The sequence below is a fragment of the Phocoena phocoena genome, chromosome 17, assembly GCF_963924675.1.
Source record: "Phocoena phocoena chromosome 17, mPhoPho1.1, whole genome shotgun sequence".
Classification (NCBI taxonomy): Eukaryota; Metazoa; Chordata; class Mammalia; order Artiodactyla; family Phocoenidae; genus Phocoena; species Phocoena phocoena.
Genome location: NC_089235.1, coordinates 57,874,421 through 57,946,509, shown reverse-complemented (window position 1 = coordinate 57,946,509; position 72,089 = coordinate 57,874,421).

The window sequence follows — 72,089 nt, the reverse complement described above, 5'->3', positions numbered from 1 at the left end:
GTACATATCTCAAACTTTCAATTCCAATTTCTCAATGTATATGACCCCAGGACCTCATCACTTGTATTCAAGTGAACATTAAAGCACTAAAGTTACTAGCATTGACAATTTCCCAGGGCAACTTAATGCTTACCACTCTGGTTTTCTGTTATCTTCTCCTTTGATCACCTCACTCACATGTGAGCTTGGATATTTTATAAGATGCTATTAAATATGCACTTAAAATAATATTCGCTATATTTTATTTAACAATTCTAGATATTTGTAGTGGGAGGAATTTTTGAGGTATCTGGACTATCATATTTACATTTCAAACAAGTGAGTTTGACTCAGCTAATTGATTGTATGGTTATCATTGACCAGAAATATCTGTGTAGAACTGTGCTTCCTAGTGAGACCAAGTGATATGAAAGGTGATTTCATATCAAATCTAAGAATTGTTCTTAGATTTGGTTCTTTTTCAAGCACCTAGAACCCAGGTATTTATCTGTATTTTTATCTTCTCTTCTAGAAGAGCTTTGGATTTTGTCAAGTGTTTTTATTGCCTCAATTAATATCAACAGATGACTTTTCTTTTTAGCTCAATAATATGAAGGTTTACATGGATGGTTTTAGATTGTTGAACCAGCCTTGCATATTTGGAATAAATCTCAATTAGTTGTGATGTATAATATCTTTATACATTGTTGGATTTGATCTGCTAGTATTTTGTTGAGGATTTCTGAATTTACATTTGTGAGAGATGCTGATTTGTATTTTTCATTTCTTGTAATGTCTTTATCTTTTTAAAAAATTGTATTAAAGTAATGATGGCTTCTTAGAATATCTTAGGAAGTGTTCACTCTTTTTATTTTCCGTTTCTATGTGGGAAATTGGTATTCCCTTCAGTTTTGGGTAGAATTCACAAGTAAAACTGTCTGGGTCTGGAATATTCTTTTCTGAATAGTTATAAAGCATTGATTCACTTTCTCTAATAGACATAGGGCTATTCAGGTAATCTATCTCTCCTTGTATAAGTTTTGGTAGTTTATGTCTTTTAAAAAATTGATCCATTTCACCTACTTATCATATTTCTGGGCACAGTGTTCACAGTATTCTTTTAGCTTTTGAATGTTTGAGATATTGGTATAATGACCTCTCTTTCATTTCTGACATTAGTAATTTATGTATTCCCTCTTGTTTTTTGTTGTTCGTGGTGGTGGTTAATCTTCCTGAAGGTTTTTTCAGTTATTGATTTTTCAAAGAATCAGCTTTTGCTTCAGTTGTGCTTTTCTTCTATTGATTTTCTTTTCTCAATTTCATTAATTTCTCTTCTAATATTTGTTATTTTTTCCTTTTCTTTATTTAGGCTTAAGTTGCTCTTTTCCCTCTAGTTTCCTAAGGTGGAAGTTTAGGTTATTAATTTTACATCTTTCATCTAATATATAAATGTATTACTACACTATAAATTTCCCTCTGAGCACTCCTTATACTGCATTCTACAATTTTTGGTAAATTGTGTTGTCATTTTCCTTTGGTTCAAAATATTTAAAAATTTCTATTGCGTCTCCTTCTTTGACACATGGGTTATTTATAATGGTGTTCAATTTCTAAATGTTTTGGAATTTTCCAACTATCTGTTGTTATTAATTTGTAGTTTGTTATCATCTGAGACATTCTTTGTATGATTTCTATACTTTTAAGTTTGTTAAGCTTTGTTTTTTAATAGCATAGAATGTGGCCTATCTTGCTGAATGTTCCATGGAAGCTTGAAAAAAATGTATATTCTGCTATTATTGTTACATGGAATATTCTATACATATCAACTAGATCAAGTTGATTGATAGTGCTGCTCAGGTCTTATATATTGCTACTAGTTTTCTGTTTGCTTGACCTATCAATAGTGACAGAGGGGTTTTGAAGCCTCTAACGATACTAGTGGATTTTTCTATTTTTCTCAGTTCTATCAGCTTTGGCCTCACACATTTTGATGTTTTGCAGTTAGGTGTATGCATATTTAGAAGTTTTAATGTCTTTTTGGAGAACGGATCCCTTTATAATTTTTTACTGCCTTTCTTTAGCCCTGATGATTTTTCTTGCTTTGAAGTCTGATTTGTCTGTAATTAATATAAGTACTTCATTCTGATTTGGTTACTGTAAGCATGCTATGTCTTTCTACATCTTTTAATTTAACTTTTTATGTCTTTATTTTTAAACTACGTTTCTGATAGACAACCTATAATTGGATTTCTTTAAAAAAATCCATTCTGGGACTTCCCTGGTGGTGCAGTGGTAGAGAATCTGCCTGCCAATGCAGGGGACACATGTTCGAGCCCTGGTCTGGGAAGATCTCACATGCCGCAGAGCAACTAAGCCTGTGAGCCACAACTACTGAAGCCTGTGCACCTAGAGCCCATGCTCTGCAACAAGATAAGCCACCGCAATTAGAAGAATGTGCACCATAATGAAGAGTAGCCCCCACTCGGTGCAATTAGAGAAAGCCTGCACACAGCAACGAAGACCCAACATAGCCAAAAATAAATAACTAAACTAAACTAAACTAAATAAATTTATTTAAAAAATCCATTCTGATCATCTCATTTTTAATTGTATTTTAACTGGTATATTAGTTATATATTCAGATGTAAAATGACTATTGATGCAGTTGATATAATATCTATCATGTTTATAACTGTTTTTTATATGTTGTGTTTTTTCACCTCATGTCCATTTTTTGCCTTCTCTGGTTTGAACTGAGCATTTTATATGGTTCCATTTAGTCTCATCTCATGGGACATCAATTATATTTCTTCTAAAAAATTTTAAGCAGTTGTTCTAGAGTTTGCAATATGCATTTTAAACTTATCTAAATTCATTTTCAAATTATACTATGACATGACTTCACATGTAGAATGGATACCTCACAACAAAGTATGTGCAATTTCTCCCTTCTGTTCTCTGTGACATTCTGTCATTCATTTCACTTATATTTGCTGTAATCATCTGATTCATCATTACTATTAAGTTTTAAACACACAGTTATATTTGGTATAATTAATAACAAGATAAATAAAATAAAATATTTTATTTATTCTTATTATTTTATTTTATTTTACTTATTCTTTCCCTGATGCTTTTCTTTTCTTTACATAGATCAAAGTTTCTGACATATAATTATCCTTCTGCTTGAAGAACTTTTTTAAACATTATATTTGCAGAGAATGTTTGCTAGAGATGAATTCCTTCAGTTTATCTAAGAAGGCTTTATATCTCCGTTATTGAAAGATACTTTTGTTGAATATAGAATTCTAGGTTAGTAGATTTTTCTTTCAATACTTCAAATATTTCACTACACTATCTCCTATTTTCCATGTTTTCTGATGAAAAGTCTACTATAATTCTTTCCTTGGTCATGTTGATTCTACTGATAAGCCAGTGAAGGCATTTTTCATTTCTGTTAAATTGTTTTTCATACCCAATGTTTTCTTTTGATTTTTTTTACAGTTCTTATTTCTCTGCTCATCTGTTCTTTCATACTATTTACCTTTCCCATTAGAATCTTTAGCATATTAATCATAATTATTTTAAATTCTCTGATAATTCCAACAAGTCTGTCATAACTGAGCCTGGTTCTGATGATTGCTTTGTCTCTTCAGACTGGTTTTCCTTGCCTTTTGGTATGCCTTACCATTTTTTTGTTGAAAGTCAGACACATTGCTTCAGATACTAGAAACTGAGGCAAAGAGGCTTCATTGTGAGGATTTATGTTAATCTAGCTAGGGAGTTTTGCTTTGCTTAGTGTTTCAACTACACTGTTATAGCTGCAGTTGGCTTCAAATTCCTCTAAGAGTTCTTGTTTTGTGTCTTTTCTTGTATTAGGCTTTCTTTTGTAATTCTCCTTTAGAGAGTTCCTGTCTTGCAGCTCTGTCACTGTATCATCCTGAAGCCCTGTTGACATGAGGGTCAAGTGTGAAGGAGAGGAAGAATTCTATAACCTTCTGAATAAATTTATGTATTTTTAATAGGCTTGTTTCAGGGTTGTGATCACCACAAATGTTTCTCTTTTAGTATAGATTTCTGCCTCTTTGCTCCCTACTCCTTTTCCTGACAACAGAGTTTCTAATCTATTTCCTTGAAGCCCTGAACGCTCTTGACTATACCCACCCATCCTCCACTCCACTCTCCCACCCCAGATGACTGGGGTTTTAGAGGAATGCCTTCCGCAGCAGGGACACAGTCCTGTCATCTTTTCCTTAGGAGCAGAGACCTATGTTATGGAGAAGACATTGGGTGTATTTTAAAATGATTACTCTTCCCTTTCCCCTTCCAGAGACTTGAGGGCACCTTTCTCAGATCTTCACCATGTGAACCTGCTGGGACTCCTGTAGGGAAAACCTGCAAGTGTGTGGGGGCCCCAGTAAGACTGCAGGCCCAGGAATGTCTCACTCTCATTCTAGGCTACACTCAGCTTCATGCAATTCCTTAGAGTTACCTCTTAAGTATTCTTACAAGTTTGTGGCTCCAGCAACTTTTTTGCAGGTAAACAGATCTTGGTTTCTGTATCTCTCTGGATGTGAGTATCTTTGCAGGTTTCAGTATTCCCTGCATCTTCAGTTTTCTAATGAATCCAAGAAGAGTTATTAATTTTTAGTTTGTTGAGGTTTTTCCTCTTATAAGGACAAGATTGACAGCTTCCAAGCTCTTTACATATCATAGCTGAAACTGAAAGTCTGTAAGTGACATTTTGATTTTGTTAGTTTTTGTGTGTATATGTTATTTGTTTATTTTGTAGTTAGACTTTTTCCACTGCCAGAAACCTACAATGATGGAAAATTCTCTATCTTATAAGAATAGAGTCATTGTCAGTCTAACTATATTCCAGTCAGATAAATCACATTTTCACTTTTCCATAGAAAGCAATAGTCTGCTCTAACAAAAAATTATCTTCAGACTTTGAGCCATGCAAAGTCACAGATGCTATTAAGAAGGCCAACCCATGCAGTGAAAATTTCAGCTTCCCTCAAAGGCCAATTAAAAAACCACTACCTTGTCATGAGCCAAAAATTGTAGAGCCATCTGGGATATAGAGCAACTAATTTACTAAACATTTTGTATAAAATGCATATATTTCATATTATGAGGTTGTGGATTGATTCATCTTCAGTCTGAGTGATTATAATACTTTTTAGACTTTGCCAATAGTGATTTGTGGTTTAAAAGAGGAGGTGTGTTTATAATTTGTGCTCTGAGGAGAAGACCAGAAAAGCCCTTTTACAAGATGTGCACGCATTTTTCTATGACAGCATGCCTCAGAAAGCATTTGTACAATGATCTTCATACAAAGGTTTTTTAGGTTCAAATAAGACAGTTTGTTAAGGAAAAAAAAACCCACTAAGACAACAAAGTAGACAGCAGGAGATTCTGTGTACATCAGTAGAATGCAGATTTTTCGATTGGTTAATGTTAATAATTTGCCAGTATAAGGACTTTGATGGAATGGAATGCCACAGCTTTTGTTCTGGTGTAATCTCCTGTGAACTCTGATTTACTGAAGTATGCCACTCTCTGAAGTCTTCCTGAGAGACTTATGGTTTCCCATCCTTCTTTCTGGTCTGATGCTGTATTTCATATGAAAACAAAAGACATCATCTCCAATATTCATCAGTTTCATATTGAGTCATTTTATTTTCCTTGTCATGGTGAGGGGTATTGACCAAATTGAACTATGATCCAAAAGTCGAAGTAAATCACAGAAATGTGTTCAAAGATGGATAAGCCACTTTTTCAAGTAAATCCCACAAAGAAGCAAAACTTAAAAAAAATAAAATCATTCAGGCATACACCTATGATCAAATTTTAATGAAACCAGACCTACACAATTTTCTTAAACTCCAGTAAGAACAAAACTGGAATATTTTATTTTAACAATGAAAGAACAACCCCCAAACCTGGAAAACTTGGTGACGCTTGAGATATAGCAGGCTAAACAAAAGACTTTCTTGCTTTCTTTTTCTTCATTTCTCCCACATATTTCTTCATTTGGCTGTGATATAACTTGCCCATCAATGCTTTCATTTTCTGTGTAATGAAACACAGATTTAAAATTTAAGGAAGAATTCATATATATTTTAAGAAAGGAATTGATATCTTCTTTGCCAAATTATGTTAATTTAAAAGCTATATTTTCTTTGTTTGAAGTACAATAAGCCAACTTAATTTTTGTTAAAGGGTCTGTGTCTTGTCTTAATAATATTACAGACTCTAGTACAATAGAGGTATTGGCTGTGCAGGGTAATTTGAACTTTCCTGTATCAATTGGGTTAACCACCCTTTAAATTAGAGGAATCATATTAGTGCCCTTCCTGTCTTTAGATGCGGCCTAGTGAAACAGCTTTACAAAGAGCATGACTTTTTCCCCCTTGCATTTTTAGACTCTATTCCAACCTATAAAATTAAAAAAATACTTAATTTTTTAAATTTAAAATTCAGAGGTATTTATTAATTTCCCCCTCAATTGGTAATAGACTATTGTTTGGGTGATATACTAGAAAAGTTGTTTCAATCTTATCATAGTTTAATGGATGTTGTGGCTTCTTCCCAGTGTTAGTTGGGGGTTTGTTTGGCTGGTTAAATATAAATGCCCAAATAAGAGATTAAACAAGGTAGAAGTTTATTTCTATCTCATGTAAAAGATGTCCAAAGTAGAGCAGTCCATGGCTGGTGTGGCCATTCATTGGTATCAGGAACTGGTTTCTTCTTGATGTTTTTACAACAGAGTTAGCATTTAGCCACATTGCTCAAGAGGCTGCTTGAACTCTTCCCATTACATCAAAATTCCAGGCATCAGGAAAAGCAAAAGTCACCAGGAAAGTTTATTCTGTCTCTTTAAAGTGACCTTCTAGAAATCCCACATAGTACTGATACTTGCACTTACATCATATTGTCTAGAAGCCAGTAAAAGAGCTACACACAGATACCAAGGAAGACGGGGAATATAGTTTTTTATCTAGGTGGCAATTTGTCCAGCTAAACTGGACAGTTTTTAAAATTGAAGTAGAGAACTAAGTCTCAGCAAAGGTGATGGCTTTTCAATGTATGAACTCGGTTAGGCTGAACTACAGTCCCGAGTGGTTCAGTCAAACACTGCCGCAGGTGCTGCTGTGAAGGAATTGTGCACAGATGATTACAGTCCCTAATCAGGGACTTTATGCCAAAGAAAAGGAATGTTATTCTGGGTGGGACTGACCTATTCAGGGAAGCCTTTAAAAGAGGACTTGAGCCCTATCTGAGTTTAAAGACTGTGAATGGCCTTTGCTCATGGGGTTCTAGAGAGTCATGATCTCCTTTTTCCAACTTTTCCTGTAGACTTTCAGCTGGCTAAGCAAGTCCTCACAGTAACAAAAGCCAATTCCTTGTAATACATCAAGCTCTCTTTCCCTACCTCTCTCTTTCTCTCTGCACACAGACACACAGACACACACACACACACACACACTCACACCTCCTTCTGGTTGAACCCTGATATACAGAGCAACATTTTGCAATGTCCATTCTAATAGTTCAGTAACTCCCTCAGTTTTCTGCCAATATCTACTTTACCTAGAGCTGTCCATGTGCTCTGAGACTATTATTCTAGCTTCAGCAACTGGGGAATACAGCATGTCTTCCTCGGGCCAGTTATTGGTTCCAGAACAACCGTAGACCTAATTTTAGCCACTGTGGTATAAATGAGATTTAATTCATGTTTCTCAAAAAGATAATTCCCAGCAACTCTGAGATAAATTTTGGGAAATAACTTTCTCTCTTGTCTTCAATGCCAACATGGGAGAATGGAGCTCCAAGAAATTGTTGGTGTTGGAAATAAAGGAGAAGGCAGTCTATGGATGAACCTGACACACAGAAAATAAGAGTGAAGAGCCAGACAATTTTATTTTTTAAAGCTACAGAATATAATCAGCCTTGACACTTTATACCCTCAGCATTAAGTGAGCCAATAGATTTTGCTATTTGTTTAAACAGTTTAAGCTGGGTTTTTCTTGCTTGCAATAAAGCATATCCTAACTGATATAACTAGCAAACAATTCATTTTATGAATGATTAAAAGTAAATAGATATCTAATTTTGGCATTGTTTAAAGTAATATCTGAGAATTTCTACAGTGTGTCAGACAGTGGCAGACTGCTGTTTTATTTGGCATGCAGACAGATTTCAATTTAGAGTTAAGTGCCAAAACATAATCATTTGTTGATAATTTTGAATATTGTATATGAGAAACCGGTTAATTAGAAAATCACATAGAGCCCTTATGTTTTGCTATAAAGATCAATGTGAATTTTAGCTATTCCTCTGGCTTTTTTCTGTGCCTACCAAGAGAAATTATGCAAGGAAGACGATAGCAGTGGTATGTGTTATGAGTTAAATTGTGTCCCTCTCAAAATTATGTTGAAGTCCTAACTCTTGGTACCTGTGAATGTGATCTTTTTTGGACACTGGGTCTTTAAAGATGTCATCAAGTTAAGATGAGGTCATTAGGGTGAGCTCTAGTCCAATATAACTGGTGTCCTTCCAAGAAGAGGACAGTGCCATGTGAAGAGAGAGACTCACAGGGAGACTGCCATGTAATGACAAGACCAGAGACTGGAACGATTCAACTGCAAGCCAAGGAATACCGAGGATTACGGTGACCAGCAGAAGCTAGAAGAGGCAAAAAAGGATTCTACTTAAAGGCTCAGAGAGAGCGAGAGCCTGCTGTCACTTTGATTGCAGACTTCTAGACTCGGGAACTGTGAGAGAATAAATTTCTTTTGTTTTCAGCTACCCAGACTGGTAATTTGTTACAGAGGCCTTATGAAAGGAATATGATATGAACATTTAAAAAACTATGGAGAAAGAGAGGAAAAGAGAAAAAAAAATACTGAGGAGAAGGGAAATTGAATCAAGGATATTGCAGTTAATTGTAGTATAGGGGATATTTATTAGATATCTTTCGAGAATAAAATATGGGATGGGAGAACAGAGAGGAGGCTGTCGATATGTGCTTACATGTTATAAGTGTTACCTGATTTAAGTTCCCAAATATCTTGAACATTATCACATAGATGTTCAGTGGTAGATCCGAACTTTTTCAGTTCTATCTTAAAAGTCTAAGCTTTTCCTCTAGACCAGGTGTCAGCAAACTATGGTCTGACACAAGGGTGAACTCTGGCCTGCTTCTTGTTTTTGAAAATAAAGTTTTAGTGGAACACAGCCATGTCCATGACTACTTTTGCACTTCAATTGCAGGGTTCAATTGTCACCACAGAGACCTATGGCCTACAATGCTGAGAATCATTACCGTCTGGCCATTTACAAAAAGTTTTCTAAACCCTGCTCTAGACTTGTACAAGAAAATCTGCGTGTGAGCTTTGACTTCCTGCCTCCCTAATGATCAAATCTTGGGTAAGTCATTTAATGTCTGAGGCTGGTTTTCTACCTAAAAATTGTGAGTCTATAGAAAAAAAAAAATGATCATAGAGTTTTTCTGAGAATCATTTGATATAGTGAATGTTAATGTACTTTTTAAACTCCATAGAAATATACAAACCTATGCAGTTAACACTTAAAGGCAATAAAACCCACATTGTTGAACTAATTTATCACTTTAATATTGGAAAAAACACTATCATGTGGCTTCAGATTTCTGTCAATTTATGTCATTGGGTTTGTCTCATTAACAAAAATTATAGGCAGATTTACTTCTCAAGCTGCCTTCCTTGTAGGGGTCCCTCTGAGCAGGGTGGTCCTTCTCTCCTGGGGATCTGTTTGTTCTGTGATCAAAACAGTAACATTTTTTTTCTTCAAAAAGCAGAATTTAATCTTTGTGGTGAGCCACCATGAGAACATTCCTCAGATTCCAGAAGAGAGAGTTTTTCAAATTTAAAGACTTTGCAATCCCCTGATTAAGTCCAACAACTCTAATCCATTTCCTTAAAATTTATCTTTAGGTGGGAGTTCTAAAAACATAAGGGCTGCTTCATTTCATTCAGTGTCTCCTGTTCAGATTCTAAATTTTTATTCTTTCCATCTATTTTAACGGGACATCCCCTTAGGGTCCACATTAAAGGCTGCTGGATCATAAAAAATGTGCACTCATTTTATTAGAACTCCCTTGATTGTTTGCTGTAGGCACATGGGCTAAAGTTTTAGGCTCAAAGCCATCTTTCTGAACCCATACCAACGCCTAGACTAAAACCCATCCCCTTGTAGTCACCTTTCCTCATTGTGTCCCCAAATGACATCTATTCAAGCCCAGGGTTGGGGCAGCTACATGATTTGTTTGAATGAGACAAGTTGTCAACGTGTAATATGGCATGAGAGAAATCAGTTAACTGGAAACACTTGTAAAACCTTTCTGTTTGAATGTAGAAATCATGTTAAGGCCATCTAGTTCTGTCAGTTTTTGTGCTTTTTCAAAATTCAGATTCACCGACAGTGAAGACTCTCCAAATGCTGACTTTCTTCTTTACTTTGCCCAGTTACATAATAAAATACAATAACAGATGGTGGAAACTATCTTTTAGGTAGGATTGTGCTTGGGAAACAGTGGTATGCTAGAAGTGGCTGTACTGACTCATGAGAGCTAATTGTTAAATTATCAGAAATTTTGTGAGCTGGTTATTAAAAATAGCCATTAATAAAAATGAAATTATGTGTGTACAGTTATACTATAATAAAAACAAAAGTCATAAAGACTCAAAATTTATCACTTCCTAATTATTTTACTACACGGTACTGCTTCTGTACAGTGTTTCTTTGTATCATATCTCTATTTTGGAAATCTGGATGGCACAATGGTAAGTATATGGTGTATTTCTTCCCACCTCCACCATTCATGAATATCACATGGATTGCTTGAAATCAGCCGTAGTGAGAGTATTTACACCATGGAAATTGGCAGAGGCTACAAACTGGAGCCTTTTTGTTGTTGCTGTTCCTTAAAGAACAGGAATTTAAGCTTTTACCAGTGCACTGCTGTGAAGAGTCCCGTAACATTTTCTTGCTGCATACAAGTTCTCTGTGTTCACTCATCGTATAGATAAAACTTTTTCTAAGTAGTTGCTTTGTTAGAAAGCAGCTTCTCTATCCATATGTGGAATGGCTTCTGTGTAGATTCAGTAAGGAAACTTATCCTCACCATAGAATGTTAGCTTCATGAAAGTAGGAACTTTATCCTGTTAACCACTGAATTCTCAGTGTTTATTGAATGCTTGGCTACATTGTAGTGTATTGAATAATAATATTATCAATATCAATAAACACTTATAAAGCTTTTACTACGTACCAGAAGCTGTTCTACATATACTAAGTCCATTAATCTTTACAGCAATTCTGTGGTGTGGGTAGTATTATGATTTCAATTTACAGATGAGGAAACTGAGGTGCCCAGAAGCTAATTTTCCCATGATTACACATGAACAACTCTGCAGTTATCAGAAAGAAATATGTTTCTCTAACATTGTAATGAAAAATAGCTTTCTTGTTAAAAAAAAAACAAACTGTATCACAGTCTCACAATTTTGTACCCCTAAATAAATATCCTAATTCTTTTCAGTTCAGGCTTTACCCAAGGTACTTAAAACTTTAAAGTTTTTTTTTCTCTAAGACGGCCAATTTAAAAACTTATTTTTACTGTATAGAAATACTATTAATTTATATATTTTGATGCTTTTTAGAAGTCTTTTAAAATTCTCTTTCTTGTGATCTGAGACCTTTCATTCTTCTTATGCCTGATCTTTATTTCAGTCTAATGACGAGTGGCATTTTTCACCTCTGAGTATGATTTGTGAACCAACTAGTTCACAATTGGTTCTGAGGCTGAAAATCTTGGTAGGCATCATCTTTGGATTAAATGTTTCTGTGATCAACAATTCTAAGCCAATGACAAAACAGTCATGGAGTTGTAAACAGAGGGCTATACGTATGCCTACGGATTACAAACTGGAGATGTTTTTTAAAAAAGAAAAATATTCTAAATTAGAAAGTGCTCTTGGCTACTTTGTGGTTGTTAGATTATTTGGAGATTCATTAGGAGGAATGCTGCCTGTAATGCAGCATTGAGAAAACTTGACATTGAGAAAATTACCCAATCCCTTCCAAGTAGGTAAACCTACACACTTTCTGCACGAATATTGAAGCTACCGCTCAGTGAGCTGATGACAGTGACCTATCACGCTTCTCACAAAGGCTGAAAACTAAGCGAAAGACTTGATAAGTTAAAACCTTAATGCCATGAACTAGATTCAGTGAAAATTTCTTTAAAAGTTTTCAGCAAATGAGCATTTTGTAGACACTGTCTCATTTGACAGCTACATCCCCATGAAATGAGATTTTTATAATATGAGTTGGGTAGATATGACAGTTTAAGTAGGAGATGGAACTAAAACTTCTGATTTTTTTTCTCTCCAAAGACAAGAAATACAGTCAAGTGGGGCAAGGTAGAGCTAAAAAATGGGATTTCTGCATAAAGTTACTGGTTACCAATATTTCTGCTTCCAAATGATCATATGGAAAAATCTCTGGTTGTGATTTAGGGAGTGAAAGAAAATGACGAGGCTACAAGGTAGCGAGCTTTCCACTTATACTTACATGTGTGAGAAAACCAGGAGTAGCAATTGTGCCATGCTTACATTTAAAAAGTCTTAACACTATTTTCAACAACAACAACAATGAATGACAACAAAGCCACTAGGGACCAAGCAGTCAACTCTGTGCTTTTCTCACTTGAATATGTCGGTGCCCTCAGGAGTTACCCATCATTCTGGTTTTCTTCCTCAACCAATACATTGCCAGAGTAACTGAGCCTGTCTGAACCAAGTTTTCCTGAAAAGATGAATTTCTTTCAGAGCTAAACAAGAAAAAGAAAGTGATTTTGTGTTTATATTTATGCCTAAAAAAAATTATATCTAATTTTTCATTCCCTTCAGATGGTATGCTTTTCTTAAATTAATTACTGTAGTTGGTGCATACTGAAAGCCTTTACTCTAGTGCATATTTGTTCATTAGTATCTATGTGTCTTTCACTGAAAGATATTGATGGAGTGTCATCACTTGCTGAAGTTTAGAATTTCTCTGAAAATATCAGCACACAAAACTTATAATTCCCCTTTTCATATATCACTCTTAAATGCCTCTCTTGGCTACTTTTATGCACCAGGACTGGGACAAATCGTGCCCTTGTGGTGGAGAACAGATATAGTGAGAGCCTTCATCCCACCTGACGTGCCCTGGCAGGCCCAGCCGTGGACACACCTCATCAGGTCTCACATGCTGGCCACATTTTCTGCAGGCTGGTTTTATGTGGTCGCCTCACAGATTCAGAGAAAAGGCCTCCACTGTACTCTCACTTCTATGCCAGTATCAAAACAGCATGCTCTAGTGAGTTGCTTGATAAAAAGTTGCAATCAAATTGGGGTTCTTGGTGATTTTCTGTCCCAGAGGAAGAGGGACACAATGAAGTTTATCAGAGTTGGTTTATAGTTCAAGTTAGAGAGTATAAATGAGCAATTGGGGCTACGTTCTCAATAGAAATTCAGAAACAGAAAGATTAGTAACTGAAGAGAAGTTACCTGAAACACAAAAGAATAGAAGCAAGTTGTGTGAGACCAAAGTAAAGAGCATAAGATGCCATATAAAATTGTAAGGTCAGGATAAGACGATTCTGTGTCAGTGACAGGTGGCACTGGCTATGGAGACCACTGTGTTTCAAACTCAAGTGCAGAATATTTGGGGTCAAGAGAGTTTCTTAGAGAGAGAGATAACTCAAGTTGTCTAATTGCTGAAGTCTGGTTAACAGATGCAAATTTACAGGTAAATTCGTATGAATTCCATCCAGTTACTTCTAGTACTGTTAGAATATTCGATTGTAGATTCAGATGTATAATTCTGCATTAAATATGATATTATTTTTGACATCTAAGCAAAGGGAAGATTGGGAATTTTAAATATCGTTCACCTTTTATTAGACGTGGAAAAATATTAGAATGATCACTGGTATTGATAGAGGATGCCCACTTTCTAGTAGGCAGGTTAAGTATCCCAGACCATACTTCTAGGCAGCATTACATTTCTAGATTTCTCCTATTCTGGCCAATCGCCTGTGAGTCTGTCTCAGTCTCCATTAATTTTTTTCTCCTGCAACACTATGAAGGTCCTCTGAGGAATATCACCAATTCTAAATGCATTGTTTCTATTTCTTTGTTGCAAGTAATAGCTAAGAATAGATTAATATCTTTAACAATACAAGCAATTTATTCTAGCAGTGTTAGATAAATTACAAAAAAGAAGGAAATGCTGAAAAATTAGACCCTTGGAAGACACAAAATCTAGAGAAGTCCTCCTAACTCAGAAGGATTACCTGGGCAAACTTTTTAAGGCTCTGTCTTCACCCTAACCTATTTCCAACTATCTCATGTCCCTGAAAGCTTTTTAACCCCAAGAATCAACTTTAAGAGAAAGAGAGAGAGAGAGAGAGAGAGAGCAAGTTTGATTCTCCTATTTGGATAACATGCTATGGGTTGAGGTTCACGTGGTTATCTATCTACTGAGATAATGATGGAATAACAGAAGAATCCCTCCAAAGAACTGCAGATCATTAAATGAGGATTGGGAACATTACCTGACAAAGTAAAATTCTGTATGTAATTCCTTGTAAATATACTCTTTGTGTTTAAACGAGGTTAATCAAATGTGTTAAACTAAAAAGGGTCAGAGATAGTAGAAAGGAATTTAGTGATTATTTAGCACTCTTGATTCTTTCTCAAAATATATGTATTAAATGCCTGATTATCAAGGAAATTCATAGAAAATTAACTAATAGATTGTATGGGGTCCTAGTTAAGTGACAGGACAGGTAAGTTTACAAATGAAGTACCATGCTCACTTCTAACCGCCATAAATTTAGAAACTTGTAATTAAATAATAGCAGTATAAAGCAGGGTTTAAATGCAATGACTTTGTAATCACAGGTGTAAATCTTGGCTCTGCTATTACTTGTCGGACACCGGGAGAATCTATCTCTCTGTACTTCCATTTCTTCATCTGTAAAATAGTGATCAGTAACATCTTCTTTGCACTGATCTTTTCAGTATAAAATTGGATAATAATACTTGTAAAGTTCTTGTACTGAATAAATAGTAGGTATTATATTGTAATTAGTATTCTTAAGAGTGTGGACCAAAATAATGAGAAAACCAATTTATTACTATTCTAGGGCTACTGTAACGAAGTACCACAAACTAGGTGGATTAAACAACAGAAATTTATTATCTCACAGTTCTGTAGGCTGAAAGTCCAAAATCAAGGTGTTAGTGGGGTTGATTCCTTCTGAGGGCTGTGAGGGAAGGATCTCTTTCAGGCTTCTCTTCTTGGTGTGTACGTGGCCGTCTTCTCCCTTTGTCTCTTCACATAATCTTCCCTCTACATGTATTTCTTTGTCCAAATATCCCTTTTTAATAAAGATACCAGTCATAATGGAATAGAGCCTTCAATTTTACTGGATTACAGTTGTAAAGACAAGCTCTCCAAGTAAGGTCACTTTCTGAGATACTGAGCATTAGGGCTTTAACATATGAATTTTGGGCGGGGGGACATAATTCAACCCATGACAACAAGGTTGCATTTGGAGTGGTTGAAACTCCATTGGCTATTTAGTCTTGAAGAAGAAATACTGGAACATAGGGAGGAAGAAGTTTGATAAATGTGTTCAAATGAGCACAGCATTTAAGGAGGTTAATACAATGTTTAACATACTGTAAACATTTAATAATTGTTACCATTCCCTCTGTATCTGTCTCTCTGTCAGTCTCTGACTAACATTTATTGAGTATGTACTATGTATGAGCTACTTGTCTAGGTAATGGTGACATATTGTTGACCAGAGAAACCATGGATGCTGGATTAGACTTGCCTGTGTGGCCCCATGATTAAAACTCCAACTAATGTGTGCTAATTATAGAGCCAAAGGAGAACTAAGGTAACTCAGTAAGCTTTAGAATCATTTCCTAAATGCTAAATCTCACTAATTAATGATTCATTTTAAAAGGGGCCCGGTCAAGGGTAGCAAGAAAGCTTAAGTGAACACAATCTTTGTTTTAAAGCAAAGTGCTCTAATCTCTTCTTATTTACATGGGAAGACTTTCTGTAACTCCAGGAATTCTTGAAATGATAGAAGACAATCAACTCAGCCAGTATTTTCTCTGGTCTTCCAACTTTGAATTTTAAGATAGGACTGCTGAACGAATGGGAAATGTTCTGACAAAACCTCAGTCTAGTTGTTAATAAGACAGGAAAATGTTGCATAATAAGGCCAGGACTCTGGAAATAGCAAGTTCCTTCTAAGTAAGGAATTTGCTACTGTGACTTTTCAGTAAAGGAAGATGTTAAACTTCTTTTTCTCTAAGCCAGTATTAAGGAATATTGTACAACATAATATTCATGTCAAAATGAAAACAATTCAAAGACTGGTAAAATCCAAATTTTAGAAGAGTTCAAGTACACAGGCAATAGTATGTATGAAGCTTAGGTCTTTTAGGAAAAGTAAGTGAATGCAAATCAGTATCAAAACCCCGCTTTTTGCGGTACGCGTCACCGCTGCGGCCCCTCCCCGCTGCGGAGCACAGGCTCCGGACGCGCAGGCCCAGCGGCCATGGCCCACGGGCCCAGCCTCTCCGCGGCACGTGGGATCCTCCCAGACCGGGCACGAACCCGCGTCCCCTGCATCGGCAGGCGGACTCCCAACCACTGCGCCACCAGGGAAGCCCTGATTTTAGAGTTTTTAATACTTAAGTTATAGGATAAGACTATAAAAGGAAACTGTCATGTTTTGAGGTTGTTTTGATCAAATTATGCTGATACAGAAGCTGATGGAGAGTTTAGATTAGAATTTTAATAAATGATCAGACAACACAAGTATACAAATTAAAATGTCTATGGTAGACTTCCACTGGTGTCTCCTAAAGGCCATGCCTTACAGTTTCTAAGACTCTGTGTAGTTCTTTCACATATTGGTTTTGGGCTTGGCCATGTGGCTTGCTTTGGTTAATGGGACACATGCAAGTATGATACAGCAGAGTGCTTGATAAAGCAATTGAATGTTGGGCTTGTTTCTTGGACCATATGCTATGCTGTAAAGAAGCTTGGGCTGGTCTATCATATGATGAGAGGACTCTGTGAAATGAGGTGATGGAGGATAAAGGCCATCTTGGATGTTCTAGCCATAACTGAGCTCCCAGTTGAATGTAGTCTTATGAATGACTTTAATTACAAAAGAACCATCCCAGTCAACTCACAGAGTCATGAGAAATAATTAATTATCATTGTTTGAAGCCAATAACTTCTGAGATGATTTGTTATTCAACAGACAACAGAAACACTACCATTTAGGTTATTTATTTATAATGTCTGTATTCAGCTATTTTTTTAATAGCTTCAGAAGAAAAATCCATTTAATGAAGCAATGGTTCAATTAAATATCCACCGTTGAGTTACAGTGCCTTCCAAAATCCAAACGGGTAGTTTTTTCTTTTTTTTTTGTTTTGCGGTACGCAGGCCTCTCACTGTTGTGGCCTCTCACTGTTGTGGCGCACAGGCTCCGGACGCGCCAGCTCAGTGTCCATGGCTCACGGACCCAGCCACTCCGCGGCATGTGGGATCTTCCCGGACCCGGGCACGAACCCACGTCCCCTGCATCGGCAGGCGGACTCCCAACCACTGTGCCACTAGGGAAGCCCCAAATGGGTAGTTTTTATGCAAGTTATATGAGCACAGTCTAATAAATAGCTCCCGAAGAAGAAAGGATTTTACGAAGAACTATAACATTTAAAGGCTTCTAAGAGAGCTTTCAGTAGTTTGCAGCAATTTATTAAGTGATGTATTTAGTCATATATTTTATTTTATTTATTTATTTTTTTTGTGGTACGCAGGCCTCTCACTGTTGTGGCCTCTCCTGTTGCAGAGCACAGGCTCCGGACGCGCAGGCTCAGCAGCCATGGCTCACAGGCCCAGCCGCTCCGCGGCATGTGGGATCTTCCCGGACTGGGGAGTGAACCCGTGTCCCCCGCATCGGCAGGCGGACTCTTAACCACTGCGCCACCAGGGAAGCCCTAGTCATATATTTTAAAATTATGTAGCAGCTAATTATATTTGTGCTTATTCTCTATCATGGACCAAGTCACTCGTGATTTTCTTTCTTTCTTTCTTTTCTTGGTGATATAGATAGGAATTTCTTTGGGAAAAAATAAAACTAGAGAATTTTTTTTCACCAAACTGAAATTGAGGCTGATTATTTGTTGACAGCTTCTTCTCTGTTTAAAAGATTTTGCCTCGGGCTTCCCTGGTGGTGCAGTGGTTAAGAATCCGCCTGCCAATGCAGGGGACACGGGTTCGAGCCCTGGCCCGGGAAGATCCCACATGCCGCGGAGCAACTAAGCCCGTGCGCCACAACTACTGAGCCTGAGCTCTAGAGCCCGCGAGCCACAACTACTGAGTCCACGTGCCACAACTACTGAAGCCTGTGCGCCTAGAGCCCGTGCTCCGCGACAAGAGAAGCCACGGCAATGAGAAGCCCGCGCACTGCAACGAAGAGTAGCCCCCGCTCACCGCAACTAGAGAAAGTCCGTGCACAGCAACGAAGACCCAACACAGCCAAAAATAAATAAATAAAATAAATTAAAAAAAAAAAAAAAAGATTTTGCCTCAAGATTCCTTAAAATTGTAATTCCTTCCTTTGTTTATATGAACTACTGTTGAATTGAAAAAAAGATATTAAACTTAATAGAAGTCCTTCTCCATTACATTATTCATTGTAAAAATCAATATATATTGTATATTTATATTGATCTAAAAAAAGAAGCACATATCTGTGTATCTCATAAAATGTAAATAAATAGATGTAACATATAAAGGCAGTATAATTATAGTTTCAACAAACAAAATCAGAAAATTTCTTTGGGTTTCAGTTGTTTGTAAATTAAGCAAATAGTTGCACCTCTTCAAAAAAGAAGGTAAAAAAAAAAAAAAAAAAAAGAAGGTAGATAAGAAATTGTCATCTGGGAAATTGTTATAATAAAATTTAAATTTTCTATGCCTACCTTTTACAAGAATTTCAGTAAAGGTATATTGTAACTTTCAATTGTATAATGCTTAACAATTTATACGGTTCTTTCCCAGATGCTTTCATTGACTGGTTGCTAAATGCCAAGCACTATGAAGATTCTAAGGTATCCAAACTAAACCAACAGATATATTGACATGGTTCTCAGAGTGTGGTGGTCAATATCATTGTAATGCGGAAAGGGCCACAATGGGAGAACTGACTGTGAGAAGATTTCACAATGTGGGCACTTGTTCCAAACCTGGGGTAACAAAAGTCTACCTGGGGAGATAAGTATTTAAAAATCTAGAGATGGGAAAATATAGTACATGAAAAAAAATAAAAGGGAGGGAAAAGAATTCAAACCCATTAGTATACAGCTTAGAACAGGGAAGTGTCAAGGGGTGAGAGTAGAGAGATTAGTTACCATGTAGATGAAAATTGCCTTTTTAAACCAAACAATCTCAGGAAATTTAGATTGTATACTAAGGAAATAGAGAAGGAGGACATAGGGAGCCACTGAAAAGTCTTAGAAGGAGGAAGGAATGATCAGATTGCATTTAGAAATATTACCCTGGCTTCCCAGAGAATACAGACAGGGGTAAGGCTGCTTGCAAGGAGCCCAGTTAGGATGCTACTGGGGGGATGCGGACAATAGAGGATCGAGGATGTAACTCAATATAACTATGATACTAGAGAGTAAATAAGGTGTAGTAAGTTACTGGGTTACGGAAGGGGAGATGTTGAGATCATCTCCCAAGGTTTATGGCTTGAGCAATAGGATACTGTTTCCTGTTGTACATACTCTTTCCTGTGAAATAAGAATATAAGAGAAAAAATGAGTATTGGGCTAATATTAATAAATTACTGTGGAAGGAGATTGATTTGTAGGTAAGTCTTGCACAGATAAGAAGATTTATAGTAAAATATTGTATGAAAAATGAGGGGAGAGAGAAATGGCGGAGAGAGAGAGAGAGAAGGAGGAGAATAGCTCTTTTAAAAAATTGGCTCTAAAGGTGAAGAAGGAAATGAAAGATGGAAGAGGAAGTGTGACTAAAAGAGAAATTAAGGTTAAAGTACCCTGAGCAGAAGAGAGAAACAAACTGAAGGCAAAGGAAGGAAATAATTGGGAAGTGAAGTGTCTCAGGATACAACAGGGAACGGATTAGAGAGCCTGTTGTCTCACTGAGGTGTCTCTTTGCTGTCTCTCTCTCTATAACACGCACACAATAATAATCACCATGATGTTATTAACCTGTGGATAGTATAATGAAGACGCACGGTTGCATAACGTACAAAATGTCACTTACCTCATATATCTGAGAGCTAAAACTCAATTCCTACTCTCCTGAGAGCTGAATCTAGAGTTTATTCCCCTAGAGGCAGCGGGGACCAGGACTGTTTAATTAGTAGCTAGCATACATTATTAAACTCTAGCTGACAAATTAGTCAATCCATTAAAATAATTAGTCACAAGTAATCCTGCAGCTCCATAGTCAAAACTGTGTTTTCTTTTGAATCTAAATTTGTAGTAAGATAATTTTTGTATAATCTAGACTGGACTGAGGTAGCCCGACTTGTTTGAAGTAAAGAAGCATTAGTGACATGTGTAATAATGGAATTTGCATCTCTTGATTCCAGCTGTGTACACTTCCAACTGCCTCTGTTATTTTTTAACTTTGGTCTATAATGACCCATTCATTAGCTGGTGTTCAAAAAATAAACACTTTGCCTTGTAGTTTTAAGGTGGAGTTCATTTATTTGAACAACTATGTGAATGAATGGCAGGAAAAAATATAACAAGAGAGAGATAGAGACAATTATTTGACCTTATTTTTTCTGTATAGAATTAACCGAGTAACTGCTGTTATTTCAAGGCTTATATTATCAAGCACAGCAGTTTTATTCTTGTATTTAACATAGACTATTAGATGCTTGGCATTTTTTCTCATTTTGGATTCAAGTTACATAGGACGTGCATTATTCATGGGGAGAAAATGTGGTAGCATGCACACGTGCATAAATGTCATATGTAGGGTATTTTAAAATTAGAAATAGTATTTCACCTTATGCTTCAGGAAACATCCTCCTAAATCATACAATGACTAGAGCATTTGATCGATATTTACCAGTCTACGGTAGGATGCGTGCTGTTGACAAGCTGTCTTTAGGAACTAGGGATTTGTGAAGATAAAGATATACTGGGTTTGTTCTATAAAAAGAAAGTCACTGTAAATGTACTTGCGTTGTAACCTAACAGCGTAGATCTTGCACTTGTTGGAACAGTTTTAAATTTGATTGTCCCAACTCCTAACACATGATATATGAAACCATATATCCTGAATTTTTGTTGGGTAAGTAAAATCCCCATGCTGTGACTATACGTGTTGTTACCAACTTGTCTTCTTCAAACCTCTCCTGTATTCATTCTGATCCCGATTCTTCCCCACCCTTGAATTAGACAGCCCTACATCGATCACTACTGTCTATATAATGTCATATTCAATGACCGTTTTTCAGTCCTCATGAGAATGGACCCACCAGATGCATTTTATAGTTTATCACTTTCTCCTTCTTCAAACCCTTTCTTCAAATCGCCTCCAAGGCTCCATTTTCTGGGCTCCTCTGTACCTTACTAGGTTCTCTTTCTCAGCTGTATGATCTCTAGTCATTGGATTCCTCAGGCTCTGTAAGGGGACTTTATTCTCTGTCTATATTCATTTTGTAGGTGACCTTGTTTACAACTAACGCCTTTCACTATCTAAAGCTAATGGCTCCACATTTTCGATCTCTGGCATGGACTACTCACCTGCCATTTGAACTTGTATATTCTCCCCCCCCCCCACTTGAATATCTAATAAGCATCACAAATTACCAGGTTCAAAACCAAAGTCTGAAGTCTCTTCTCCTAATCTGTCCAATCACAGACTCTGGCAATCTGTTTTTTGGTTATGTCAAAACCCTCAGTCACCTTAGATTCCTTTCTTTCTGCCACACGTCACATCCAATCTGTCATCATATCGTGTCATTTTTGTCGTCGGCTATATCCACTATCAATGCACTTCTCACCTTCCACCACCGATTCGCTCATCTAAGACCCACATTTCTTGACAGGATCCTTGTAGTTGCTTTCTAACTCTTTCGCCTGTATCCACCTTGGCTGCCCTACAGACTCCTTGCGACATAGCTTCCAGGGTGATTCTTTCAAAGTTCATCATTCCACATCTGTCCTCCACTCAAAATTTGCCAATGGCTTTCCGTTTCACTGCAGTGAAAAATTTAGAGATTTGGCTGTGATCCTCATGGCCCTACAAGATCTGACCATTCTCCCCCGATCACTGCTCCCATGACCTAACCTCCTATCGGTTCCCTGCTCTTCCACCACTTCTTTCAAGCCCACCCAGCTCCATTCCAACCACACCAATGTCCTATGAGCTTTACAAATGCACCAAGCCTTCTCTCCAGGCCTTGGGCACTTGCTACTTCTTCCTGGGCTATTCTTTGCCTTATAAAACCTGGGCCACTCCCTGTCTTCTTCCAGGTACCTGTCACTTTATCTGAGAGACCTTCACTTATCTCTCGGTGATAAATGGTACCCACGTTACCATACATCTATCTTTTTTTTTTTTTTTTTTTTTTTTTGCGGTACGCGGGCCTCTCACTGTTGTGGCCTCTCCCGTTGCGGAGCACAGGCTCCGGACGCGCAGGCTCAGTGGCCATGGCTCACGGGCCTAGCCACTCCGCGGCACGTGGGATCCTCCCGGGCCAGGGCACGAACCCATGTCCCCTGCATAGGCAGGCGGACTCTCAACCACTGCGCCACCAGGGAAGCCCCATCTATCTTTTTGTACTTACCACTATTTGACGGAATATTTGCTGGTTTATTTGTTTATTGCCTATTGCTCTTAGACAATTACATATCTAAAATTTAGAATTGCCTAATTTTATTTAGACAGGTAGAATAGTTATCTCCATGGAAGTGGGGACTTCATATGCTCAATACCCAACGATGGTGCCTGGTACATGGTGAGTTCTCAATAAATATTTGATGAATGGATAATTATATATGTACTCTTGCTTCCTGAATTGAACACATATTTTGCATAGATTTACAATCAGCCAGAACAAAACTCTCCAACACCTACTTACTACCGCTTCCTTTGTAAATCAGCTTCTTAGCTATCTGGCCTTGATTTCTGCATAGATGATGCACAGCTGGAGAAGACAGGGCTAGTAGGTACTGTCAATGCAGACCCTGATTCATAGAAATCTTAGTGTTGAACTATGAACACAAACTGACTTAACCCCTTGGTACCCAGGTTCTGAGTCATGATAACTGCACATATCACAGTAAAGGCACTGATCTGGCAAATTAGGAATTATAACAGTGACTTGAGTTCTGTTAATTATAGTACTTTCTTTCCAGGAGTGAAATCTGTTTAATATAACAAAAATATAATCACTTAGAAACGTCTTCTCCCAGATTTCTACTTTTTATCCTACATGTTGAAGAATTCAGCAGTTTAAAAAAAAAAAAACATTGCTGGCAGGCAGTCCTACAGAGTGACAGGGCCCAGGGTCTGGTCTGCCCTGGGTAACTTTCAATCACAGATATTCCAGGTACTAGTCCTGTGAATTTGACTGAGTTCTAACTTTTCTCCAGTTTAGTTTCCTTGGCTATAACATGGAAAGAAGAGTAGCATTCATTCCTTAGGGCTGCCCTGAGGATTAAATGAGGCGATTCATGAAAAGCTCTTAGGAAAGTTCCAGAGAAAGTTCTTGCAGCTTCTCTTTCTATTATTATTGTTAGCATGACATTTACTGGTTTCAGTGTCCCTGAGCTAAATGTCCTACCTCTAGTGGGCTTAGTTTTCCAGGAGATTGCAGGGAGAGTTACAAATGCAGTCTATTGTTCTGAGAACAGTTATGGGGAAACTGAGATTATTGCCTGTGTTTGAGAATTAATGTTTGTCAAGTTCTTTTTGAATTCTAACGGGAAGTCAGGTTAAATTTTTGTGCAACGTTGGCTCAAAATTGTGCAAGAATATTTTTTCCTTCACGAGAACAAAATAATTTTTAAAATGATTAAAATTAAAAAATCAATTTAAAATGTTTTAAAAACTGGGACTCATATGTCTTTATATTATAACTTATTTTCCACCTGCAAACTAATGCTACAGAGTTTGCATCATGTGTTAATATTTCTGTAGGAAGGTGTTAATGTTTCCTAAGTAGCATATGGGCTCTTAGATCTGATACATGAGAATGACTTGTGCAGCAATCTTCTGAAAGATGTTAAAGGATTTGTTACAAGAGAAACAGAATTTCTAGAACACAAAAATCAAAATACCAGCTTGAACATCATAATGACACTTTGTAGGTACATATCACCTTCTCAAAATGCTTCACACCTATTTTCTCATTTAAATAACATTTCTGTACATCAGTAAAGGGCATGTATCAGACTTCTCTTCAATACTTCCTAATATATTATTAGGAAGCTAACTACTGTGTTTCAGTTTTTAACACTGAGTTCCTTTTGACTGAGTTTACTTATTCAATATTTTAATATTTGTATTATTTTACTGAAAGTGAGAAGATTGCCAACTGTAGCATTATCTTCAAATATAGGAAATAGCAAATATTGAAAACACCCTGGTTAATTCAGGTCCTGCCATATATACTAAAGATAAGGAGCTATTAGCACCAAAAATATTCAGAATATTCTATTGTTCTATTTGAAAAAATAATTTACCTTGACTATAGGTGAGAGTATTGCATTTGGCAATCTAACTGCAGTGTACATCACTTGAACCCTGGGTGTTGTCACACAGTACAGATTTTCCAGCGCTCTATTCAGTCTTCCATGGTCTACTTCTGGACCAGTTCAAAGGAACATCCTTTCTGAAATTGATGGGAGAACTTCTCAATTTTCTCTGTTCCTAACAATAAGAAACCCCCATATTCTCTCTCTCTCTCTCTCTCTCTCTCTCTCTCTCTCTCTCTCTCTCTCTCTCTCTCTCTCGCAGTCCAAGCTCAGCTGCCAACAAATACATCTCAGTCTCTTCCTGGTCTGGCATCACAGTTCCACAGTTAGAATCTCAAAACTTATATCCTTAGATGTGAATCCAAAATAATTCCTTCTTGTTCCCTTAGCCCTTAGGGGGAAAACAGTACTCTCTAAATGTGTTTTTTGGGGTTATCTCTGATTACTACACTTGGAAAAAAATGGATGAGCGTTTTTTCAGTTGTGATGGGGAGAGAGGAAAGAGTTAAACTATGAAATTATTTACAGTAGTAAAGGTAAATATTTTAATGAAAAAATACTCCCTATTTTAACACCAATCCCCTTTTAGAAATAAGTCAAAAATTAGAAGGATAATTTCTTTCCCCCAAGTTACCATTTGAAGCATAGAGCGATGTTTTTCACCACAAGATGTTGGATATGTGCTGACAGTTGAGTTTTCAGTGATGCAGGAATAGAGGGATTGTCCTATGTGGACAGCTGATGAATTGGCAACTAAAACTGAAAAAAAAAAGCAAGAATTAGAACTGAAAAATTAAAACTCTATGGTGAATTGATGTGCAAATTTGAGGTAAGAGCTAACTTTTAGAGAAGGTTGACTAGAATGGCAAGTGACTGGTTATGTATATGGAGGAGGTTCAGCTCAAGTTACCTGCATTTCATGGATTCCCAGGGTTGATTTCGTGTCATAGCAGGTTTGGCAACTGTTTCCTTTCTTTATCCAAACTCCATGTGTTTACCTCCTAAGGCTATGCATTAAGTCACAGTCAAGTTTATGAGACAAAAGATAAGAATCTCCAAACTAGCTCCCTGGTTGATGCTTTGAAAAGCAGACAGTTTGATTCAGTTCAAAGAACAATTTTTGTACTCTGTAGCAACCAGTGTACTAGACAATGATACAAAGATAAAGACATGACTTCTGCCACTGAAGACATTGATCTATGGGTGAGACAGAACAGTCAATTGGGGAATTGTCCCTAACAGATTTGCAAAAAAAATATTACAGGAAAGAGTAGTGTGTTTCAAATCCAGGCTGGGTTATTCTCTAAGAACGGTGCCCTCTGGGGTTGTGTAATGCAGAGGGCTTTGGCGATAATCAATTTTCAACAATTGCTTTAATATAAGTTTCTAAATATTTGAGGCAAAATTATTTCTACCATCTCCCTTTTTAGTTATAAAGACTTATTCTGGTAGGAATGGGGATGAGGATAATGGCCCTAGTGAAAATGGACTGACTTGTAGTTATTGCAATTTCAGTTAAAATTTGTAGACATTAAAAATACAGCTGTGAAAATCCTGTAGCAATAGTCAATTAATCGCATTAAACAAAGATGGATGGAAGAATATGCTTTCCTTGGGAGTAAAAGTGTAATTGAAAAAGAATTATATTTGATAGAATTTTGTCTTAGATTGTTGTTTATGTTTTGCTCTTTGCAAATCAAATGGAAGGGTCTCCCATATGAATTGGCTTAAACATGTGTTTAGTAAATACTAACTTCAAAATAATTGGTCACTAGATTGGGTTCATCTGATGCTGGGTGAATACAGTCATGTATATATAGACTGGGAGTACTGCTTATTTCTCTCATTTAATAATCATATATTAATACAAAGTAGCTTGCTTCATTACTTATTTTATTTTATTGAAAAATTCCCAAGGAGTCGCACTATGTATACCTTTCTCTCTTTAATTTTTGATTTGTTCATATATTTTTTCTGGTTATTTTACCTTCTGTCAAATCTCAGGCTCAGAAGTTAATGTCTAAACATTTTAAGAATATAATAAGATAAGATTGCTGTGATGTCAAATTTAAATTATGATAAACTAAATAACAGTAAGGCATTGGAAAATCGACAATTGTGAGTTTATATTTAGGAGGTAAAATACTTTAGATAAGAGGAAAAGAATTTCACATAGGAGAAAAATAAAGGGACCAATGTAGGTATACCGGTTAGCGATTGGGTTGGCTACAAAGAACAGAAAACTCTACTATGAACCTTTAAAACATAGTAGTTTACTTTTTATCACATTATAAGCAGTCTGAAGGTATGCTGTTGTGATAAATATGGGAACTTTAGTTACTGAAATATAATGAAAATAATTCAAATTTAAATGATTTCCCCTGATTCACTAATTAGGAATACAATTGCTATATAACATTTATTATTATTTACATAACCAAGGCTTCATTACCTTTTTTTTTTTTTTTTTTTTTTTTTTTGCGGTACGCGGGCCTCTCACCGTTGTGGCCTCTCCCGTTGCGGAGCACAGGCTCCGGACGCGCAGGCTCAGCGGCCATGGCTCACGGGCCCAGCCGCTCCGCGGCATGTGGGATCTTCCCGGACCGGGGCACGAACCCGGGTCCCCTGCATCGGCAGGCGGACTCCCAACCGCTGCGCCACCAGGGAAGCCCTTCATGACCTTTTTAAATTCAAGTTTTTTTCTTGACACCTCCTGCTTCTTCCCTGAATTATCCATAGTCTCTGGATCTCACTCTACCAAGTGGCTCAGTCCTACTTCTGGAAGATCTGCTCAGTTTTCCAGTTGTAAGCATTCGTTATTATTGCGTAGTATACCAGTTGGTGATCTTGTGGAAAATGCTTGTACACTTATAGAATGAGTCTGTAGTTAGTCTAGGTCCTGGCTTGGTCACAGTGACCTCTGGTTTCAAGTTTCAGTCTATGCGGTTCAAATTTACATGCTCATCAGTTTTTAAAAAGTCTGAAAGGAAATTAATCAAGAGAAAGTTGAGAAAACCAGCAATAATATGACGGTGTTAGTAAGAATGGAGAACAGACAAAATCAAAGGCTTTTATTGTTGGTAGAATCAACAAGAAGACTTGGCATTTTCTTGGGAATGTTGGGTAAAAAATGAAAGATGACTTCTGTCTTGAGGAATTGGGTCGGTGAAGCTATTGTTTACAGAGGTAAGAAAAACTAGAAGAAGAGCAGATATGGAGCAGGAGAGAATGGGTTTACTTTGAAACATACTGAGTTTTAATTGCTTCCGAACAATCTAAACATACAGAGGGATTGATATCTGGATATATGGTTCTGAAGGTTAGGTGAGAAACACTAGACTAAAATTCAGGCTTTGTCATAAATGTGTATACATTATTTATTCCATAGATATAGTTTTTAAAACGTTAGAAATTCACCTTACTGGAATTAAATGCCTTTAATGTACTGATCTCTTGTCATTGAAAGGATTCAAGCAGAAGTTGAATGTTTTTTGGTCACCGTTACAGTAAATGGACTCATTGGGCAACTTCAAATTCTCTAATTTTCTTTCCACATTCTTTCTTAATTATGTAAAAATTGGGAAATTTCAAATGCTGGTAGATATAAACGTTTTTCACCACAAAAGTCAGTACTTATGTAATCCAGTAAAGGTCTTGTTCAAAGACCACGAAGAGAGCACTTATGCTACCGCCAGAGACAAGCCTCAGATCATATGCAATGTTTAACTGCTTAGAGAGATGACAGATGAGAAAAATACTGTCCGTGAAGTAGCAGAGTAGGAGGTGCAAAATGAAAAGTTCAGGGGAGGTGAGAGTCAGACAGATTTTTGTTCAAATCCTGGTCATGCAACTTATCTGCTACTTAATGCCAGACTACTTATGTAATCTTTAAATGTTCTCATGTTAGATCAGGGAAGTGAAATCTACTACTTGTGATGATGAAATATAATATCCATAATGTACTTAGCATGGTGACTTTCATATATGTGGAGCCTAGTAATATAAAGTGGTTACTGCTATCAGCAGTTTGCAGGTTATGATTTAGATTAAACAAATTTTAAAAATTTGTACAAAATCTGCATTTTGAATAAACTCTGTAAGTGCAGGAAGTAAATTAAAAAATATATCTATATGTTTAGTTGAAAGTAAAATATGAACATGTGGAAACAATAAAAATTTTTACTAAAATTTTAGGGTTACTTGACACTGAAGCATTTAAAGAAAACCTGCATTCATTCGTTTATTTTTTTCCTTGCTATGATTTGCATAAAGTAATGAGAAATTCAATTTTGGACACCATTTGGAGTAAAAATAACTGGATTGGGTTTATGGTCAAACACAGAATGTTTAATTATCTATATTCCCTGAACTGGAACTAATATTAAGATACAGTGCTCACTTTTAAGCTAGTTAAGGAAGGACGGAAGCCATGCACAATGTCATATTTCCTGTTATTAAGGGTGCCCTGATAGCAAATCATTGAAAGTCAGGAAAGACGGAGAAAATCAGTGTCCTTTACTGCATCTTCCCTTAGTGGAAAGATGGAGGGTAAAGTTCTGAGAAGAGGAGGACATGCCTGGTGATCATAGCTCAGGCTCCCAGACCAAAGTCTCCTGACGTCAACCCCTTCTTCCCTTTCACAAACCTGTACTCCTTCTATAAACTGCCAGGCAGTCTACACCACAGCAAAATTCTGTCATAAACCCACACGACAGAGAGCCTGTATGGGTTCTTAAGCTTGAGAAAGCATGCTGGGAAAAGCTGTGTTGGATAAAACTATATTGCCTTCTTTTGGATCTAGACTAATTATTCAATGAGTCCATTATGATGAGTGCGTTATGTCCGTCCAAACTGATCCATGCAGCTTGCTGGGGCTGTAGCTACAAGGCTATGGCTTGGCTCGTCATGATTAGATCTGTTCTGTTTACTTTGAATTTTCCCAGGTCTGAAGCTTGTTCTAGTTATAAGTGTTCAGTTGTAAGTGATATACCTCTGCACCTGAAATCCATTTAAATTCTCAGCTGCCCATGGGGTTACAACTCAGTCTCTGCATTGTTTTGAAATGACCAGCTCCAGGACGCCAGGCCATCGAGATAGCTGGTGAGTAGTAGCTGATTATCTCACAAATGTTCCAGCCAGACACTTCCCAGCTTCAGGGCAGGAAATGGTATTTAAAAATGGAGATCTTACTTCCAGATACAGATACCCTAGCAGATACAGCAACTTAGATATTCAAGAAAGAGCATGATCTAAAAAATATTTTTATGGGAACCATGCACACAAACAATGAAGAATTCCAGCCAGCAAACACTCATTTTCAAGTTTTTCAAATACATGATAAAACCTATGAAAAACTGCCAACTATTTTTCAGTTGCATCTGGGGTGGAGGGTAGGGAGTTAGCCTACTTCTACTTTATTTCTCTATCCCATATAAATGTGGATATTCTCCAAGATTGTATATCAATTTCTTGTTTCTCTCTAACAAGAGTATCTTAAATTACATGGATCCTAGAACAATAACATGGACAGTGCTTGGACAGCATTGCTTTAGATAATAGGAAGACATTTCACTCCAGGGAGAGACATTTTCATATGTCTAGCCACATTAAAAAAGTAAATAAAGAAAATCAGGTGAAGTTAATTTAATGATATATTTAATTTAACCCAATAATATTCAATGTATTATCATGTCGACATGTAATTACTTTGGAAATTTTCAATACTTCACTTTTTTGGTACCAAGTCTTCAAACCCTGATGTGTATTTCACACTTTAAATACTTAAATTAGGATGCTAAACTTTTGGCATTTAAAGTGAAATGAAGTCCTGCTTCCTAATCATTATGTTTAACAAGCAACAACACAAAATCTGCATTGCTTCAGCTTTGACATTTCAATTAACTGAAGAGAAGTATCAAGAATTTAATTTCCAGTCACACTAGCCACATTTCAAATGCGCTGGAGCCACAGATGGCTGGTGGCTACTGTATTGGAAAGCTCATATTTATAAGATAAAACTGAAACTCTATTCTATGAGCTATGGAAAATGGCTCCTGCTGCCACCTCTTCCAACACACCTTCCAGCCATAGCAAATGTTTTTCCATTGCCCATATGTACCGTGGTGTACTCATGCCTCCAGGTCTGAATATCCTTGTCTCATATTTTTACAACAACTCTATTCACTCTCAAATATTTGGCTCTTATATTAAGTCTCTCATGACAACCCTTTTTATTCTGCTGCTGTCCCAGCCCAAATACGAACACAATTCTTCCTCTCTTCTCCCACGGAAATGCGCTGTTGCTGAGTACCTGCAATGGGTATGTATGAGCCTCTTTCACACGTGTTTTCTCATATTAACCTGTCACTACAGGGAAAATTGAAACTCAGAGAAGTATTTTGTCCACAGTCATTTGTCTAGAAACTAGGGAAGGAAACAGAAGTCCTTAGCCAGGAATTACCACCATGTTCTGAACACCAAACATACAAATCCATCTACATTTGTATACGCCTTCTCTTTTATCTTCTGTGACACTGGAGGAAATAAATCTCCAATATAAATGGTGGCTTGTATTATTACCTTGTAAAATAGAACTATTATGTTACTTTCATAAGTGCTTTAGATAATATAACTTTTCGTATTATCAAGGACTGTGCTTGTTACTATAGCTTGGTATCATCTAAGACATAGAAGAAACATTTAGCAGTTGTCTAATCCACAATTTTCTCCTAACAACCTTCTCCACCTTCTATTTTGTTTTTGTTTTTAGCTCCAGAGCATTTTGTTCAAACATAATGCTAAAGATATAAAAGCTAAAGGCATAAAAGAGTAAGAAGAAAGAAAAGACTAAAAAGAAGCAAGATCCAAGATCATTAAGCATACCACTAGCAGAATAAGGACAAAAACGTGGACTTTTTAGTTCTTGGTTTGGTGCTCTTTTCATTTTGTTGCAGCTTTTTCTCCCAAAGCCTTTACTTCATGAAGAAGTAAACTGTTTCCCTTAAACTTCAATGAGTAGAAAGACATATTTATGGAATTTCATCAAAAAAGCTAAGACAAAGCCCAAGAGTTATAAAAATCAAGTATTTGGCGCTAGGTACTGATGTTTTCAAACTGTAGGTAATTTAAATTTCTGCAACCATCAGGATACAATTACGTATTCAGCAGGGGTTAAAGAGGTAATTTTCTTTTATTACTATATTCCTTTGGCATCCAAGGTGTTCTTGTAATTATTTTCAAGAGTTAAAACTTAAATCTTATTTCTTTCTAATGCCTATAAAGTATTTCTCTTCATGTCTCTCTGTAATTTGTGTAAGAAAAGCAAGTGAAAATGATTAACTTGGTGAGTAAAGTACTTTCAGGATGTCCACTTGTTAAAACATTTCCCAACTATCAGTACTTAAAATTAAGCTTTTAAGTGAATGAATTAGAAAGCGTTCATGTATCGAAATAAATAGCAAGATCTTCTAACCAAACATTTTTTCTTTTATTGCAAAAGCGTATAAAATCTCTTTATATTTTTTAAACAGGTTTTAAAAATATTTTATTGGAGTATAGTTGATTTACAATGTTGTGTTAGTTTCAGGTATACAGCAAAGTGAATCAATTATACGTATACATATACTCTTCTTTAGATAGTTTTCCCATATAGACCATTACAGAGAATTGAGCAGAGTTCCCTGTGCTATACAATAGGTCTTCATTAGTTATCCGTTTTATACATAAGAGTGTGTATATGTCAATCCTGATCTTCCAATTTACCCCTCCCCCCACTTACCCCTTGATAACCATAAGCTTTTTTTCTACATCTGTAACTCTATTTCTGCTTTGTAGATAAGTACCCTTTTTTAGATTCCACATATAAGTGATATTATATGATATTTGTCTTTCTCTGTCTGACTTACTTCACTAAGTATGACAATCTCTAGGTCTATCCATGTGGCTGCAAATGGCCTTATTTCATTCTTCTTTCTGGCTGAGTAATATTCCATTGTAGATATGTACCACATCTTCTTTATCCATTCCTCTGTCAATGGACATTTAGGTTGTTTTCATGTCCTGGCTATTGTAAATAGTGCTGCAATGAACATTAGGGTGCATGTGTCTTTTCAAATTATGTTTTTCTCCAGCATTTTTTTCTTATCAGAGTGGAGTGTATATTCTGGTTAAAGTCAATGAATAAAAGAAGAATGGAGACCATGTCAGATTGTCCATAAAAACATTTTCAGAATTTTCTACATCGTAAAGAGTATGGTCCTGCATATGGACTTATAATAACCAAAAGGGCTTTAAAATACATCTAAGAGATTATCTTGATTATTAATCTGTAAACCATATATACTATTTTATATTATTTAGGATATGGGGGTCAGACAGATTGACTGAATATGACATGGCTAAAACAGGGGAGATGTTGGCTACCTATGTTACCCAGGTATCATGGAGGATTCTTCCTGTCCTTTGTGACCAGATAAACCTGGCTTAAACTCTCAGTTTCTCAATTTATTAAATGTATGTCCTCCTGTGATTCTTACAAAGTTATAACCGTTAGATCACCTTCTTTTATGCTTCTCCTCTTGGGTACAGAACACTGCCACTTAAAAGAAAGTGGCACTTAAATATGGCCATTAAAAGAAACGTAACCAAAACAGGCAGGACATTGTTTTTGTTACTTCACTGGGACTACGTGGCGGTTTATTTGCAGCAGGTAGAAATGAAATGGGAGCTACTGTTTTTCTGTTTGGCTTCATCCCTGTTTTCTCTTTTTGAAGACAATATATATCCCACCTGCAGCATAAAACCACCTGGAAAGGGGCCAGAATTAGCTCCAGCGGCTCTTTTCATGGAACCTGCCTTATTAAAGCTTTAACATCTTTCCTAGCCAGCAACCACCCCCATTCACCCACTAACCCACCTGCCCCAGAATTCTGATGGAAAATGTGTCTTCCTCCTGTGCAAATCCTGTGATCAGCCCTTGTTATAGCCCTCCTTAGCCCTGATTCTCACTTTTGTTTACAGAAAGACGGCTCTCAGTGTCATTAAGAAAAATCAATCTCTCTCTCTCCAATTCTATTCAACACACACACACACACACACACACACACACACACACAATTACCTTCTCTGACTTCTACATTACAGTGGATATTCAAAAGCTATGAGGCTATGAGAAATGGATATTATACTACACCACACCACTGTACAACTCAACGCGACATGACACAATACAATACAATTTAACGTAAATAAGCAGCAAAGCCAACTCTCTCTGACTTTTAACATTCCTAACTGTTAACTGCCCAGAATAAGGAAAGGTTCATTATTTAATTCCACAAACATTTATTTAGAGTCATCTAGATGTCCTGTCTTGCACTGCCCTGTGTTGGATGCAAGAAAGTGCAATGAGTTTGACTCACCCTCTCACCTTGAAGGAGTTCATGGTTTGATAAAAATTACAGATAATATCTTTCTATTAATTTACCATTAACAAACCAGTAGACACAATTGTTATCTTTGTTACCTTTACAACACCCTGTGGAGGAAACAGCCTTATCCCCAATTTGCTTATGATCACAGCTCAGGGAGTTACTTTTATAACAAGGTGCACATTCTCCCCAGTAACCCCTGGCTTCCCGCTCCTCTCATACCTGTCAGTGCCAAAGGCCTCGGACTGCTTGGGACCAGTGGGAAGTTTACCAGCCTCACGCTTGATTTCTCCCTTCCTGCACACAGTAGAAGTTCCCAGAAAAATCTCACTCAAAGGGCACTGAAGCCTGGATCTCAACTAGTGAGTGTCTTGTCCTGCTTTTGTCATTTCACATGCCTGTTGTGTCTCCGGACTATGGGAAGGTCATTTTATTTCACCTCCAACAAAAGGTGGGTTACAAAAGAGAGGCTGAAAATTTGAATCAACTTATAAAGGACTCTAAAAAGAATCTTAAAATCAGAAACAAAAACAAACAGACAAACAAGACCCTCTGTGCTAATAGAGGTTGAACCCATGAAATGAAGAGAGGCTTAGGTTTGTTAGCAGTCCTGAACCGTTCCTGCATCGTCAGGGAACTCATACAAACCAAACGCATATTGTTGGTGGAAAACAGTTGGGATGAGAAGTGAGAACAAATGGACAAGAAAGGACTTTCGGATTCTGGTTCTGCATGTGAGGAGCTTAGAAACTGCCACTCCATCCTGATAAGCCCAAGGTTGAAGAGGTTGAAGAATCAGGAACTCTTCTTGGATCTGGAAGGGAGAGAGTACATAGGGCAGACCACTGCCCCCAGTATTGGAGAAACAGGCAAATACAGGAAGTCACGGCTTCTTTGAGTCCGTTAAACGCACCAAGCTCTAGTGAGGCTCAGAATATTCACACGTGCTCTTCTCTATTTCCTCAGGGTGTTAACGATCACTCACCCTTCAGATCTTAGCTCACTCCCCAATCTAATCCGAATCCACTCTTTTTATTCATTCTCATGGCACACTGAACGAATGAATGCATGGGAACATACTTCATTGCATTGCACCTCTCCTTTCTCCATACGCCCCACAGTAGCCCCCTTTTAACAAACTCATAGTTAATGTATAGCAGTCATTTTTAGGCCTTGGACCTTGAATCTGTTTTCACCGTATGGCCTGTTTCTATTTACAAAGCGGTTTCATAAGTAGTATGCCATTTGATTCCTATGAAGTAGGCATTAGTTTCATTGCTGTTTTACAGGAAGGAAAAGCTTCAGAAATAGTCACGTCCATTACCTGGTAAATAGAATTCTCTGTTCTGATAAAAATGCTGGTGTCTGCTCCTAACATGAGGGATCTTTTGCAGCAGTGATGAGAGGTGTTATGGGACCCAGAGACGAAGTAGAGGAATACAAATCAAACAACCTAAGGGTATGTTACCAGGCTAGTGTAGGCTTTCGAAGCAGCTACTGATATGTTTCAATATTGGCTTTTCCATCCTTTAAATTAGTTCATCAGTAAAAATGTAGCTGCAATGAAATCAAATACCAAAGACATTTTAAAAATGGAGATGAAAGCAATCTAGGGCCTGGATAACCTGAATTGTTTATTCAATTCCACGCTCTCCTTGAGTAGGTAAAGGTAGTTTGAGTTTCAAAATGAATTTTCTTCTTAGCTATATGTGAAAAGATGCCAACCATCAGACCCAAGGAACATTTGAGGCAGATATCAGAAAACCCTCCCTTTAAGCACTAAACACATAGTGACAATCACGAAAAAGACAACTCTTCTCCCACCTCCCTTGGAACCGTCCCCTCACCACAAACACTCAAACAGGCCATTAAATAGGAGAGAAAATGCGTTCCAAATATTCTACTCCAATTTTGATTTCTCGATGTGATTATAGCAATGAGGAAATCACTCAGAACAGCTGTGTGGAAGTTTCAGATGTTTATCAGCTTGGCGTTTCTGGAAAAAAAAATACATCTCTGAAACCTAATCATTCTGTGTAACATGAGATTACACAGACCCCTAAGAAACAGTGGGGCCTTTAGGATTGTGATATCCATTAAAATTGGAATGTTATCTCCAAGTAGATTCAGCAAAGCAGGAAATAAAGGAAAGCTCATTATGATTTTCTCATATACATAATTTTCTCATTATCACTTGTATATAAATTAAGTGTTAACATAAATAGTAAATAGATATTTTAATATGTAGGCTTTTATTTTTGTCTATTCTTTTTGAAGTAGGTAACTAATCTTGCTGGAAATGTTCAAGTAGAAAAATATGTTCAGTAATAACTACATAGTCTTGGGGAGTTTCAATAATGTTTGACCATAAACTTAGATAACCCTCTTTGGTTTCAGAAGAGAAATAAGTTTCAAACAAGATGGAAACTACAGATTGAAAAAAAGAAAGCCAGTTTTGCTCAGCCGTCAAAGTACAAAATACATCAGTGGACCCCGTGTCACAATGCAGTCAACCACTTGATGTTCAGTCCAAATAGATAGGCCAGACTCTCTTCTGGTGTAGAGCAAAAATTCTAAGTCTTCAAATGGATATTTTGTTATAAGCTAATGTAACCTGAAAACTAGGTTTATTCTAGCTTCTCTTGATGTCTTCAAAAGACATGTGTGGCAATTTCTACAGGAGATATTATCAAAAAGCTTATTATATTCATATAGATACATGGAAAACACCTTTGATATTTGCTACCATCTTTATTTTTTTTAAGGTAACATTCTTTTGAAAATAAATTTATTTATTTTTATTTATTTTTGGCTGCATTGGGTCTTCGCTGCTGCGCGCTGGCTTTCTCTAGTTGCGGCGAGCGGGGGCTGCTCTTCGTTGCGGTGCACGTGCTTCTCGCTGCGGTGGCTTCTCTTGTTGCGGAGCACGGGCTCTAGGTGTGCGGGCTTCAGTGGCTGTGGCACGCAGGCTCAGTAGTTGTCGCTCGTGGGCTCTAGAGCGCAGCCTCAGTAGTTGTGGCACACGGGCTTAGTTGCTCTGTGACACGTGGGATCTTCCCAGACCAGGGATAAAACCCGTGTCCCCTGCATTGGCAGGCAGATTCTTAACCACTGTGCCACCAGGGAAGTCCCACTACCATATTTAGATGAGTTGCAGGTTTAAAGAATTCTGGTTGAGCTTATGACTACTTCAGCAGATAGAACATGGTTGAAGTGACACCATGTGGTTTATGAGACGGAATCAAAAAGGTAATGCTGCTTCTCCCTTATTCATTGAAATACTTGCAAAGGATAACCTCAGTTGCCACGTAAAGAATTCCAGCTACCCCGATGCCACCATGCTGTGAGGACCCCAATCACGTGGAGAAGCCGCACATAATGGTAGGTGCTCCTGGCAGCATAAATCTGCCAGCCCAGGGGTCATACATGCGAGTGAACAAATCTTTATATGACTCCACCTCCCAGCCTGCAAGTCATCCTCAACCTCTAAGTTTTTCCAGGGAGGTCCCAGATACTGTGGACCAGAGACAGTCCGTTTCTGAGGTTTCCTATCTAAATTCTTGTCCTACAGACTCTGTGTGAATAATGAAATGATTGATTTGAGCCACTCAGCTTTGGGTTAATTTTGTGATGCAGAAATAGGAATTGGAAAAATGGGAGACTGGAATTTTTTTCCAGTGACCACAGCCTTCAGAATATAACCCAAATAGACTTCCCAACTCTTTGGCAGGCTTCCTCTTGGATGATGTTAGCAGAGAGGCCCAGCTGAGTTTGCAGAAGCAGAGGTGCTAATCCTGCCTTCCCCACAGAGGCACCAACAATGTACAAGTGAAATGGAGACTAGAGGAAACAATTCACATGATTGAAGGAATATTTTAAATAATATTGCCTCAATGACCTGGAGGTATCAGGCAAAGTTTTTATATAGTTTGAATTATCTTGATATTAGTTTAAATTCTACTTCATTTTGCATATATCATCTGATCATGGTACGAATACTACAGAAATATCTGAATTTGCAAAGACCACATGGAAAAGTCCTCATTTGTGAATAACTAATACTAGTCAGCTCTTACATGAGCTTTGACATAGGGATTAGTAAAATGTGTGAAAGCATCTGGCCCCCAAAGAATAACTCTACAATAACTATTCTACAATAATCATCAATCTGCTTTCCGAACTCTGTGACCAATGCCCAGATTAGGCCAACTCACCAGCATGCAAGTGGAAGTGATAATCATTTACTTTGTATCATTGGAAGGAATAGTGCTTTCTCCTCTCTTATCGTAATGATGTAAAGAGAGAAGGAAAAATCCCCCGTGTTCATATTCAGTTTCCTCCTTTACCCACTCAGTTCTGGAAACCAGCACCTCACTGGTTCCTCAAATACTATCAATACATGTCAAAGTCATTAAAGAACTGAGGCAACATTTAGGCTAAAAGAGGGTAAATATTCAGGAGTGAATTGATTCATAAACTCACTTGCAATTCTCTTCTCTCCAAGAGAGGACAGAATAATCACTGTGGCCAAAAGAAACTTATTTAAGAGTGGACATATATTATTTTAAAAATAGCTAAGTCCTTTTCCTTTTATTTGGAAGAAATTGTTTAGTGAGAATATGCTGGGAAGGATATACATTGAGTGTCTCCCTCCCCCTAAGTATAAAATTTGATCTCCCAATAAAATAAAACTCCAACCATAAATCTTTGGTAAGGCAGGGTAACATTTGATTTTATTCTTGATCTTAGTAATGTCTGCTTCTATAATGATAAAATTTGTGTTAAGTCACACATACACGCACAAACACAGCCAAAACAGGGGGTGGAGAATTAGTAAACTTTGTTCATTTTAGGCTGTGTAGACAGCTAAATTTGACAACTCAGAGACACACACTAAACCTATATTCATTGTAGCAAAGTGGTGGGTAAGCAAATTTTCAACTTCACTTTGGACAACTAGGTCCCTTTAGCTCTACTAGGTGAGTGCATGTACCAGGAGAACCCAGGACATTAGTGACTTCTGAATGTAGTGGAACAGAAAATGGCCAGTCTACAGGGGTAATTAGTCATCAAGCAAAGATTTTATTGCTGTGACACTACAGGCATGGAGGGAGTCCATCATCAGGTTAAAACTGAGATCAGGCCTCTATTTTAGGTCAGTACAATGTAGACTTCTATACAGGCAACCTGTATAAACTTGTACTTCTAATGGATTCATTGAATGCTACAGGTATTTTTTGAAATAGACCTTTTTTTTCAATTCAGTAAAGAAAAGGAGTAGTTATATAACTCACTCATTCCTCAGTGGAATCTCTATAGGTAGGTTTTATAAACAACTTATTTTTCAGCCTGTGTCTAGCATGTGTATGTGTGTGTGTGTGTGTGTGTGTGTGTGTGTGTGTGTGTGTGAAAGCATGCATAAACTCACACACAGATATAAAACAAACCAACTTTTGTAATTTTCTTTTTGTATAGATTTAAGAAATTTACCTGATCTGGAATAAGGAATTCTTATTGTTCATGAATAAAATCATTCTATAATAAGCCCATGAGTTTTATAAGCGTCATTATTGACCTCCATCCATTTGTGTTTTGGGGAAGTGGTATCAGTCATAAATATTTTTTCCAGTGTGGGCTTAGCTCAGTTGGTTTCAAAGATAACTTGGCAACCACACTTTCCTTCCCACATTGTTCATTCAATATACAGACCCAATCTGCCTTCCTTTCTTTCACTCAACCTATGTGTATGTGTGTGTGTGTGTGTGTGTGTTGGGACAAGAAGACTTTTTCTCAATTCCCCCTCCTTTACATAGCCTTTTTAATAATTCATCTAATTAAGAACAATATGTATATGACACTGTTCCTTGCTTATATGAATCTACTTTAAAAATAAGTTCATGGAAAAATTTTAAAAGTTTCTTTTTTTACTGCAAATAATAGCAGATGTTAACAAATATAAGCTTTGATTATTAGCAAAATGGTTGAATAATCTGTGGTATATTTGTTTGATGAAATATTGTATAACACGGAATGAACAAACTTTTCCTCCCTGCAATGGCATTAATGGATCTCACAAACCTAACATTGGGCGAAAGAAGTCAGAATCCCAAAGAATATATTCTGTACAATTCCACTTATATGCAATTAAAAATCTACTCTATGATGTTTGAAGGCAAGTTATGTTTACTCTTAGGGGTCTTAGGAGAGTAACATAGAGGGGGCTTCAGACTGGCTTTTAGGGTGCTGATAATATTCTTGTTCTTGATCCGGGTGCTAGTCACCTGAGTGTGTTTACTTTACAAAAATTCACCAAGCTGTACATTTATTATTTGTGCATTTGTAAATAATATCTTAATAGTTTAATAAGAAGTTCAGAAAATAAACCCAAACCAAAAAACTTAAAATAGGGAATTCCCTGGCGGTCCAGTGGTTAGGACTTTGCCCTTTCACTGCAGGGGGCACTGGTTCTATCCCCGGTCGGGTATGGTGCCCCCGTATACCATGCAGCACAGCCAAGAAACAAAACAAAACGAAACAAAAATTACAAAAAGCTTAAAACAAGAAAACCGTTTAAGCCTATTTCTGCATCAGGCAGGCAGACTCTCAACCACTGCGCCACCAGGGAAGCCCATGTTCCATTTTTGATATGAATTTTTTTTTAAGTTTCTTTTCACAAGGCCTGCAGAATGTTTCCCTACATCAGTGGTTTCCATCTGATGTTTGCCATTCAGGTAGGTAAATGGTGCCTTCAGAGCTTCCTGGGCCAGAACTACAAAACATTTTCCTGGGGTTAATCAATTTATCTGAGATTGGCCACTCTTGGCAGTAATTAAAGCAGATGAAGTTAGTGTGCAGTCACTTTTTCCTCCTCCTTTTTCTCCCTTTCTTGTTCATATTTCCTTCCCTCTTTCCTTCCCTTTGTCATTTTTCCCAACTTGTTTTTCAGTACCTTTCTTGATCCCTGGGTTAAGTCCTTATAAAATATCAGGATTTACAAACCTTCTTTCTTTATGGAAACCTACTTTGCTAATGGTGGACACATGTTCTTACATTTGTCCAAAACCATAAAATGTACAGCCCCAAGAGTGAACCCTAATGGAAACTATGGACTTTGGATAATAATGATGGGTCCATGTAGGTTCTCAGTTGTAACAAACGTACCTCTCTTGTGGAAGATGTGACTAACGGGGGCGACTATGCATGCAGGGAGAGCAGGGAGTATATAGGGAATCTTCGTATCTTCTGCTCGATTCTGCTGTGAACTTAAAACTGCTCTAAGAAATAAAGTCTATTTAATACAAAAAAAACCCCTACTTTGCTAAAAGGAAAATTTCTAACAACTTTCCATGTGAATTAATGTATTTATACTCACAGTCCCTTTTTAAGAGAGACAAAAATCAAAGAAATACATGATGACTAAATGAAAGAAGGATGATCAAGGTGTTCTGAAACCAACATAGGTAAATCATTTGGGGGAAAAGATTTGTAACTAACCCCTGCCATCTCCCCACAACTACCCTCTTGCCCCTATACACACGTACAACATATTAGAGGTCAATAGTGCAGAGAAGGTATGTTGTTTATCTTTGATCCCCAGCATTGATCACCTTAACTGGTACACAGTAGGAACTAAAAAAATGTTTAACAAAGGATGAACGAATAAACAGATGGTATAGCCTGTTTCACCTATGTAAGTACAAAATGGCTCAATCTCTCTTATTTTTCCAGTCACTGTTCCAATAACTGTGTTTCTGAGCATTACATGCTCAATTAGAAACATATTTAGTATTTACATTAGTGGACCTTTTTTTCTAGCCCTCAGCTTTTTTTTCTCTAAATAGCAGAAGACATAATCCAAAGAGGGTTATTCCAGTTTGCAAACAAATAATGAGAAAAGACTAGACTATAATTAACCTGGGTGATGCCTCCTTTCGTGAGCATTAGACAAAGCGTTCCTTCCTCAAGGGAAAATGAAATTTGCTGGAAGTGAGTTTATTATGGCACAATCTGAACAGCCTTGTCCAGGAGAGCTTTTTAGAGCCATAGAGGCTGTGCACACATATATGCCCTCTCAAGTAAAGCAACCTGTCACATTCAAAGTAGGGTGAAAGTGAGTGAGCGGGTGGAATTGATGTCCACAAGCTGAGACTGGACGAAAGAAGCAACCTTAGGAGAGCAAGGGCCAGGAACAGCTGCTCCAGTGAGTGGAAGGCTGTGCTCCTCCAAATGTGTGTGCGTGACCATGTGGATTCATACGTATTATGCTGGGGTTGCCTCTCTCCTGCGGCTCCGGCATCTAGCCAGGACGCCTACATCTTACTCCATCATTGAAGAGATAAAAGGTGTCTCGGGCTTCCCTGGTGGTGCAGTGGTTTAGAGTCCGCCTGCCGATGCAGGGGACACGGGTTCGTGCCCCGGTCCTGGAAGATCCCACATGCCGCGGAGCGGCTGGACCCGTGAGCCATGGCTGCTGAGCCTGCACGTCCGGAGCCTGTGCTCCGCAACGGGAGAGGCCACAACAGTGAGAGGCCCGCGTACCACAAAAAAAAAAAAAAAAAAAAAAAAAGAAACACAATCTTTTGAATGCCCTGTAAGAGGAGTCATGGCTCTTAAATCCTGCTTCTCCTATTAACTGTCCTGCAGATCCAATGGACTCACTCCTGCTGGGGAATGTTGCTCTATATTAGGCACGGTGGAAGAATGTTACTGCATACTTCCATGCTCAGTCAGTCTCCAGTCAATCTCATGGTATCTAAGTATATAGGAGCTTTCAACAATATGCATAAACTCTGCCAAACCAAATCGACTATCTCCCACCAAATACACCCCTTTTCTTGAGCCTGGGTTACCAGCACAACCTCCTATTCCCTCAAGGTAATTTTATTTCAAGGAACGTATTGACTTTTCCTAACTTTGGTGACAGTCACTAATAAGATTGAGCATTGGTTCTTTTGCTTCCCAAATCCCCTCAGTTCTCTATGCAAATGGATCCACTTCCATGCTAGATTCCATTTGGAAAACCAGATATCTCAGAGTAGTTGTTTTGTTAAAGTCAGAAAATATTCTTAGCCTCACCCCCACTAATCTTTGCCAGTAAGTGCTTCCTTGACTTATATTTAAGTAACTAAGAGACCTGGTGCTAGTGTTTCATTCTGGAAAATGATCTACTTAAAGGTGCATAATATCTCCTTTAGCTCTAACTACACAGAGGAAAAAAATAGTTTGTTTTTCAAAGAAAATATAAAAAGAAATTCTGTCTTTGCTTTTAAAGGCATTTTATTAAAAAAAAAGATTGTGCAAATGAGAGTTTGGAATAAAGAAGCTATAATGAGAAAGTTTTTACAGAGTTATAGCTTGTTAGTTTCTATCAAATCAGAAGACATTTATTTCACTCAGACCAGCTGAACTGGTTAATATTAATAAAATAGTTGCATTAGAAAGAGTAGATACATTTTTACTGATAGCCATCATTTGGAATGAAGTTGATTTTAGTCCACAGTTTATATTATTTTTTTCCTCACAATTTAGTTTAACATGCTCTGAATGACTTGCTATGAATAAATAATAAAACCATGATTTCTGCTGGCAATCACATTTTTAAAGTGCAAAATGTAGGAAATTAATTGACCACCTCTCTCCTCTTTTATCCCTACACTTGTATAATCTGGTTTTATTTTTAGAAACCAAATATCAGATTAGTTGAACATATTTTGATAGGTTTAAATGTCTTCCGTGCAAAGGAAATGTCTGAGGCTTTCTAATTTGAGTGAATTTTAAAGACAAGCTGGCTGGCATTAGGCAATCTGATAAATTCTTTTCCTGTGGAGAGCTGTAAGAAGGTCAGAGAAACAAAGCACTTACAAAACTCTTTCCCTGGAGAGAGAAGGGGAGGAGGGGGACAGCAAGAGAGCTGAGAGCCAGCTTGTTCAAGATGTTTCCATCCACTGGGTGTCACTGCTGATATGAGACTGAACAAACTGAAAGATATTCCTGTGGTAGCAAGAATTTCCGAGAGACAGGATGTGAAAACCCCAGAGGTTTAGATGCTATCACTTTGACCTGCTGCACAACTGAAAATACCTTGCATTTATTGTGTCAGAGTGGTGAGCATTCTGAAAAGGGTCATGGTACTATATAAAAAAAAATGAAATATTAGAATTCCTCCTTGTGGCGGAGTAAGCCTTGTTAATAGTTACATTCTTGCATGGATTAAATACGCTCTTATGATATGTGTCTGTTTTTCTCAGTTTAGCAAAAATGTGTTTAAGAGAACAGAGCTCCACTGAGGACTTTGGCATTGGAACATGCCTGTAGTTTATTCCTTGGGTTTTCCAGCTTGCAGGTAGTGAACTTAACAAGCCTCTGGGTTGCCCAGACAGACAAGAATTATGTTAACACCGGAGTTTTCTTCTTCTCATTTTGTTCAACAGAGTTGGCATCTATTCATGACTTAGGCTTCCTCTGGAGGCTTTTTTTTTCCTTTTTTCTGTTTTTTTTTTTTTTAACCCATTAATCTTTTGCTAGAAATAGTTTTAAAAAGTAGATAGAAATTGAAACAATTTTCTCATTATGTGATGTTCTATGTCTTGCTTGTGATATAAGACTAAAGTACTGACATAAAATAATGAGGTACAAATTTGGTGACAGGAATGGAAGGAGCATCCATTAGAAGATGCAAGGGGGAGAGGAGTCTCTTTCAAATAAAGAAAGAAATATGGAAATAAATCAATAGAAGGAGGTGCAGGAAGAGGATAAGGGATAAAAGCAAAGGAAGTAAGAAGAAGAAAAAGAAGAGGGGGGAGGAGGGGGAGAAAGAAGAAGAAGAAGAAGGAGAAGGGAGGAGGAGGGGAGGAAGAAGACAGAGGAGAGAAGCAGAGAGAGGGGAAAAAGGAGGGAGGAAAGGCAAGAGGAAAAAGAGGAAATATTTTCCCACCCTCTTATTTAATGATTTTGAAGTGGGTAATTTTTGGTGCTATGTGTGCTTAAGTTGGTGACAGGTTGGGGGACAGCAAAGGGCACCACCTGTGACTTAAGGTAATTCAGAAACCCAAGAGTTGAATTGGTTATTAATCAGAGTAACCAGAGATGCAAGTTCAGGGCTGGCAGAGAGGAGACTAGCTTGAGAAAGAAATGAGGGATTCCATTACCATTTTCAAGGCACAAAATGTTTGAAAGACTAACAGTTGAACTTTGAATTGAAGGTACTGCAAAATGCTCCTACACTTATTTTATCCTTGCTAGCTTCTTGCATTCATATGAACAGAACTGCCATAGCCGACTGTGATGGTTGTTATTCCACAGAAATGCCTTCAGGTAAAAAGTGGATCCTATTTAGGGTTCCCTAGTAAGCTTCCTGGCATTTTGAAATAAGTTGATAAGGGTGGAGGTGACAGGTTTGTGTAGGATATGAGCTTCAGAAGATAGGTATTTACCTGGCTGGTTTGTTCACTGCTACATTCTTAGCACTCAGCATGTAGGAGATATTTAGTCAATTTCTATTCAATTGTTCAATTGACAAGTCTCCCAGAAGACTGAGTTTGGCACCTGTGACTCCCAAACATTTAGTTACATCTTGCCTTCCCCAGCATATGCCCTTGTCTCAGAAGTGGATATCCTTGTATATACTTCAGATGTCTCATTAGTACTGAGACTCTTGTATCCTATTGGATACTTCCTGGATCATTCAGCAGAGGGAGGCTTGAAAGTCTGTCTATTAATTAAGTCTCAGCAATGCTGGAACAACTGAAAGGGGAAAGAGCATGGTGTCAAGTCACCAGAAACGGTGCTACAAGTATCTTGTTAAAGGGTTATCTTGATGACTAGGTGACGCCGTAGACACAATGCTTCCTTTGTTCAAAGTTAACACTCTTATTTTTAGAACACTACTTAATATGTTGGTTATGCCTGCCGGAATATTTTTTCTTTCCAGAAAAATTAACCCATTCTTGTGCTTAAAAATTAGAACAAGCTTGGTATGGCCAACAAAAACAGTGAAGTCCAATTGCTTTTTCAATTAATTAATTAATTTAAAAAATTTATTTATTTTAGACTGCGTTGGGTGTTCGTTGCTGTGCTTGACTTTCTCTAGTTGTGGTGAGTGGAGGCTACGCTTCGTTGCGGTGCACGGGCTTCTCATTGCGGTGGCTTCTCTTCTTGTGGAGCACGGGCTCTAGAGCGCAGGCCCAGTAGTTGTGGTGCACAGGCTTAGCTGCTCCGTGGCATGTGGGATCTTCCCAGACCACGGCTGGGACCCGTGTCCCCTGCATTGGCAGGCGGATTCTTGACTACTGCGCCACCAGGGAAGTCCCCCAGTTGCTTTTTAATGTAATTTTGGTTTGGTTAAATGTAGTTACACACAGGTTGCAGCAAATAGACTGCTTTAATTCTACTCATTTAAGTTAAGGTATTTAAAACCTTCTCCCCTCCGTCCCCAAGTGGGCAACTCTTGTACAATTATTGGTATTGGAAACAGATATGACAGAATGCCACCACCTCCTTTGCTCTTTTTTTCCCACAATGTGAGGCTATGATTACCTTAACTGTAATATTTCTTAACTGGAAATATTCTTGAGAGAAAAAATGTTTTCTCCTGCATGTTCTCAACCATAAATAATGTTGCAAACTTAATTGATATTAAAATTTGCTCTGGTTGAAATCAGTAATACTGATTTCAATTTTCGTTTAGGCCTCTTTTCTATAAAGTATGTGTGTGCATGTGTGGAGGTGTGTATGTGTGAGTGTGTGTGTGTTTACAGGCATTATATAATATATGCACGTGTTCATTTATATATATGTGTATATATGTATATATGTATATATATATATTTACTTTATTTAGCTGAGTTGCATCAGAGGAATGGCAAGAAAACTAGTCATAAATATAAAAGAGCAGTAAACAGCAATGAGCAAAGCATTATTACCCAATGCCAGGGAAGTCAGAGTAGGACAGTTAGCTAAAATCTTTTGATACTACTGATTGGATTTTGAGATAATCTCCTGGGGGAAGAAACAGAGACTCCCTCACTAAAGACATATACAAACTAGATTACTGAAAACATCAGTGGCTGTATTACTGAAATGGTTCTCTATGGATGTGGGTCTGTATTAAAAGTCTCCTTAGTTTTTTAGGGTTACCTCGGGCTTTGTATTATTTTTATGTTCAGTTTTGTTCTTCTCCACTTTTTTCCTATAATTGCTTGAAAATAGTACCGAGGCTAGTCTTTCATTTTCGTGCTTGCTGTGCAATGTTCTTTAAGTGCATACATATCATTATTATGATGATTCAATGCGTGTGATTAAATCAACACGATTCAAAGTTAATGAGAAAAAATTTCTAAGACCTTGTTTAATAATTTACACCTCGATTAGCTATTCTTGTTATGTTTTCACATAATTCGTGAAGCAAAATGTGTGTGTGTGTGTATGTGTGCCCGTATGTGTTTTCACTGGCAAATAAGTATACGGTTGAAAAATGAATCTGTAAGCAACTCAGGGAAAATGAAAGAAACAAACAGTAGGGTAATAGTAAAGGAAAAGGAGATTGGGATTAACATATACACATTACATATATAAAACAGATAACTAATAAGGACCTGCCGTATAGCAGAGGGAACTCTACTCAATATTCCGTCATGGCCTATACGAGAAAAAAATCTACATATATGTATAACTGATGAACTTTGCTGTACACCTGAAACTAACACAACATTGTCAATCAACTATACTCCAATACAAATTTAAAAAAAGAAAAAATTATCTTTTGGTACAGCAACACCATTATTCTGAATACTGAGCTGTTTTGCACACAGGGGGCTGACAGTTTCTATACATGGATCAGTATTTTCTATGAAGCACTATTTGGAACTGGTGAAAATGTGTCCCCATATAGATAGGAAGAATAAAGAGTTACCCTAATGTCCCTTAATGAAACTTCCTCTGTGAGAGATTGAGCCTACACTGCTGGGGTAAAAGCAATATGTTTCAGGCTGGAATGTGTACGCACGAGAGGCTTTATTGATATCTCATGGCAATTTAATGCAGCATAACTTGCAATCTCTAGTGCAGTGCCGCCCCAAAACATAATTTTCATTGACTTCCTAGCATTTAAACTTCCTAACAATTTAAATCTTTTTAAGCAGGTCAGCATAAGAGAAAGTCTTATTGCCTACAAGTAGTTTCATGGTGGGCATAAACTTTAATTGCCTCTCTGTCGGTGAATATTTAGTAGTATTGCATGTTATGTGCAAAGAAAATTATAACCAACAGTAACACGAATAGTTACCTGTTAAAAAGAGTTATAGTTGTTCTGTTCTTTTTGGTTTGACTATATTAGATTATTAAATGCTCTGGTCTCTCAAATTTATTAGGTAGAGACCTTAAAGAAAACAAGTCTTAAAGATAAGATTACTAGCTAAGATATTACAAGCTCTATTTTTTCCCTCATTTGGACTTTCCCAGTCCATAAAAAAGATCATAAACCATGACATGAGTTTAAATTTTTTATTTTTCCTCCCTCAGTCAGAAGACAATGTTAATGTCATAGTGTACTATGTATTTCTCCTATTTCATTTCACTGAACAAAGTGTTTCCTTTTGGATTTTAAAGAATACAGTTTTTCTTATCTTTCATGAATAGTTAACCATGTCTCTAAACAGTAAACAAAATATTGCCAAAGAACTGGGTTTAAGATAAAGTTCATCTTATTTCCACCGAGACAATGAACAACATAAGGTCTCCTGAATCTATTCATTTCACGTTCTCTCCTGTTATTCCCAGGTAAACAGATTCATTCTCTCAATTTGTCTAAATCGTCTCAGCAGACAGGAGATAATGGAATCCTTTAACCCAGTGGTATCACCCCTCTCCCTGGGAACACTGGGAAATATTGGAGAATGATTTTATCACATGCCTGGGGATTTCCACTGCCATTTCTTGGGTATTGGCCAGGGGGCGCTAAATGACCTGCCACACAAGGTACAGTTCTATACAATGAAGGCTATTCTCATCCAAGGTACCAAAAGTGCTTTGTAGAGAACCAGTTAGCTTTATCCTTAATAAGAGAGATACCTCTGGTCTTCTCTGATTTCCACCTAGGTCATGTTAAGTGTTCCTATTCAGTGTTTCCATAGTAGCTTTCATATATATTTATCACACTATTCCACATTTTAAAAAACTGTCACTCTGTGACTATCTCCCACGGATAACTTTTAGCCCTTGCAGCATTTGGCTGTTCTTTGTTAATTTTCAAGGTGGGAACTCAGTGCAAAGATTTTTAATGGAATAAACTAGTGGGGCATCCAGGAAGCTTTTTAGACAGTTTGATTTTAAAAGGACAAGAAATGTAAAATGTATTAAAAAGTGAAATAGGATTTAACATTTAAAAATTTTTATTATTCAGATAAAAAGAGGAGTAATGTTATTTTTCTTGTGTTGAATCATGAAACATCATATTTTGATGAAAATATGGTGTCTTTAGAACTTAAGGAAGAAGTTTCCTCCAAGATATTAGGATCATGATATATTGGTAGTTACCTAATCAATCTCATTTCACGGGCTTCCCTGGTGGCACAGTGGTTGAGAGTCCGCCTGCCGATGCAGGGGACATGGGATTGTGCCCCGGTCCGGGAAGATCCCACATGCCACGGAGCGGCTGGGCCTGTGAGCCATGGCCGCTGAGCTTGCGCGTCCGGAGCCTGTGCTCCGCAGCGGGAGAGGCCGCAACAGTGGGAGGCCGGCGTACCGCAAAAAAAAAAAAAAAAAAAAAAAACTCATTTCACAAGTGACAATCCAAAATCAGAGTCTTTAACTGATGTGTTTAAGGTCACATGACTTCTTGTTCACATAGATACTTTATGATGGGGTTAGCACTAACATGTGGAAGTATTAAAACCCACAGGGACAGGGGCTGGGCTCCCCAACACCTAACATGGGGAGCCTGCCATTTGTGAGAACTCTACAGCATCAGTTGAATGAGTGATGTTTCTCGTCCACAGCTCATTCAATTACACCATATGGCCTCTCTGGGATGAAGGTGATGGATGATTTGAAGATAAAACAGATACCCATTGGTCCGGAAAAGATAGTTTTCTTTGAGCCAGGATAAATGTCTTCTGTTAACTAAATTCTTAGAAGGCGGTAAATCAAGCAGCTCCTTAATAGCAAATTTCACATACTGCAGTCAATTATATTATCAGTTGGACTCTGTTACATGATGACCAAAATAATCAAACTACATAAGAAAATTACTACATGAAACTTGTTTCTTGGAATTCACCTGCACATGGTGGATGGATCAATTTATGTGAACGGGATGAGCCATACTAATAATATTTTAGCAGCAATCTGGTTCCCTGCTGTGATTTATATTCTAATGTATAAAACAAGACTACATATTAACTATATATTATCTTCTTTTAGCTGCATATTTCCTCCCTAACAACAATGTAAAGTTGACAAAAGCAGTGGCTGATTATCTTTAATAGCAAATGATAAAGAGGAGTAGCTTCTCTTTATCCATGATTTATCAATGTATGAAGAGCAGCATTATGAATAAAAATATAAATGTGCTTACATCTTATTAAGCATATTAACTTCCTCAATCATACTGTTTAGAGTTGTCTTTCAACCATTCTCATTTATATTCTAAGCTTCATTACCTGCTGTGCTGTTCTTATTTTTTCCCCTCTCTTACGGCTCACAGCTCAATGGAGAGTAATTTGATGAGTGATATTGTGTACATAAAACTGCACCAATTCTCTGGTTTGAAATTCAGATTTCTCCAAATATTGGTTGATCAAATTGCATAGGTAGAAAGGGAAAGACTTTCGTGGGTATTTCTAGCACATTTGAGGAGCAAATCTACATTCATATGGCTTGATAGAAATAATAACAAATAGAAGTGATAGAAATAATAACAAATAGAAATGATAGAAATAGAAATATTTGAAATAATATTCTATTATATATTCTATATAATATTCTAATATTCTATTATTTCAAATATTCTATTTGAAATAATAACAAATAGAAATAATAACAAATAGAAGTGATAGAAATAATAACAAATAGCAAGATATGTCTAATATGCACTCATGTATATTTTGTCACTGTGATTGATACCATGACAAAGTGAGAGAGCGGCATGGACATATATATACTACCAAACGTAAGGTAGATAGCTAGTGGGAAGCAGCTGCATAGCACAGGGAGATCAGCTCGGTGCTTTGTGACCACCTAGAGAGGTGGGATAGGGAGAAAGGGAAGGAGACGCAAGAGGGAGGAGATATGGGGATATATGTATATGTATAGCTGATTCACTTTGTTATACAGCAGCAAATAACACACCATTGTAAAGCAATAAAAAATATATTAATAGGAAAATAAAAAAATTAATGCATGTCAAAAGAAAAGATTGTTTGAAATGAACATTAGTATTTCTGTTATCTTTTGATGTAAAAAGGGCCACCTCAAAACTTAGCAGCTTAAAACAATAATTTATTATTCTCTTCAGAGTTCTGTGGACAGATCAGGTTCAGCTGGACTCTTCTCACTAAGAGTCTGTCATGAGATTGCTGTAAAATGGTGGCTGAGATGAGTTATTTGAGGGCTCAGCTGAGCCAGACATCTAAGACAGATGCTATATCCACATGGCTGGTGCCTCAGATGGGCTGGCTCGAGCCCCTGGAAGGTTCCTGGGTAGCATACTCTCTCTACATGACCTCTCCACGTGGCTAGTTTGGCTTCCTCAAAAAATCGCAGTCTCAAGAGAATTGAACTATATATATGGTGACGGCTTCTCCCCAGAATGTTTCAAGAAACCGAGGTAGAAGCTTGTGACTTAGCTTCAGAAACCAAGCAATTCTATTGTTTACACAGGGTCAGACCAAATTCACTACGGGAGGCATAAATTGCAGGGAATGTGGTTCATTGGGGAAACTTCTTGTAAGAGACTTGCTATCTTAATTTGTTTAGGTCATCTGCTTTTGCTGTCTTAGTCACTTTCAGGACCCTCCATGAAGTGTATTGGGTTATTACAGGTCAGTAATACTGTTTAAGTGGAAAATAAATCAAATTGTAAATTTCTTATTAAATTATTTTTCAGTTTTACATATTTCACGTGAATTCTTATTCTGATATTTCTTTAATTTTTATCTTTTCTGAGGCACCATGTCCAGATGATCTTTTCTCTCCTTGACCACTCTCAATGCATAAATGTGCCAGTTATTGATTTCCAGTGGCAATACATTGACAAGTCACGTAATAAACAGTTTAAAAATTCTGGGGCCTCCCTGTGGCGCAGTGGTTAAGAATCTGCCTGCCAATGCAGGGGACACGGGTTCGAGCCCTGGCCCGGGAAGATCCCACATGCTGCAGAACAACTAGGCCTGTGCGCCACAAGTCCTGAGCCTGCGCTCTAGAGCCGGCAAGCCACAACTACTGAAGCCCGTGCACCTAGAGCCTGTGCTCTGCAACAAGAGAAGTCACCACAATGAGAAGCCTGCACCCCGCAACGAAGAGTGGCCCCCGCTCGCTGCAACTAGAGGGGGCCCATGTGCAGCAGTGAAGACCCAATGCAGCCAAAATTTAAATAAATGAATAAAAAAAATTCTGTCAAGGCATGAAAAGAAAATTTTACAACCTGCAGATATGAAAATAAAGACATATGTGGGCTTTAAAACTGCTCGATCCCCACTTATTGCTTTATTGAACATTTATTAGACAGCTATAATATGCTGGAAAATCTGAATGCCAAGCTACATACAACATGGTTTCTGCCATGAAATGAATGCTTTTGTAAGGTGTTCTTCTACATCAGTGGTTCTCAGTCTTAACATGCAGCAGAATCACTGGAAGGCTTATTAAAACACAGACGGCTCAGTCCTACCCCAAGCGCTTCTGATTCATTCAATCTGGGAGGGGACTGGAGGATTTGCATGTGAAACATACTACCAGGGGATGCTGTCACTGCTGGTCGGGGGACCACACTTTGAGAACCACTCTGCTAGACAATCATCTCATGATGCCTGCTTCTCACTTGATTCAGGACTAGGTCAAGGTCAGGCACATTGTGCCAGTTAGAAATAAACAACCAAACAGCCCTCCGTTCACCTCCAAAACGATGCCTGTGGACTGAGAACAATTCCTCGGTTCAGTTTTTCCCTGAGTAAACCCAGACTGACCCCAAGGGTTTTACACTCTTACTGAATCAGAGTCGGGAATGACTGAAAAAGTCAATTGGTCAAATTCAATTTTCAGTATTGGAAAACCCATCAACTGTTTCCTCATAATTGATTTACACAGACAAGGCCTTAGAGACAACCTAATTTCCAGAAAGGCAATAATATAATGGAAAGACCATGGAATTTCAAATTAGAAACTAGGATGAGAGTTTTGATTTTACCACTTACTGGCTATGGCACCTTGGGAGTATTTCCTTTCTTCCTGGGAATATTTGTTTCCCTTTCCAATAAGATAAAAAAACATAATAAAATTCACATTATAAAAGTTCTATGAAAATAAGCTGAGGTGGCATATAGGAAAGCTCCCTACAAGTTAGTATACAGGTCTACCAGATATTCGAGGTCATTATTGACTAGTAATTGAGTTAATGCTGTCTTGTTTTGCTGCTAATTGGAATCCAAAGACCTTTTGGTCTTTACTTTCCATAGTTATTCAGGCAAACTCAGATGATTAATTGATTCATCCTTGAACATACCTTTTATCTCTCCTGTTCTTTTCTTTTCTATGGTTGCATCAATGTTGTCAACTTTTATTATTTCCATTTTGGTTAAATGCAGTTTTCTGCCTGCAGGCCAATATCTCTCTAAAACCCACCCCCCCTGAGACCCCACATACATACCCAAATAAGTATTTATTTATACTATAAATGCTCCTCTCAGGAAGAAAAAGAAGAATGATAATAATCAAGTCATTATTTACTAAATACTATGTTCCAATCATTGTGATCAAAAACTATCTGTGCATTATCTTTTTTTAACATTTACAACAACTCTTTTAGGGAGACTCTATTATTTTCTTGATTTGATCATTGAGGAAGCTGAAATCTAAACAGATTTCCAAGATCAAGCACAAGTAAGGACTGAAACTAGAATGCAAATGCAGGTCTGTCTTAGTCCAGAGGCCTTACTTTTAACTACCCCATAGTTGACCCTAAGCCCTTCATGTAAACCTCATCTGTACAGCTGGTGTTCAGAGCCTGAATAGTAGGATAAGAAAACAATCTAGGCTTTGCAAGGATCCTCCCAATTACAGTTCTCACCTCCTCTACTCAGTCTGAGCTTCTTTCCTTATTGTTCCTTTAGCTATCATTAATTCACACATTCTTGAATGCTTTTATTCATTTAACAAACATATCTTGGAGCCAATAATGATGATGATGATAACAATAATAATTCATCTTTATTGAGTACTTGTGATGTGCCAGAATTGTCTTGAGTTCTTTGTCTTTACTAATTTTGTATAGCAACATTTAGAAGTAAGTACTATTACCCCCATTTTGTACATGATTAGATTGAGGAACAGGGGTGTCTAGTAATTTATCCTAAGTCACATGCTAGTAGGTTGAGAAGCTGGTGTTCAGGACAGATTCTCCGACAGCAGTCCATGATCTTAATGCCTATATTATTTGGACCCACGGTGCCCCATAAGACCTACTACCTTTTCCTCTCATATATCTCCTCCATTTAAAAATACCATGCTCTTTTTTCTCTACCTATCAAAATCCAAAAATATTTTAAGGATTAAGCTAAAATTACCCTTTACAAGTTTCTTAGGCTGGACCACGTCACCCAGCCTTTACACCATTCATTTTATCTGTGTATCTCCATAAGCATATTTTTTAAATTTCTCTCAAGTTAATAACCAAACAAGTTTCAGTCACAGGGGATATTTTCTACTCCATTTCTATGAAGCTTTTTATAGATTCTTCCCCCTAGAGTGAATACCTTCATCTCTGATTTTATAGCAGTTGTTGTCACAACATATATTTGATTGTTCTGTTATAGTTTTATTACAAAAATTTCTGATGTGAATTGACAGAATACCAATCAGTATTGAGCTCCTTAGGTGGCACTGGTTGGAGTTGTTTAGTCTTCTTTATGAAATACTCAGAAGATCACTAGCTTATCTGCTAGTGATGTAGGTGCAAGAAAAAAAAAATGTACAAGAAAGTAAATTCCTGGAAAGGGTAGATATTAAAAGACACATGCAATAAGTCTGAAAATCCTATTAGGAACAGGATTATACTGCAGATGCTTCACATTTATAATATCCCTCATATCCTAGAAATGAGAAGGAGAATTGATGGGTTTCAGTGCCATTACCAGTGAAATACTGTCTCCCACATTAAATGCAGGTTTCCCTGATCCTTTACATGGTGTACTAGAACTGCTGCTGGCTTTTCAGTTCTTTTTCATTTTGTTTTTTTGAAAGTCATATTGAGAAAGAAAAGTCTGAAATCGACAACGCTAGTATTCACACCAAGTACACGGACAGATGGATATCCCAATCCATATTACTTACCATTTTAAGAAAACTAATATTGGTTAAAGTGAGATATCTGTAGAGCAGATGTCCATCTTTCCCCAACAGCTCTGAACACCAGCTGTTCAGATGAGGTTTTCATGAAGTGTAAAGTCTGAGTACTGCTGTTCTGTGTCCTGTATATTCTTTTTATTTTTTCACAGCAGTAAAAAAAAAAGAAAAAAAATGGGCTTCAGGAAGAAAGTGAGGCAACTTATTGGAAAGGTATTGCACTTGTTTCATGCTTTTTCTCCATTCATATGTGTGCAAAGTCTCTAAGACAGGACTTAGCAGCAAAAAATTGAAGGGATACCAAATATTTCCTTTTCATGTAGGAAATATGCAGAACCACTTTCCTTGCTTGATGATAATTCAATTTTATAGGATTAGCAAATATTTTTCTCTCCAAACTTTAATATCAAGAGGACTTTTCAATTTAGAAATAAATATCCTGCCTCTACCAAGGGCTTTCCCGTGATTAACCTTTCTAACTAGCTGGGGAGGTTGCTTACTATGAGTGTGTTTGCATGTGAACTTCAAGCTGGTTTTATTGACATAAGAGGTCAGTGTAACAAGGTCCTAGCATCAAGGGAGGAGAGCAGAGAAGCTATACTAATTGTGGCCATGAAGAGCATGTAAGTTTTTTCATTAAAAGTCAATACTTATGCAGATTTTTAATTCACCATCTGGCCCTCTTTGCATTGATATTTGAAATGCAGGAAACTGATTTAGTTACCAGATTTCTTCATCAATTTGTCATATATTTATAGACTACCTTTTTATCATTTTTAGGTAATGTAAATGAAAGCAGGGTAACATATTTTCTATGTTTTATTTTGTGTCTTTCTTTGGATATTTTGAATCCAAATTGCAAAATATTGCAAAAATATAGTTTTACTTTACTATTTAGGAAGAATTAACTTGACTATCTTATTAAAAATATACACTAATCATAGGAACTGGAGAATCATTTGGAAATGTATGCTTAATATTTAACTAAGTTTATCTACAAAACTCTTGTTTATGTGTGTTGGGGGTATGATGGGGGGGTTTGTTCTCAATTCTCAGATAGTTCTATGGAAATTACAAAGAGTTTAGCAGGTATAGGTTAGAGCTACAATTGACTTCTAGTAGCATATATAATCAGAAATTCTTACTTCATAGCTGATTTTGTTATTTACTCTATTACTGCTTGGTTCAACATGTGTGGCTCATATATGAGGGTGACACTACTAACTAACATTCTTTGATCCATCTTTACTCTTTTTCCTGTTTTTAAAATAACGACAGTAACAACAACATGAGTCTAAATGAATAAGACTGAGAGATTTGGGACACTTAAAAATAATCATTCACTCAATTAATGAAAATATATTGGGAACTTAATATATGCTAGACACTGTTCTAGATGCTGGGAATTCCTCCGTAGGATATAATAAGAGCAGCTGATATATAATGAGAGTTTAAGTCCTTTACATGCATTGTCTTGTATAATAATCGCAAAAAACTCATGAGACAACCCCCCTCCTCCCATTTTACAGATAAGAAAACTAATTCTGAGAGGAGTTAAATAACTACCTAGGTTTTCAGAGGCAGGATGCAGCATTCTGGGATTTAAAACCATATTTTTCTGGCCTGGCTTCACTGTCCATTTGTTCCGATGCTGACACTCAGAAAATGTTAATGGAATTGGCATTTAATGTTCTGCCTTTTTGTAAAATTCAGTCAAATGCTATATTTGTAAATTCCAGCCCTATAGCAATTGTCCTTTGTTCCACTTATCCCCTCTCATCGTCCATGATCATACTTTTCTCTTTGTGTCTGTGTTCTTGTGTTCACATAATTTATTTCAGTTGGATCGCTCACTGCTCTTCCCTTCACTCCTTAGGTAAATCTTACGCTCAGTGCCCCTTTTTAAGTTCAGTGAAAACTCAGTTATTCCTCCTCCAAATCTTCTGTGTCTTCAAATCTTACTGAGCTTCCTTTCCTCTGAACTTCTCTAGTACTGTCTGTTGTTCTACCAAATTGAGTGCTAAATTAGGTATTATGTTGTCATGCATTATTTGTGCATTCTCAATTATATTTTGACATTTAAAAATAAATAACTGTATCTTCTTTAGCATTTCCACCAAACAGTCAGACAGACAGACAGTAAATCAGGATGTTAATGCATGGCAGAGAACAAATTAACCAGAGATTGAGTGGATTAGTATATCAAAAAACATTAATCTATTCTAATAGGTCTGCTGAGTAATGTGAAAAAACCTGCTTTTTTTCTTCTGTCAGTGAAATAGGGAATGAAAATATTAATTTGTGGAAAATGCCACTTTGCAGAACAAGAAATGACTGACGACAGATAAGGAAGTGAATAAGAAATCCATGTCAGGGAAGGGCATCTCTGCAATCTCAGCTAATCCAATCACCACCCACGGGCAGGAAAAATACCCAGAAGTTATCACTCTTCAGCATAAATTGGAAATATTTTATTGATAAGATTAAGAACTTTCACAATGTCATCAGAGGCCTGGTTCCTTTAAATGCTATCAAGTTTAAATAATTTCAAAATGTGAAAATCGCAATACATAATGAAGGTATTTTGCAAGATTAAGCTTGTTGCTTCAGGGACTATGGCAAATGTTTTGGGTGGTTATCATAAAGTCTAAAAAAAGGAAAGTTGGTAAGAATCTGTCAGTATGCCTCCCTCCCAGCTTTGATGACACTCTGCCCTGATCATAGACCCAAGTATGCTTGCCTATAATGGAAGATGACTCATTAGGTTTCCATGGCATTATGAAAATATTATGTAATCCACACTTTATTGGGTATAAAGTGATTAAACAGAAAGTCTCCCAGCTACTGTTGCCTTGGGAAGTTTTAATGATGCTATGCAGTAAGAGTTATGGTTGTTGCCCAAATGGAGAATCTATGCCTCCTTCAATCTCCAAGCAGGAACAGACTACCCAGAGAGAGCCTTTAGAACCCCTTTCACACTTAGGTGAAGAGAGCACATCATTGAGGGAGAAAATGGCATTTTTCCCCACAGACAGACCAGGAGAGAAATGATAGACACAAAATGCTCTATTCAGAACAATGCAACAATGAGTTACATAGGTAGTTGAGGGGTTGACAAATAAAGGTTTGGTTTTCAAAATTCCTACAGTAGGGGTTTATGTTAACAAAGACCAAGTCTTGATACGATGGACCCTGAAGCAAGAAGTGAAGGTCTCAGACCAGAGGGGAAAAATAAGGAACACAAAAGCAAAGTCAGATTTTACCATTACAGGGAATCTTCTGTGAGCCATAGTGGTTCACACTTACCACTAGCTCATTATAGCTAATTAGACAAATTGTTATGTGCCAGACACATGCTACATAGATACTGAAAAATCAGGGGAACGCAAACAGATGTGATTCCTTACTCTCATGGGGTTTATGGATTAATAGAGAAGACAGTAAAATAAGAATCACCCAAACAAAGTATAACCACAGAGTATTTTAAGCGCTATGAAGAAAAAGTACAAGGGAGAGAGAATGATTAGAGTTTTAACAAAGTGACTAAATAAAGCCTGGGAGATGGAAGAGTAGGGAATTTTACTAAAAAACTACCATTTAGGCTGAGATCTGAAGGATGAGTGGGCATTAAGAAGAAGGCAGTGAAGGATGGAGAGAGTTGGACAGCCTACCAGCTGCCAAACCTCGGTGTTGCTTGGATCAGGAAGCTAGTCAGCATGGCTGGAACTGAGAAATAAAGGGGAAAGGGAAGTGTGGAGGCAGATCCTCCAGGCCTTTATGGGTCTTGTTTAGTATTTTGGTCTTGATTCTAATGCGAAGTTACTAAACTCTTAAGATTAAGAGGATAACATTATGTACAATTTTAAAAAGTGTCTGTCCATAATATAAACAATAGATTACATGGTACTGAATGGAGTTAGAAAGGAGCCAAACCAAAGGAGAACAGCCCTTCCTGACTCTGCTGTCAGCTGCAGGTGAAAGGAAACTGTACTGTGTTCTTCAAGGCATGTAAAGGTGAGGTCATGTGGTCTACCAGGTAAAAGGAAGAGAAGGGAGCTACGAATCTGACGGAAGGTGGACAGAGTCATACCAAAGAGAAGTTTGGAGAGTTCTCCCTGGTAGTGGGGAGAGGATGAGAGTTTGCCAGTCCTGAGATTGGCATGGGTCCTGGCAAAGAACCTGCTGAGAGATGACTGGATCTCTGCTGTAAGAGCTCATGAGTGTCAGTCTGTGTTGGTTATTCCTGATCAGTGAGGCACTAGCCTTGGGAACACCAGGTTATCATGGGAGGTGGTGCCACTGCCTTTCTCAAAACACCCTGTGAGAATAAGCAAGGAGCATGGAGTAGACCAGCATGGTCAAAGTAGATTGCTCTCCTATACCTTCGTACCATACAAATTGGAAGAAAGAATCTTCAAAACTTGCAGGCTGAATTTCTCCTCGTTAGGTAGGTAGATGTAGGTAGGGAGAATTATGAGTTGGCATTTTAGGCCACTGTTTGTTATACAGCAAAAAACAACTGGAACGTCTAAAATTGCCTCTTCCCTACTCATTTGTTAGAACCATCATCTTCCACAACTAATGGCAAATAGTGACTTTTCCACTTTCTCCCTCCTCCTCCCTTCTCGACTTTCTCTAAATCTCCACTTGACTTGATGAATAATATGTTGTAAGAAATTGCCTTGCTTTTTTTTTTTTGGTACGCAGGCCTCTCACTGTTGTGGCCTCTCCCGTTGCAGAGCACAGGCTCCGGACGCGCAGGCTCAGCAGCCATGGCTCACGGGCCCGGCCGCTCTGCGGCATGTGGGATCTTCCCGGACCGGGGCACGAACCCGTGTCCCCTGCATCGGCAGGCGGACTCTCAACCACTGAGCCACCAGGGAAGCTCGTTGTTGCATTTTTAAAATCAATTTATTTATTACTTTGTACCTGTCATGCTGTCGTATAAATGTCATGTTTCTAAACAGCATATCATATTTGTTTAGAGACTAGTAATATATTATAACGTGTTAGTTGTATATAGGTGGGTGTTTTATATATGTATGTTTTACTTATGTTTTAGGAAATTAATTACAGGTTTAGTGTTCACATGCAATGTATTATAATTTTCCCACTTTAAATAATGGGAAACAAGTTCCTGTTTGGAATTTCTTACCCAGAATATTGGATTTTCCATAAATGAATTACTGATAGTATGTGGGAGGTGCCTGTATTCAGGTTTTCCAATTTCCATCGTGGAGGAATCAAGAGAGAAAGGACTGCTCTGTTGGGTTACCACAGAATAATGTGTGTGAGTGGGTGGAAGATACTGAGTTTGTTTTGGATATGACAGTTGTCTGGTGTTTTCACACATAGGTAGAGAAGCCAAGTAGACAATTTCTTAGTAAGAAAAAAAAATTAAAACCTTTAGAAACCACTGGAAGTCCTTTACAGTGAATCAGTTGTGTTCAGGTCAACTGATAAAATCATGAGAGGGAACTACACACATATAGTGGCCCAGGAGGTCCAGCTCCCAGCTCACAGATGAACTCACTTATTTTACACAGATACTACCTAATATTCACTCCTTTGAAGCCAGAAGTTGAGGACAGGTTGCTGCTGGTCATAGCAGTGGTTTACAGAATCTTCCAGTTTTAACTCATATAATAGAAACTCCTCCGGATAAGAGTTATATTTCATATGGGCAGAACAATTGACTCCGGCTCCTAAAGAGATTAAATGTCCCTATGTATAAGAGAGAAATATAGCCGTACATTTCTGTGAAAATTCCATATATGTACAAGTGAGATGCAAAGAACATATGTTCAGCCAAAAATATGTTCACGTAAAGCAGACCAGTCCTCCTGTGAATAATCACATGCCAAGACATTTGAGGAAATGCAAATACAGCGCTCAGAAGCGTTCTTGGCACTTTGTAAGTGCTCAATAAATGTTAACTGCTGTAATAATATTATTTTTATTCTTTTCCTTCTGTTTCTACTCCTCTTCCTCCTTTTCTGCACTTTCTTCCTCCTTATATCCATTGCTTCTCTGATAACGCCATTACAGCTCTGCTACTGATTCACAGGCATTGACATTCAAAACCAGGGCCATGATTCATTCTCTTCCTTGCCTTTTTACTTTTCTTTTCCAATTAATATCCTTTTAAGGTCAATTTCACTCGCACATCCTTTAGCTGTCTCCACCATTTCATGCTCACTGCCACTCACATGTTTAATATCCCTATGACTTCTTTTTTTAAAAAAAATATCTTTACTGGAGTATAATTGCTTTACAATGGTGTGTTAGTTGCTGCTGTATAACAAAGTGAATCAGCTATATGCATACGTATATCCCCATATCCCCTCCCTCTTGCGTCTCCCTCCCACCCTCCTTATCCCACCCCTCTAGGTGGTCACAAAGCACCGAGCTCATCTCCCTGAGCTATGCAGCTGCTTCCCACTAGCTATCTATTTTGCATTTGGTAGTGTATATATGTCCATGCCTTTCATCTAGAAAGCACTAGCCCCAAACCTAGGGTGGATTACCCAAAAGGCAGTCAAGCATGGCCTTAGAGCACCACAAAATAGGCATATCATAAAGTTCAGTTTTGATGAAAGTTTCCAGGATTTTTCTATCAGAAAACCTAGAAAAATATACTGAAATTTGCTACACATGTTTCATTCTTAATAGTTAAGCATTGATTTTTCTTTTTGATCTACAGTCGGGGGAGGTAATACCATAAAATGTTCAAGCTTTAGGGCTCCTAAGATCTTTTAATCTTACCCAGCTCCTGACTTATCTCTTCGATTCTAGCTGTTTCTTTCTCATGTGTATTCTTTTCAGGATAGTGAATGCCTCTGTAATGAAATTTCACTGTTCAAAATTAACAGCGATTTATAGTGATTAAAAATACCCAGCAGGGCTTCCCTGGTGGCGCAGTGGTTGAGAGTCCGCCTGCCGATGCAGGGGACACGGGTTTGTGCCCCGGTCTGGGAAGATCCCACATGCCACGGAGCGGCTGGGCCCATGAGCCATGGCTGCTGAGCCTGCGCGTCCGGAGCCTGTGCTCTGCGACGGGAGAGGCCACAACAGTGAGAGGCCCGCATACCGCAAAAAAAACACAAAAAAACAAAAAAAAAACCCAGCAACCATAGGGAAGTATATCAGAGAGAATTCCGTAATGTTGTAAGGGTCTGAGTATAAAGAATAGGCTTCGATAGGGACACATATAGCAAGGTGAAGCAAGAGAAGACAGTCGTCTCGTGATGCCTCATTACCCCCTAGAGAGATTCTTTGAGGACAGGATCCTTCTGGATACAACAAGAGTTTGTGTTGCAGGTGGGCATAACTGTCTCTCTGCTAGACTACCTCTTTGTTGTGCATGGGGAGAATCCCTTTGGGAGAGGCAAGAGTCACAGTTCAATATGAGTATTCATGACAGTTCTTCAGAGTTGTCTGGAAAATGCCAGTTGCTTGGGGAAGGGACTTAACTCAGACCCACAGGAAGCTGAGCTTGGGTTGCAGTCCCTGCCACCAAAGCAGGGGAGTGGTTGGTCTCTGTCAGTCCTTTGCAAGGCAGTCTGAGCCTCAAGATTTATTCACTGGACAATCTGGTTTGTCTTTTTCCACAACCTCTTAAGTACCACCAAGTTGGGTTTTTTAAAAAAAAATTGGCCATGCTGCACGGCATGTGAGATCTTAGTTCCCTGAGCAGCAATCGAACCTGTGCCCAGTGCACTGGAAAAGCGGAGTCTTAACCACTGGACAGCCAGGGGAGTCCCAAGTACTGCCAAATTTTGACCTAAAGCTACCTTTCTGATACTACCTCCTGCAATCCCCCTTCATGCATTCTGTGCTTTCCTTTTTTCTTTGAATATTTCCTGTTCTATCTTTCCTTGAAGGACTTGCTCATATTGGAACATCTAACCACTAGCCCTGAACTTGCACTTATCTCCTCCATCAACTTCACATTTCTACTACATAACTTTCAGAAACTGTATTAAAAGTTGCCCCCTTCATAGAGTCTCTCTTTCCACTCACCTAACATATTCTGGATTTTGACAAGGAAGTGCAACATTTAAAAAGCTAAGTATACTATTTACAAATTAAAATATTTCTTGAGTAACTGTGTATTTTCATTATATTCATCAAAACTAAGTAATACAATATTGCCTTTGTCCGAAAATTCTATTTAATTAATTAAAAAATGCAAGGGACCCAAACTGACTCAGAAATGTCAGGATATTTTGTAGGAATTAAAGTTTTATGAGCCATATGAAGAGGGCAAGCCAAGATATCACTGTCAAACTTCTGGTAAAAGTGACTACAGACTTCTAAGCCACAATTTCCATGAAGCTTTGTCAGTCAGGCAATGAAATGTGAGCTTCCTTTAAAAAGTCTATAAAATTGCATTATTCACAAGTTTAGGAATATAGCATATGTTAAATACAAATGATTTTTGATGCAAACTGCAAAACTCAAGCGGGACCTAAGAAGACTCTGTAGAAGAAAGACCATACCTGAGACAGACATTTATTAAACTCTGAGAAAGTATCAAACAAGAATTTAGGTAAAAACTCATGTGACACTTAATTGCACCCAAGTAGCTGGCACAGAGTGTATTTCAGAATGGTGTGAAATTGCTTCTTGGCTAGGAAAATGCATTAAATACGTAAACAGAGTTTGCAAAATAATAATCTATATTTTGGAGAGCACTAATAAATAAACGTATCATGCAACAGAATGTACTACTTGTGATTTGTTTTGTTGAATCATTACCATTGGAAAACGTTTCCTAAGTACTTATAATGTGTGAAGAACTCTCCACAACACAAAGACAGATGTGGCCTCAACCCAGTGGTTCTGCAACCTAAATAAAACTGGTAATAAAGCAGACATAAAAACACCAGAAGATAGATGACCTACACGGAGGTGATGCAGTTTGCATATGGTTTCATTTTTTGGGTTTCTACTTTAGGACCTCACCCATTGCTCTAGGATTTTAAAAGGATGCCATGTGTGAGATCACAGAATTGGTCCTGTTTTCTGCTTCATAAAGAGTCTAGTATGAGGCTAATGTTAAATCAGTATGTTACAACTCAGTGCATTCAAAGGTTCTAGTTAATAAGAAAAAGAAAATATTTTTCTACATATTTTCCCTTATTCTAGTTTTATTTGTTCATACATGGCCAAAATATCATGTTTGCTAGGAATCTGTTATGTGATATCAACAATTTAGTAGAGGACTGTTTTTGATGATGGCCCTTAGAATATCTTTTTAAAGAGTTTTTTTGGTCACTATCTTCAAGCATTTTGCTTTGTAAGTACACAACAGTTTTTTTTTTTCCTGCCAAAAAACAAGATAACAAGAGACATGAAATTGCTGAGAAACAGGTAGTCTTAGGAAAAACAGATCAAGCATTATTTCCTGGAGGAGCAGAGGCTCTGAGGAATATGTATCTCCTATACTAGAGGGTCTCAGGTATGTTAATTAAGTGTGTGATATAGGGAGGTCTTATTGTACTACAGAACTGCACCTGCAGCCTTGAAATTTTAGAAGAGCAATGGCTCCTTGGAGGTGTCTCTTTATCAACAAGGATAGACTACCAAAAGACAAGAAAAATATAAGATGGACAACTCAGGTCCAAGGAGGTATTTGGTGACCATCTCTTTCATTATTCATTCAGAAATCTGAATTGAGTGCTTTCTAAAGCACCTATCAAACTAAGAAAATGATGATCACTTTGTACAATTAAGAATTATAAAACTCTTAAACTTTATTGTCTTTTAAATTGTACTTATATTATAAATAGCTCTTTCTGAATCCCAGTCACAGAGAAGACTGAGAGATAGGAAGTAAGTAGGCTGACATTTCTGACATGCTATTAGATGTTGAAGTTTCAAAGGATAAGAGTAATATCTATGCATCAACTAGGATAATGCTTGCTTATACTAGGTGCTCAATATTGCCAGGTGAATGAATGAATACACTGTGATAATTGATAGGGAGAAATGCTGGTGCCATAGAAGAACATAGATGATTCCTTGGGAAGAGGGAATCTGCTAATGTATCAACTAGTCAGCTGAGCAAAGCCATTGTAAGCATTTTTGAAGAAGTTGAGAATATTTTAGGTCTTAAGATACAAATTTTCCAGGATGACCAGTGTTTATGCTTTGAAGGATGGAGAGAGAAGTGTTGGGGAGACAGGGGGTTGAAAAGGTGGGCTGGACCCAGATCTAAAAGAGTTATAGGTCATGCAATTTTAATTAAGGGGGTGATGAGATCAGTGTTGCATCTCATAAGAAGTCTGTTTGCTACCACTCTGGACGCCACTGTTATTTGAAAGCTCATTTAAAGAAATAATAGCCCCTAACTTCCCAAACTGGGGAGCGAAATAGACATTCAGATTCATGAAGCACAAAGTACATCAAATAGAATAAATCTAAGTAAGTCTATGCTGAGACACATTATAATCTATTTGACAAATTCAAAAACAAAGAATAAATTTTGAAAACAGTAGAGAAAAAATCTCATCACATACAAGGGAGTCCCCATAAGACTATCAGCAGATTTCTCAGCAGAAACCTTGTGGGCCAGAAGGGAGTAGGATGATATATTCAAAGTGCTGAATTAAAAAAAAAAAATCCAAACAAGAATACTATACATATCAAAATGGTTCTCCAAAAATGAAGGAGAGATAAAGATTTTCCCAGACAAACAAAAGCTTAGGGAGTTCATCACTACTAATCTGTTTTACAAGAAATGCTAAAGGGAGTTTTTCACATTGCAACAAAAGGATACTAAACAGCAATACAAAAGTACATGAAAGTATAAAACCCTGGTAATGGTAAATATAAAAACAAATATAAAATACTATAATTCTATAATGGTGGTATATAAATCATTTTTAATTTTATAATAAAGTTAAAAAACAAAAATATTAATAATGACTATAGCTACAAAAATTTGTTAATGGATTCACAATATAAAAAGTTACAAATTGTGACATCAGTAACGTAGAGTGTGTTGGGCAGGAGAAGTAAAAGAATAGAGCTGTTGTATGCAAATGAAGTTAAATCATTATTTACTTAAAATAGACTGCTATAACTATAAGATGTTTTATGTCAGCCTCAAGGTACATAAAAATGAACCTTATGGTACAAAACATGCATACAAATATGCACCAAAAAAGAAGAGAAAGAAATCAAAGAATATGATTACAGGAAATCAAGTAACACAAAAGAAGATAGCAAGAGAAGGAAAAGAGAAAAAAAAACTGCAAAACGGACAAAACCCAAAATAGCAAGAGTAAGTTTTTCCCTATGAACAATTACTTTTAAAGTAATTGGATTAAGTGGATTACACTCCTCAATCAAAAGGCATAGCATGGCTGATGCATAATAAAACAAGACCCAACAACATGCTGCCTACAATGGGACTTATTTTAGAATTAAGGACACACATAGTCTGAAAGTTAAGGGATGGGAAAAGATACTTAATGTAAACAGTAACCAAAAGAGAAGAGAGGTGGCTATATTTATATCAGACAAAATAGGCTTTAAGTCAAAAGCTGTCAAAAGGGACAAAGAAGAACATTTTATAATAATAAAAGGATCAATTCATCAGGAATATATGACAATTATATGTGCACCCAACATCAGAGCCCCAAAATATACACAGCAAAAATTATAGGAACTCAAGGGAGAAATTCATAGCAATACAATAATTGTAGGAGATTTCAGTACCCAATTTTCAATAATGGATAGAACATCTGGGCAGAAAATCAGTAGGGAAAAAGGGGACTTGAACAAAACTATAGCTCAAATGAACTTAACAGACATATTCAGAATATTCCACCCAATAGCAGCAGAATACACATTTTCTTTTTTCAAATATACATGAAACATTGTCCAGGATAGATCCCATGTTAGGTCACAAAACGAATCTTAACAGATTTAAAGAGACTGAAATCATACCAAGTATTTTTTCCAACCACAATGGTATGAAATTAGAAATCAATAAGAGAAGGTAAATGAGAAAATATGCAAATATATGAATATTAAACAATACATTCCTGAACAACCTATGGGTTAAAGAATAAATCAAATGAGAAATCAGAAAAATACCTTAAGACAAATGAAAATGAAAAAACCACATGCCAAAACTTATGGGATGCAGCAAAAGCAATATTGAAAGGGAAGTTTATAGCAATAAACAGCCACATTGAAAAAGAAAGATCTCAAAAGAACAACTTAAATGTAAAGCTCAAGGAACTATGAGAAGAACAAACAAAGCCCAAAGTTAGCAGAAGCAAGGAAATAATATGTATTAGAGTAGAAATAAATGAAATAGGGACTATGAATACAGTAGAAAAGATAAATGAAACCTAGAGTGGTTTCTGAAAAGGAGAAAGAAATTGACAAATCTTTAGCTAGACTAACCAAGAACAAAAGAAAACCCTCAAATTAATAAAATCAGAAATGAGAGAATAGACATTACAATTGATGCCACAGAAATAAGAAGAATTATAGGTAGCTACTATGAAGTTTTCACCAACAAACTGGATAATCTAGAGGAAAAGTATAAATTGCTAGATACATACAAACTACCAAGTCTGAATCATGAAGAAAAATAAAGTCTGAACAGAAGAGTAATGAGTAAGGAGATTTAATCAGTAATAAAAGCCTTCCAACAACTAAAAACCCTGGACCAGATGGCTTCACTAGTAAATTCTACCAAGATTTAAAGAAGAATTAATGCCAATTCTTCTCAAACTCCTCCAAAAAACTGAAGAAGAGGGAATACTTCCAAACTCATTTTGTTAGGCCAGAACTACCCTGATATCAAAGCCAGACAAAACCACCACCACACAAAAGAAAAAAATTACAAGCCAATATTCCTGATGAACATAGATACAAAAATCCTCAACAAAATACTACCAAACCAAAAGAACAGCACATTAAAAGTATCATACATTGTGATCAAGTGATGTTTATCTTTGAGATGCAAGAGTGTTTCAACATACACAAAGCAATAAATGTGACACACTACAGTAACAGAAAGAAGGATAAAAATCACAGGGTTATCTCAATAGTTGCAGAAAAATAATTTGACAAAATTCAACACTTTTCCACAAAAAAATGCTAAGCATAGATTCTATGAACCTCAATATAATAAAGGTCATATATGACAAGTCCACAGCTAACATCATACTCAATTGTAATAAATTGCAAGACTTGTACACTGAAAACTGAAAAACATTGATGAAAATAATTAAAGGAGACACAAACAAGTGGAAAGACATCCCATGTTTATGGATTAGAAAACTTAATATTGTTAAAATGTCCATACAACCCAAAGCAATCTACAGATTCAAAGGGATCCACATCAAAATCTCAGCGACACTTTTTGCAAAAATATTCTAAAATTCAATATGGAACCATAGAAGACTTTCAATTCGGTCGAAGCAATACTGAAAGCAAAACAAAGCTTGAAGCATCACACATCCTGATTTTAAAATACATTACAAAGCTATACTAATTAGAATAGCATAGTACTGGCATGAAGGCCGACATATAGACCAATGAAACAGACTAGAGAGCCCATAAATAAAGCCATGCATATAAAGTCAACTGATCTTTGACAAGTGAACCAAGAACTCACAATGGGAAAGGATGCTCTTTTCAACAAATGGTGATGAGAAAACTAAGTATCTACATGTAAAAGAAAAAAATGTTATCAAAATGTTACCTTATACCATGTACAAAAATTATCTCAAAAAAATTAGAGACTAAACATAACACCTGAACCTAAAACTCTTAGAAGAAACCAGGGCAAAAGGCTTTTTACTTAGATCTTAGCAGTGATTTTTGGATATTATACCGAAAGCACAGGCAACAAAAGCAAAAATAGACAAGTGGGACTACATTGAACTAAAAAGCTTCTGCATAGCAAAGGAAACAACCAACAGAATGAAAATCAACCTACTGAATGGGAGAAAGTATTTGCAAATCATACATCTGATAAGGAGTTAATTTTAAAAATATATAAGGAACTCCTACAACCCAATAGCAAAAAAGAAATAACTCTATTAAAAATGGACAATGGACTTGAACAGATGTTTCTCCAAGGAAGACAAACAAATGGCTAACAGGTGTATGAAAAAACATCATTAATTGTCAGGGAAGTGTAAAACTACAATGAGATACCATTCATACCTGTTGGGATGGCTATTACCCCAAAAAACAAAGGATAAGTGTTGGTGAACATGTGGAGAAATTTGAACCCTGTATGTTGTTGGTGGGAATGTTAAATACTGTAGCATCTGTGGAAAATAAGGCTTCCTCAAAAAATGAAAAATAGAACTACCATAAAATCTAGCAATCCTACTTCTGTATATATATCCAAAAGAATTGAAATCAGGATCTTAAAGAGATAGCTACACTCCCAAGTTAATTGCAGCATTATTTACAATTGCTAAGATATGGAAATGACCCAACTGAACATTGACAGATAAATGGATAAAGAAAATGTGGTATATACATACAATGGAATATTATTCAGCCTTAAAAAAGACGGGAATCTGCAATTTGCACAACAGAAGGACAAATACTGTAAGATACCACTCATATGAAGCATCTAAAATAGTCCAATTCATAGAAATAGAGGAAACAATAGTGGCTGCTGGGGGCTGAGGGGAAGGGGAAGGGGAAGTGAGGCGTCATTTAATGGATATAAAGTTTCACTTACGCTAGATGAACAAGTTCTAGAAATCTGCTGTACAACATAGTGCCTTATAGTTAACGATATAGCGTTGTGAGCTTCAACATTTGTTCAGAAGTTAGAATTCATGTTAAGTGTTCTTCCAACAACAACAAAAAGATCAAGCAAAAACAATGGGGCACAAGGAAAGTTTGAGAGCAGCTGGATATGTCTATTACCTTGATTGAGGTGATGGTATCATGGATGTTTGCATATGTTCAAATTCATCAATTTATACATTTTAATTATGTGCTATTCTTTATGTATTAATTATACCTTAATAAATGTTTTTTAAAAAGAGCAGGGGCTCAGGTTTCACTAAGGGGCCATAGATTGTTGATCCCTCCTATAAATCTTGACATAGGAGTTTTGTATGTTTTTTCATTGTCAAATTCCCACATCTAGAACAGGGTCTGGTACACACAGGCACTTAATAGATACTTGTTGAATGATATAGGAAGTGAAAACACACTACAACCAGTAAACACTACAACAACTATAACATATTACAACCAGAGAAATCCAGTAATGGTTAATTTATAAGAACACCTGTATTCATTCATGGATGTGAGAATTCTGTATGGGGAAGATTTCAAGATTTAATTTTCAATAGTTTTTGATTTTAAAAATCACTTTTTATAAGTCAAAAGACAATAAAGATTAAGAGATTTTATAATTCTTAATTGTATAATGTAATCATCATCATGGAAAAATTGTTAATTTTATTGATTCTTGGAAAAGTTTGGATATGTTGCCTCCTCCCACTAGGAGGTGCAAATTGTACGTTTGAGCCAAGCATGGATTGTCTCTTCCTTGGTGTTAAGTAAGTTTTCCCATCAAGTTTTTCAAGTTTGTGGATGTCCAGTAAATTATCTCCCTTGACCAATCTTTTTTCCTACAAATAAAAGCTGATGAGAAAGTTTGACTCCAAAATAATTTCCTATTAAATTTTTTTCTGCCCAACCCAAACAAAAATTAAACTGTTTTAAAACTTTAGACTTAAACATGTATTTAAATGTAAGTGTAGTAAATTATGTTAATGAATTACATTATTTCACTAACTGGTCATACTAAGAAACACACTACCACCCGAAAACACAGTACTTCTGACCCCCTTCTTCCCTTACCTAAAGGGAGAGAGAAAACTTTCCCTCAAAGCAAAGCACATCTGATAGAGACATGAAGCAAACATTTTCACTTGCCTGAAAGTTTTTAAGTATATTTCAATACTAGTATAAATGAATTATAACAAAGTTTATATTTATAACCATCTGAGATTTTGACTTCTTAGCTGCAGGTCACATGTACTGGAAAAAAAAAAGAGTCTTAGATTATTCTATTGTTTATAGTGAAATAGTTTAATGGTATTGCTGTATAATACATATACACTGTTACAATAACTGTATTATTAAAACCCTATCCAATCAAGGTCATAGCATGGAATCCTGGCTTCACCAGTTGGCCCATGAACGTGGTTTAGAATAATTAAATTACTCC